We start from the raw sequence: 72,089 nt of genomic DNA, 5'->3' as shown, positions 1-72,089 counted from the left end.
ATTGAGGAATACTGCCATTCAGCTTGAGTCCTGCGGGAACGCATGTGAACGACGTCCCTGCACTTTTTTCAAAGCAGGAACGCCTTTCATTTTGCAGGACTCAAGCAGCCCTGCCTTCACTAAGCGGCAATGCTGCAATGTCTCCTGGGAGCTTTTGTCATTGTTCCCAGGAGACATTGCGGAGACCTGACGCGAGTTATCGCGGGATTTAGAAAGATTTAGTCAGGCCTCCGCAATGACTCCTGGGAACAATGACAAAAGCTCCCAGGAGACTTTGTGGCATCGAGGAAGTGACGCAATACCCGCACACTACCAGATGAATCCATATACAGGAAGCGGCCAGTAACATAAAGGATTACTAAGGTACAGTGGATCAGAAAAAAAAACATGCAGTTTAGTAATTATGCATATCAGCGTATCTTTTTTTTTTTTTTTGGTGGGGGAGTGGATCTGAGACCAGCCAGCCAGCCAGGCCAGCACCCTGAGACCAGCCAGCCAGGCCAGCACCCTGAGACCAGCCAGCCAGGCCAGCACCCTGAGACCAGCCAGCCAGGCCAGCACCCTGAGGCCAGCACGGCCAGCACCCTGAAGCCAGCACCCCGAGACCAGGCAGACCAGCACCCTGAGGCCAGCCAAGCCAGCACCCTGAGGTCAGCTAGCACCTTGAGGCCAGTCAGGCCAGCACCTTGAGGCCAGTCAGGCCAGCACCTTGAGGCCAGTCAGGCCAGCACCTTGAGGCCAGTCAGGCCAGCACCCTAAGATCCGCCAGGCCAGCACCCTGAGATCGGCCAGGCCAGCACCCTGAGACCAGCCAGCGAGCCAAGTCTTCAACTCAAGTTGAGCAAGTCTTCAGAACTGTAAGTAAATATATAAGGGGAGCTATTACTTGTTTGATGGGGGTAAGGGGGCTGGGTGGTGGAAGGAGGGGTGGTGGTTGGAGAACGAGGAAGGGTTGATGGAGGGGGTGGGGGGCTAGTGGGAAAAAAATTGAATAACCCTAATACCACCACCTTTGTTTATTATTATTCAGGATTTATATAGCGCCAACAGTTTGCGCAGCGCTTTGCAATATAAAGGGAGACAATACACCAACAGTACAATTCAAAACAAGAGTATTAGAAGGGCCCTGCTCCTTGGAACTTACGATCTAAGAGGGAGGGGCTGGTTAAACAAAGTTAGTGACGTTGAGAGATGAACTGATAAGATTTGGTTGGCTGAAGGCAGGATATGCCATCCTGAAGAGATGAGTTTTCAGGGATTGCCTGAAAGTGGACAGAGTAGGAGATAACAAGACAGATTGAGCATTGGTTTTTTTTTTTGGTTTTTTTTTTATAATTTTTAGAATGATACATTTTATTTCATACATTTGTGCCTTACCCTGCACCTCAGTCACCGGACCACCCCCACTACTGCCACTAGAGACAACAGAGCAAAGAATTCTTCACAATAAGAGGTACCGTATTTTCCGCACTATAAGACGCAGAAATATGGAGGAAAATGTCTCTGCGTTTTATGGTGTGAATATACGATAGGCACCGCCCCCCGCTGCTGGCACCACCCCCCGCCCAGTTCACTTTGCGGGGGCTGCATCTCTGCGCAAAAGAAGCCTCCCCTCTGCCGAATCCTGGCTCCTGCACACAAACTGTCCCCAGCCAGCTACAGACCCACAGGCAGGCCTGTAGTGAAGAATAGCGGCGTGACTTGACCGGGTGAGGAAGGGCGGGGACGAGCGCTCTGTTACTGACGGAGGCTCCGCCTACCCTCCTCCATGACATCCAGGCTCAGCGCAGGTGTACAGCACAGTTGCTTGATGCTGTGTGATGATGGGCAGGAGGTGGGGGTGGGGCATTACATGCTAAGCTTTAGACGTCCAGATGGTGATCCCATGGTTGACACTGGCAAGTAAAAAAAGTTGCTGCATTTTTTGGCAATGGTCAGTCTGCGTTTTTTGGCAATGGTCACTCTGCGTTTTTTGGCAATGGGCAATGGACAGTCTGTTTATGGGCTCTTGGAAAATATTTTATTACACTATTTGGTTCAGAATATTTTGTTTCTTGTTTTCCTCCTCTAAAACCTAGGTGCGTCTTATTGTCAGGTGTGTCTTATGGAGCGAAAAATACGGTAATAACAGAACGGATGTGGAATTCTTTCCCTAAAGAGGTCACTTTATCTTTTTTTTTTTTTTTTTTTTTTTTATTATTATTATTACAGAAATGAGCAAATGAAAAAGCAGCATTACAAATTTCTTCACAAAGGCATCCAGTAAGAAATCTCATGCTGATACTTCAAGTTGCTCAACTCAGGCTGAGCCTTTGCTTCAGCAGGCGGTGTCCGATGCAGAATCTACACCAGTCAGTGAATCGGTTGTTGACTTTATTACCGATGTGGCTGAAGATACCGCTGCCGATGTCAGTGATGATATTATTCTTCCAGAATTTTGGGACCAGAATCAGTGGCTAGAATTAAAACAAAAGTACCCTTGGCTGTTTGTAGAAAATGGTCTTTTAGGGTGCAAAGTGTGTCGTGAGGTTAAACATCTTGGAGTGTCTGTTTCACAGGGTGTATGCATTTCCAAAGAATGGAGCACTGGTACAATTACTCCATATGGCAAAAAAAGATATGTTGACATCGCTGCGTAAAAAAAATCCACATGCATAGGATTTCAGAAGCACATGTAAAGGCAGGAAATATCCAAGCAGTATCCAGAAAGGAGATACTGCAATCCAATATTGCAGAACAGCAGAAGCAGAAGTTTGTGATCACCACTAAAGTCTTTCGCACTACCTATTTTTGTGCGAAAAAAATCGTCCTTTCACAGATCTTATCAGCTTGCAAGTTACAAATGGAGCCGACTTAGGATGTATTCTCCATAGTGAGTACACAGCAGCACAAATAATAGATTGCATTGCTAGTGAAATGAGGAAAAAGCTTTGCAAAGCAATTGTTGAGCAGGCTTCAAAAATTTCTGTTTATATTGATGAGTCTACAACAGTTTCTACCCGTTCAGTGTTAATCGTTTATATTCGTGCCTCTGTTAACAGAAAAGACCCAATTACTTTTTTTGATTTGCCTATAGCAGATGCACAGTCTATTGAAGCCACTCTTCTAGCTTCTCTTTCTAAATTTGGATTCAGTAATGACTTCCTTGCCAAAATCTGGATTGGGGCTTGCAGTGATGGTGCAAGTGTAATGCTAGGAAGAAAGTCAGGTGTTCTGGTACGACTCAGTCAAAAATATCCACAGCTTGTAAAATGGCATTGCTTGTGTCATAGGCTCGAATTGTCCATTTCTGATACAATTGATTATATTCCTGGTCTTCATCATCTAACATCTTTTTTTGAGAAGTTGTATGCTGTGTATTATAAGTCACCAAAAAATCTGGCAGAGCTCTCTGAATGTGCAAAATAATTTAGAAGTACAAATTATTAAAATTGGAAACATTTTTTCAGTTAGATGGGTAGCTTCAAGCCAGAGAGCTATACGAGCAGTTTGGGAGTCATATCCTGCACTACACAGTCATTTCTTGAAAGCAAGCTTAACCACTTTCTTACTGGGCACTTAAACCCCCTTCCTGCCCAGAGGACTTTTTGCGATTCGGCACTGCGTCGCTTTAACTGACAATTGTGCGACGTGGCTCCCAAACAAAATTGACAAAAATTTTTTTTCCCACAAATAGAGCTTTCTTTTGGTGGTATTTGATCACCTCTGCGGTTTTTATTTTTTGCGCTATAAACAAAAATAGAGCGACAATTTTGAAAAAAAAAAACATTTTTTACTTGTTGCTATAATAAATAGCTCAATTTTTTTTTTTTATTTATCCTCAGTCTAGGCCGATACGTATTCTACATATTTTTAGTAAAAAAAAATCACAATAAGCGACTGGTTTGCGCAAAAGTTATAGCGCCTACAAAATAAAGGACAGAATTATTATTTTTTTTTTTTTTTTTTACTAGTAATGGTGGCGATCTGCAATTTTTATTGCGACTGCGACATTATGGCGGACACATCGGACACTTTTGACACATTTTTGGCACCATTCACATTTATACTGCAATCAGTGCTATAAATATGCACTAATTACTGTATAAATGTGACTGGCAGGGAAGGGGTTAACACTAGGGTGCGAGGAAGGGGTTAAATGTATTCCCTATATAGTGTTCTAACTGTGGGGGAAGGGGGGTGACTGGGGGAGGTGACCGATCTGTGTCTCTATGTACAAGAGACACAGATCGGTCTCCTCTCTCCCTGACAGCACCGCTGTCTGTGTGAGAGACGGCAATGAAGAAATGATCTCATATGTAAACATATGAGATCATCTCTCCTTGGCCGCACAGATCGCCTAGCAAACGGACACTCCGATTGGCCGTTCACAGCGATCTGTGATTGGCTGTGTCCAAGGGACACGGCCAGCACAGAAGTTCCCCGCTGCGCACTCGGGAGCGCGCGCTGGGAGCGCGGAAAGGGGCGGACGCCAAATGACGGCTCCCCAGAGAAGTAGAACCACCCTGCGGCCGTATATAGTTGTATGGCCGTCGGGAAGTGGTTAAAGGGGTTGTAAAGGTTCGTTTTTTTTTTATTTTCTAAATAGGTTCCTTTAAGCTAGTGCATTGTTTCACTTAATTTTTCCTTCGATTTCCCTTCTTAATGTTTTTTTTCTTTGTTTTCTTTGTCTGAATTTCTCACTTCCTGTTCCTCCTCAGTAAGCTGTTCTGGCTGACTTTCCACCGCTCGGATGATGGTGGAAAGCTTACTGAGCAGAAACAGGAAGTGAGAAATTCAGACAAAGGAAAAAAAACATTTAGAAGGAAAATTGAAGGAAAAGGTAAGTGAACCAACAATGCACTAGCTTAAAGGAACATATTTAGAAAATAAAAACAAACCTTTACAACCCCTTTAAGTTCAGCTCATAACAGTCAACAGAAATCTCTATTTAGTGGCCTTAACAGGGTCTTTACATCAGAAGATTATTTGTTAAACCTTGCAGGGGTTGCGGATGCTGTTCAGGAAATGGGACTGCTATCTGAAGCTCTACAAAGAGATGACATCACACTTCCATGAGCCTATCAGCTGATTAATCGTTCAATTTGTGCAGTTGAAAAAATGAAAGACATGCCTGGCAAACATCTGATAGAAGTCATGGAATTGCTGGAGAAAGGGAATTTCAAAGGTGTGACCATGAATCGAGAGAGTTCAAGAGGCCAAGTGAAGATAAATCTACCTCAATTTTACCAATGTTTGGTGGATAATTTGCTCTCCAGACTCTTTGCTTTAACTGCGAGCAACAGACCTGCAGCTTCATCATAGTCAGGTGAATTTGAAAGTCTTGTCTCTGAAATTGACATCCTGAATTCACAACACTGGCCAATCAATGTGGACAGTCCGTGGTTTGAAGGTGAAGTGAAGCTGGAGCAGCTGTGCAAAAGATTCCGTCTCAGCTATCCATCCATCTGTGAAGGTTTCAGAGACTACATTGATAATGGTGGTGAAGAGATTCCTGAAAAGCTGAAACCAGTGGTGCCAGTGGTGACAGCAGTTAACAGTCTTCCAGTGACATCCGGTGATTGTAAAAGGGGCTTCAGTACAATGAATTTGGTGATGTCACCCATTAGGAGTGGGCTTGGCATTTAACGCCTGTCTTCTCTTATGTTTATTAGTCTCGTTGGCCCCCCCTGTGCATTTATGGGATCCTTTACCATATGTCACAAAATGGCTGACCACACATCGCAGCACAGATGATGCTAGATCTTGTAAAGTTGATAATCTTGCACGACAAGGGCAATGTTATTCCAGTTTGTGGGGTCTTTTCTAATGGGCTGTGTGTCCAGTTTTTTTTTTTTTATACACTACAGTATTTGTGTTAGAAATTCCCTGCGAGGGAAAGATCATCACCCATTGTAGTGATTATTCTGTTTGACATTAACTTATTTTGTTTTTGTAAACTGGCACTTTACAATACAATTTTTTGTGAAATATATATGCATATGAGCGTATCGTTTTTTTTTTTTTTGGTGGGGGAGTGGATCTTGGGTGGGAGTTCCCACACTTTTTTCCCCAGGACTTGACCCATGTATCTGACTCTTTTCACGATCCAGTGCTGTGCCTGTCTGCAAGTCATTTCTCCCCTTTTCCTTCTCTTACAGGCTTGGCTCCTTCAGCTGTCAGTCAAATACTGAGAGGAAGGAGTGGGGGGTGGGGCCAAGTCATGTTGTGTATGTCTATGATTGCACACAGCCCATCTCAAGAGGGCACTCACACGTGCCACCATAGGAAGCGGCTTCTTATGGGGGCACACTGATAAGAGGAAGAGCAGAGCACCTGCAGGGGACCCCAGAAAACAAGGATTGGGGTTGCTCTGTGCAATATTATTACACAGAGCAGGTAAGTATCAGGGACGTGCAGTGAGGTCAGAGGCTGGTGAGGCACTGGCTAGTATTGGAGCCAGATACACACATGTTACATACGCCGCAAATTGTTAGAGCGAGAGCAATAATTATAGCACTAGACCTCCTCTGTAACTCTAAACATGTAACCTGTAAAAATAAGGGTGGAGATTTTTAAGTACCGAAGTTTGGCGCCATTCCACGAGTGTGCAGAATTTTAAAGCGTGAAGGTATCTTTTTACTTGGCGTAACATCATCTTTCACATTATACAAAAAAAATCGGGCTAACATGTTTTCTTTTCTTGTATTCATGAAACTTTTTTTTTTTTAAATATGTTTGAAAAATTGCTGCATAAATAGTTACAACAACCACCAATTTAATCCCTAGGGTGTCTGCTAAAAAACCTACGTTAGACTTACCGGTAACAGTATTTCTACAAACCTTCCAGGACGGCACACCTGAGAGATGAGGGCTCCTCCCCACAGGAAACACAATCAATTGACAGCTTGTTATAAGTCCCGAACCCTTCCCCTTGATCCTCAGTATGTAATAAAGGACATCGCTCCACATAGGTACTTGCCACCTAGCGTTTAGCTTATCTTTCCCTCCACATAGGGCGGGAAGTAGGCCTGCCATCCTAGAAGGTTCGTAGAAATACCGTTACCTGTAAGTCTAATGTAGGTTTTCTCCTATCACCTTCCAGGACGACACACCTGAGAGGATAATAAAGGAACCAACAGGCCTACTTTAGGGTGGGACCCCCTGCCTGCAAGGCCTTTCTGCTAAATGTCAGATTTTTACTTTTTTACCTCCACTCCCTAGTGTGTGATGAAGGTATCTTAGCTTTATCATGTAACTGACCTGCAGGTCTGCTCCACCTATGCTCCTGCTTTCTCTTTGGATGCAGGATCTAGGTGGCATGGGCTCTTAAAGATAAAATCTGAGAGCCTGTGAATTGTTTAAGATAGAAATATTGACTGTGTCAACATTCTAGCAATCGTGGTCAATAATGTCTATAACTGCTGTATAGGACCACCAAAAAGACTAAGATTTGTTCTGTGAAACAAGAAACTACTTTGGTCAACAAAGAACATCTGGTTTTTTTTTTTTTTTTTTTTACCACCTCAGCTTTCTTTTACCAAGTTCTAGAGACCAGCTCATGATTTGATGATTCTTACGTCTCAGGTTGTGGTTTGCATCATGTGTGGTATTTATTCTGCATTCTTTTTTTTTTTTTTTTATACTTAATCGTAAGTATTGCAGTTTCTATGTCAGCCAACCAATGGGGCAAAAGGGCCTTGACCCTACCCCCTGCTGGTCGAAACCCGGTAACCTTTAACAGCAAGGAAAAAAAAATAATATAATTGAAATTATTTTCGCCCTCTCCCCTCCCCCCCATGGCTCCCAGGGGTCTCGTCCTATTCTCCTCGAAGATAACTCCTATCCAATTCAGTTAAGGAAACTATGTTTGCATATCCCTCTGATAGTAATCAGTAAAAGGGCAAACGGGAGGTGCAAGTGGGTTGGTTCCCACTTACACATTTCCTATTCCTAACAGACCCTGACTCTCTCAGCATAGCTCCATGTTTTTTTGTATTCCTTCCATTTTGCCCATTTCTCCCTATATTCCCCATTCCTTTCCAGATGGCTGTCCCTTAGTTCTTCTAGCCTGTACGTTTCCTCTACTTCGTCGATCCAGTTCCAGATATGGGGGCTTTCCTTCTCCTGCCACTTTTTGGGAATGAGTCTCTTGGCTGCGTTTAAGAGATGGGGTAGTAAAGACTGCTTATATTTTTTTACCCCTGCAAGACTGCCGTGGAAGAGCACAGCCCATGGGTCTTTCTTTATCTCCTCCCCCGTTATGACCTTTATTTGGGTCAATATTGTGTCCCAATAGCTTTGAATTTTTGGGCATAGCCACCATAAATGGGCCATCGTGCCTATTTCTGAACAACCCCGCCAGCACTCAGCGGGCTGGCTTGCTTTAAATTTATTAGCTTTATCCGGGGTGATATACCACCCTGAGAGACACTTATAATTTGCTTCGGCTGTGCGAACGTCTATTGCAGATGAGTGGGTTAAATGAATGATCCTCTGGAAAGTGTTTGTCCCTCTCGTGATACCTAACTCTTTTTCCCATTTATCTATAAAAGGTGCTTCTCCCCGAGACCCTATCTTGACCAATATCCCATAAAGTTTAGTGATGGTGCCCTTTGAATTCTTGGATTTACAAATCCTCTCAAGTGGAGTCAGCTCCGCCTCCGTCCGTAGTGGGCGGGGGAGGTGCCGCACAAAGTAATGCAGCTGGGAATAATGCCACCTATCGAGATTCCAACAGTCCGTTTTGGATTTCAAATCTCCGTAGGTCATTATCTCTCCATCTTTAATGATATCTCCTAAGTGCACTGTGTCTTTCCTAATCCAGTTCCCTCCAACTTTGTTTTCCCCAGGTGCAAAATAAGGATTTTCTTTTAAATTCATTAGTGGGGAATTAAATTTCCCTTCTAGTTGTGCCTGAGTTCTATCCCATAGTCTTAAAGTGTGTCGTGTAATATCGTGTGTTTTGTGATCTAGTGCTCTGTGTTGTGTAGGAATCCATATGATATTATTCAAATATTTGCTAGTTAACGCTTTCTCAATTTGCACCCATCTTTTATCTGGCCTGTCCCGAGCCCATTCAACCGCCCGCGATAGGACCGCCGCTTTATAGTAACTTTTAATGTCCGGAACACCCAACCCGCCGCGCGGCTTTCCCTGTTTTAGTGTGGAGAGGGATATTCTATGCTTCTTGTTTTTCCATACATAGTTTAGTAGCAAGGTATTTAGAATGCTCAAAAATTGCTGTGGAAGAGCGATTGGTACCAGTAAAAATTTATAAAGAATCTTTGGAACTACCACCATCTTCAACATATTTATGCGTCCGATCCATGATATGGGTTTGTTTACCGTGCTTTTTAATTCGTTCTTGATCTCATTTAGTAAGGGAACATAGTTTATTTTATACATCTTCTGTACTGTATTGGCAAGTTTAATACCTAAATACTTTAGTTCTTTAGTCCAGGGAAAGGCACATACTTCCTTTACTAATCCTACCTCGCTTTTATTTAAATTAATATTCAAAATTTCAGATTTATTTATATTTATTTTAAAGTTAGAAATATCACCGTATTGTTTCAATACTTTGGTGAGCTTTGGAATGGATTTGACCGGGTTGGTTACATAAAATAATATATCATCGGCGAACGCCGATAATTTATGTTCCTCCCCGTCTACTCTTACTCCATTTATATCAGGATCCTTACGGATCGTAGCCAACAGTGGCTCCAATGATAACATGAAAAGAAGGGGTGACAGGGGGCACCCCTGCCTTGTTCCATTTTTCATTTCTAATGGTTCCGATAGCGTTCCATTTATTTTAATTTTTGCGGTAGGATGGAGGTACAATGTTTTGATCCAGCGGGACATCCTATAACCTATTCCCATGGCAATAAGGGTCTCCGTCATGAGCCCCCAGTCTACCCTGTCAAAAGCTTTTTCAGCGTCTACTGACAGGAGTAGACCGGGGGATTTAGTCTGCTTGATGGTCTGAAGCAGGAGAATTGCCCTTAGGCTATTGTCTTTGCCCTCTCTGTTGGGTACAAATCCTACTTGGTCGGGGTGCACCAAAAAGTGCATAACCCCCTTCAGGCGTCCTGCAAGGATTTTGGCAAACAGCTTAATGTCTGAATTTAACAGCGAAATAGGCCTGTATCCCGAACAGAGAGAGCTGTCTTTCCCTTCTTTCAAAATTATAGCGACCATGGCCGCTGTTGCTTCACTGCTGGCTTCGAATACGGAGCCTAGCCCATTAAAGTATTTGCACAACCTTGGAATCAGTATATTGCTAAATCTCTTATAGTACATGGTAGAAAACCCGTCCGGGCCCGGGCTTTTTCCGCCCGTAGTGGTGTTTAATGCTATTTTAATTTCTGCCTCGGTTATGGGGCGGTCCATATTCAAAATCTCCGTCTCTTCCAATCTAGGAAGTCCTGCCTTTACGAGAAAGTCTCTGGTCTTTTCCTCCCTTTCCCCTTCCTGCCAACCTGGGTGTTTTATTGTATATAATTCCTCATAATATTTTTTGAAACAGTCCGCGATTTCGGGAGTTGCATGAACCAAGTTCCCATTTTTCCCCTTGATTTTTTCAATGTAATTCCTAGTTTTCTTTTTTTGCGCCATTTTGGCTAAAAGCTTACTTGGTTTATTACCCCATATGTACCTCTCCTTGGAAATGCAGTTTAGTTTGTACCTTGCTTCCTGTTCCATGATTTCCTTAAGTGCATCTCTTTTCAGGGTTAGGTTAAGGTAGGTCTCTTTTAGTCTTTGCTCTTTATGTTTGCTTTCTAGGATCTCTATCTCTTTCCTCAGGGAGTTGGCTTTACTTTTCCTTTCTTTTTTTTTTTTAGCGCCCTCGGCAATTACAATTCCTCTAATGTACGCTTTGTGCGTCTCCCATAGGGTTGCACTGGAAATCCCTGCTGTATCGTTGATAAGAAAGAATTGTTTTAGTTCGGCCTCCACTCTTCTGGCCCCTCCTTCGTCTCGAATCAGGCTATCATCTAGGCGCCACACCGGCCGCTGCCTCTTTTGTGTGGATAATATAATTTTCATTGTTATTGGAGCATGGTCTGACACCGTCATGATTCCAATTTCAGTCTCTGTGATGGAGTCAAGCAGCCCGTGATCCGCCAAGATGTAGTCTATTCTGGAGTACGTTCCGTGAGGAGGGGAGAAAAATGTATAGTCATGTTCTTTTGGATGAAATATCCGCCAAACGTCCACTAATTGGCGTTCGTGTAACTTGTGTTTGATTTTCTGTAAATGCTCATTTTTTGTCACCTTCCCACGGAACGTACTATCTTCTGTCGGATTGAATACGAAGTTTAAATCCCCCATCAGTATTATGTATCCCTCAGCAAAATTATTCAGCTTACCCAGAATTTTACCTAAGTATTGGGTTGGGTGTACGTTTGGAGCATATATATTTGCTAGAGTATAGATAACATTTTCGAACTTTATTTTGAGGAATAAAAATTTCCCTTCGGGATCCGTCAACCTCGCCTCAAGCGTGAATCCAAAGCCTCTTGTGAACCCAATAGCCACCCCCCTTGCTCGTTTTGAGATGGAATCACCGTAGAACCAAATGGGGTACGCCGGGGAGTATAACTTAATGTTTGCGTCTATGGTCAAGTGCGATTCTTGAATAAATACCACGTCCGCTCTGAGTTGTTCAATCTCGGCCAGAACTTTTAATCTTTTGACAGCTGAATTTAGACCCTTTACATTATAGGATAAAAATTTTACTTCTGTCATTTCCTATTACTGGGTCGTTTCCTTGAACGTACTGGACTTTCTAATAGATCCCCTGGGAGCCATATTCCCTATTCCCTCCCTATTTTGAAGGGGGAGAGAGTTCTCTCCCCTTCCAAACCCGCCCCTCCGTCTTCCCCTCCCCCCCCCTTGCCTAGGCCAGTGCATCGCCTCTGAACCGTGGGGATCCTCGGTATCCCCTACCCGTCGGTTCTTTTGGATGAGGTGTAGCACTCAGCGCCCCTCCCACACATTGTCTCCTGGAATTTCCCAGGGGATCGATCTTGTATGTGTGGGGGTACGGATCCTCCCTTCTTATTCCCCTCTCTAGTCACCCCCCCTCCACCCCTCCCCCCTCTCCCCCCCTCTGTACCAATCTATCCAGGCCACCCCGGGGGGCAGCTATTTTCTAATCGCTATTCAACCCATCCGGGTAATTCAATCGCCGGTATATCCAGTTTACGGCAGAACCCTTCCAAGTCCTCGGGGAATGTTAGTTTAGCTGATATTCCCTCTCTATAACCTATCAGGCACGCCGGGAACCCCCATTGGTAATTTATATTGAATTTCCGCATCTGTTCCAATAAGGGTTTTAAGTGCCTTCTTCTAGACAGGGTTTCCCAGGCCAAATCCGTAAAAATCTGGATCTCCGTCCCGTCATAGGTTAAGGGAGGCTTTCTTCTCAGTTTTTGCCAGATTTCCTCTTTGTCTTCGAAGTGTCTGAACCTGGCAATTATGTCCCTGTACCAATTTCCTCCTCCCTCCCTAGTCTTTCCCACTCGATGTACTCGTTCTAGTTTTAGGGGACCTTCTAAGCCGTTATTTAGGAGGGGGAGGAGCAAGTCATTGAGAATTTTCCTCAGGTCTTCCCCCTTCTCCTCCTTGACCGATCGTAACCTCAGGTTTTGCCTTCTATTACGGTTCTCAAAATCTTCCAGACGATATTGCAGCAGCCTCTGATTTTGTTTCATATTCAGATGTTGGATGTTTAATTCTTTTATTTCGAGGTCCTGCTTTTCTATTTTTTTCTCCGCTTCCTCTACCCGTTCCAGCGTATGAAATAGGTCCGTTCTTGGTGTACTGATTTCCTCTTTTATTACATTCTCCAATCTCCTTAACATGGCATCCATTTCCCCTTTAGTGGGGATATGAGAATCCGAACTATAATCTTCCATTTGGCCGACGGCATGTTCAAGTTCTGCTGAGGTGTCCGCACTTGGGGTTGCCGCCCCTCCTGTTCCCTTCTTATTTGTCCCAGTTTTCTCTGCTTTTTTTGCCAATCCTGGACTCTTGGAACTGCCTTCCGGCGTCATGTAGTGTCTAATCGTACTGGTGGTGGCGATATCTTTAGGGATTTTAGGGGCGGCCCCCCTTGTTGATCTGTTCATATTATGTTTCTTTATCGCTCTGATGCGTTTACCCAGTTTGAACAGAAGGTGGAGAGCCTCACTCCCCCCCCCCCCCCCTTCTTTTTTTATTTTATTTTTTTTTTTTTGAGAGAGGTTTTTATATCTCCCTGGAGGGAGATTTTGTCAAGTTTCGTGAATATTTAAATAATTCTTGATGGACATTTAACGCAGGAGTTGGCCCGAAAATTCACCCGTTTGTGCAATAGTGGGTTTTAGCAAAAAAAAAGGATTGCAAGAGGGGGGGGGGGGGGCGAGGGTTGCTCGCCTTCTATTGAAAGGGCGATGCGACCACTAATTGGGATAAAAGTTTTCTTAAGGTTTTTCCGCTGCCAGGAACCTTGCGGCCTCTAGGTGGCACTCATCCTATGAGGTAATCCGCATTTACACCTCCCCTTTTTTTTTTTTTTTGGTTTGATAGCTACTTATGAGCTATGTTCCATACCATACCCTGAGGTATCCACAGGAGTTTCGGGGCATATCCCTTCCGGGATGTAACTATTTTGTGGGGACCTGAGCAATATCTGGTGCTTTTCTACTTAACCGCCGAGTTATATGTCAGCAGTATGTACGCAATCCACTCATAAATGCATTTGTTCTAGTAATGATGAATGTGCCTAGAGATATATAAGGTTTAAGCATACAGTATTCGCAGCAGGTGCATCTCTGATGTTACACAGTTTTATCAGGTTGCCCAGTGTATCCTCTTAATTGGCTCCCTCCTCACGCTTTATGTGTCCAACCTTAGGGACGCTGGAGAAAGAGTCAATAATGGCAGCTCTCCTATCCTATTTCCGTTAGTGGGAGACAGGTCTCAGGTCACTCCCCTTGCCAATTACAGTTCACATAGCAGAGATCAGCAGAGGAGGGGAAGAGCTTCTTAAGTAAAGCCGTTGAACTTTTCCCCTTTTTAGTTCATATCCAGCCTTATTTGATAATATGGGGCGTGTTGGGTGCCTACCCCTAAGATTTTCAACCAATGCTCCAATGCGTATCACCTTCAAGATTTATCAGTGTTTTATGGGAGCTGTTACAGTGTCTCTGGGGTGCACAAAGCTTTCAACTTATCCGCCAAAGTAAATGATCACAATATATAAGGCTATTGAATCCTAGGTATATGCATTCAAAAGTATCCGTAGAGAGATATAAAACTTGTTCACACAGTGTCACAGCAGGTTCCTCCTTTGATAATTCCTTCCTCTCACTTACAGTGACAACAGAATAGGGTATCAGTAAATGAAACAGTAACTACAGCACTCCTGCCCTGTCTCCACCGTCAGGGCCAGGTCTCAGGTTATTCTCATTGCCATGGTACAATTTAATAGCAGGAAAAGAAGAGCGGATTTATATTACCTGTTGCTGTTCATTTTCCCCTTACTTTTCCCAAGGTAGCCTGGCAGCTGGTCTCACTGTGTACAGAGGAGGGAGGGGGATGGCCAACCAATCCGCCACGAGTGGAAGCCTCCCTGCTAACCCTCCATGCTGTACCTTACCTGCTGCTTCCCTAGTGGGCGTGAGGGGGGCCGGATGGTGAGGGGTTCCCCGAGAACGGCGGTGACAGATGTAGTCCGAGGGTTGGACGAGCTATCCGCTCAGTAAGCTCCCTCTCAGCGACGCGACCGCTGCCGCTGGAGCTCCTCCGGGTCTCTGTCCTCCCATCTCCGTTGCCGGGTAAGATCCGTGGCGCGGACTGCTCCTCCCTCAGACGTGCGTGCTTCACGTGCACCACGTCATCCTCATTGTGAGAACATCTGGTTTTAAACCACTAGTCTGTTCAGGAGAATGGTTTAGAAAAAGGCCTATTGACAGACAATCCTTGTGGGTCCCCTTTTTATTTGTTTGCCATGGTAAAACAAAAACCCACTTAAGGATAGTAGATTAAGGGAAGATTATTCCCTGGGCTCAAAGGACTGGACAGGTATGTAACCAAGCAGGGTTTTGGTGTGCTCCTGCACCTTCGAGGAGGGGTGGCTCCCCTTCAGTCCACCTGCCCCCATCCATCCATCCATCAGAATGCATGTGCCTCCATTGTGGGGATACTCATTGTTCAGTGCCAGGACCACAGATCACAGGGTGCCTTGGTGTGGCTCTGCGGCTCACGCATGCGCCCGCAAATGCGTGCGAACAAAACTCCTGTCTCCAACGCACACTGTTAGACCAGTCAACCGGCTGCTCTGTAAGCTGGTTGGCAAGTAAGCCTGGTCTCCCCCTGGGCATTCCCCAGGCTTTGTTATGTAACCAAGCATACCCAACTTCTGGCTTTCTTCCCATCTGAATGCTGACATGTCAGATGTGAAAGTGTTCTATATCCCCAGGCTCCTTATAACCCTGCGGGTAGATGCATTAAAACTACGCAGAAAGGAGCCTGGTAAGAACTGAGAGTAACTACCGTATTTATCGGCGTATAACTTGCACAGGTGTATAACACGCACCCAAACTTTAAGAGGAACGTTTCGGGAAAAAACCTTCCACAGCCCCCTGTGTATAACACGCAGGCACAGTTTACCCTCTATTTTCAGGGTAAAAAAGTGAGTGTTATACGCCAATAAATACAGTATTTCATAAATATCAGGTGTTTGAGACCATAATCCACTCCAAGAACCAATGAGTACCTCTTGGTACCAATGAGTGTTAAGTTAAGCAGATCCCTACTACAGGGGATTAATTCTATAGTAGGAGTAAAAGACAAATATTGGTTAGTCACATCCAGTTCGTCCAACGGTGTGACATGAAGGATACATACCGAGCTGTAAACTTATCGGATTGGGTGAACCAGTCAGATAAGCTCTGATGCTGCATCTTCAATCAAACAACTCCTATGAGCATAACCCCTTAGCTCCTACTAAAAAATCATGATGGGTGATTTTATGACCTTCTTCCGGTGTCCTATAACCCTACTGGGTTCAGGAAATGTCTCTGGCATGCCTGAATGTAAAGGACTGAATCTTTTGCAGTCAGAAATCCTGGAAATCCTGGATGTGCATGGAAAATGAGGTCTGAAATAAAAGTGATAAATATATAATTAATATCACAGATATACAGGTCATAAATCTTGTATTTCTGAAGGGTAGCAAGATCAAGCTTTATATGGAATACAAAACAGGAAGACACACCCAGCCTTGTTGTATTTTCTGATATACAGTCACCTGTAGAAGAGAGAAGACACAAACCAATCTTAAAATGTTGTGTATTTCTAATACGTAATAAGATACCATATAACCTAAGCAAAGAGAAAGGACACAAACTTCAAATGTGTGCTTCTGATGGTTAATAGGTTAATGTCATACATCTAACAGAAAGGACACTAGCAAATATGGTGTTTTTCTGAGCAATTAAACACAGAAAACAGACACCTTCCACTGCTGTGTTTTTCTGATGTACAGCAAACTAAGGTAATAGATTCAAGACAGGAGGACAAGAACAACGTCGGTGTTGTGTATTCCTGATACCGAACGCAGTACAGTCATATAACCAACAGAAATTATACTAACACCTATTGTGCATTTCTGATGATGGGGAAAATGCAGTCGCATAGCCAGTATGACAACAAAAAAGACACGTGACCTCAGCTGTGTATTGCTGGTGCTAGAACGTGTGCAGTCATAACCGGCAGAGGGTGGCACTAACACACTTCTGATAAACAGCAGGGTATAGACATAAGACAGAAATGTCACCAACAATAATTCAACATTTTGCATTTCTGATTAGCAACACTACACAGTCATATAAGCAGCAGAAATGTCACTAGCAAAAACTCAATGCTGTGCATTTCTGAATAGCAACAGTGTACAGTCACCAAACACACAGAAGTGTCACTCCCAGTAATACAATGTTGTGTGTTTTTGATCTTGTACAGTTATATGACCAACAGAAATGTTGCTGACAACTCAATGTGTTTCTTAATGGCGACCTTGTAGAGTCATCTAACAGAAATTTCACTAGCAAAAAGAAAACTCAATGCAGTGCCTTTCTGAATAGCAACTGCGTACAGTCACGTAACCCACAGAAATATTACTACCAATAATACAATGTTGTGCGTTTCTGATTAGCAAACTTGTATAGTCATATAACCAGCAGAAATGTTGCTATCAGTAACTCAATGTCATGTGTTTCTGATAAGCAATAGTGTACAGTCATGTATCCAACATAAATTTCACCAACAGTAATTCAATGTTGTGCGTTTCTGAATAGCAACCTTGTAGAGTCATATGACCAACAGAAATGTCACTAAAAAACTTAATGCTATGCATTTCTGAAAAGCAACAGTGTACATGACCCACAGAAATGTCACTCCTGACAATTCAATGTTGTGCATTTCTGATTAGCAATAGTGTACGGTTATATAATAAAAGTGTCACTAACAATTCAATGTTATGCAATTCTAGTGAGCCATAAGATAGTTATATAACAGAAAAGACACAAAACAAACTTCCAATGTTGTGCCTTTCTGATGTGTGGTCAGACAAACAATCTATCCTAGGCATAGCCTGAACTCCAGATGCCAATCCCTTCACCCACCAGTGAAGGAACATGGTAGTTCCAAATAATGGAAGTCTGAGGTGTGTGACTATACCACAGTAGTGGTAGCTTCTATTCCATTACTGCATAGGTCTGAGTAGGTATAGCTGGCCCACACACAGGTGAGAGCAAGTCCAAGCATCTAAGGTCTTAACGAGCACAGACCCAGAGATCAATTAAGTCTCTCAGGAAGAGGTGATCACAATCTTAGCCTGGAGGCAATCAGACACCTGTAGGGCTTCACACTAAATACAGTCTAGTTTACATAGCTTTAGCATAGAGGTTTGCACCAGGAAACCCCTCAATTAACGTGGATGTAAACCCCGAAATTTTATCATAATATGAGGTGATCCACAGTATAAAAAGTGAGAAATCCACCCCTCCCCCACATAACACATCCTGGTAATATACAATGACCTGTGGATCACCTCATATTATGATTAACATAACTGTATATATGATAAACATGTCCAAGCTAGATATGTAAATAACCTGTCACTCAAAGCAAGGAGAGAGGAAAGGACTTTGTATTTAGACAGGGTTATATCTGGAAGTCTGTTCATTTTCACTGAACAATAAAAGAGGATTGCTCAGAGCTGGATTAACTCTGTGTGGCAAGACTGGGCACAGATGATAGGAAATCTTATACTCTACATTGTGACATCCACTTTAAGGGTTGCAGGATAGCATTTTATGCTTCTCATACAGCCCACAGGTGGTTTGTAGCCCAAGCCACAAGAGGTTTTGATTAACTCTTACACACTGATAGATATAGCAGCAGTGCAAGGAGGAAATAATAGGTTGGAACTTGTGGAGATGTTGCACCTAATAAGCAACCCCCTCAAGGATAATATGTTCACTAGGGTGGCCCCACCCTATAAGTAAAAGTTTAGGAGGCAGGCTTTGAGGCACTAAAAACCTCTAAATGCACCATCGTAAGCTTACAATCACTCCCTCTAGCCCAGGTAGAGGAAGAAAAGGAGGACGGGGAGGATATGGAAAGCCAGGCCAGAACACAGCTCAGAGGGGGAGTTGGATATAGACCTGTTAAACCAGATTCAGGAGGATACATGGTTAAGGAGACGCCCCTTCACCCTAGAGGGTCTGTATGAACTCCTACAGGCAATATAGGCCACTGAGATTACAGAAGCCCCTTGAATAACTTCATATAGGGGGCTGAGCAAGGCTCAATCCAGGGTGTTTTCCACTCCATCAATCCCTAAAGGGTCAGTACCAGCTGCTATGAATCTGGCAGGTAGAATCTGTAGGAGAGAAGTATCAGAATTGGCCTGGGTGGTTAATTACCATACGTCAGGGCTCAAAATTTCAAGTCCTGAGCTACTAGCCAGGCCTCAAGAGTTACTCGCCACCAGTTGCCCCACCTATTTCATACACTGCCCTGCGCCTAATTGCACCCGTAAACACGCCCTCGTAGATTATCTTATGGAATGACAATGTTTTATGCAGAATAAAGTTACAAAATAAAATATTACCAACAACTTTAACAAAATGGGACAGGGCACTGGGGGCAGACCAGAGGGACAGGGCACTGGGGGCAGACCAGAGGGACAGGGCACTAGAACTGGGTCTCTTCCCCATTCTCTTGCTGTCTCCTCTGCAACTCCCATCCATCCTCTCTCCCATTTATCTCATCATCAGGAGCCTGTGTGTGCGGCTCCACGCTTGCATGTCCCCACTTCCCCCTTTTATTCAGGCTGGCAGAGAGGAGAGGAGCTGCAGCACAGCGGGAGGGAGTACAATCCAGCGCTGAGATCCACACCACTGCACAGCCATTGACACCATAGCACAGCGCACACTGACAGCGCACAGCACACATTGAGACCAGTCTGTTCACAGTGCTCAGGCTAAACTGTTGGACACTTACATAGAGCACAAGGAGAAGGAAACTGCACAAACTAGAAGGCTGCTGCTCTCATGTCAGGGCAACTTTCAGTGAGTGCTGCACCGGAGTGGTAATTTTTGCAATCCTCCACCTCACTCATTACTTTCTGCTCTCCAGCTACATTGGTCGGGGCCCGGGGGAGGGGGGCAGGCTCAGAGAGGTTATACTGTTGGGTCCCATGGCTTAATTAGAATTGTAAGTAGAGCACCTGTGTACTGCTCTGCCAGTGCGCGGCTCACCAGACTACTTTTCCCGAGCATGCACCTTTCCTCTTCGGCCGCCAATCTCATCGGGACTCTAAGTGTAGGCACAGATTGGAGGGAGATTGGTCATGTAGCCCTGTCATCATTCGCCCCCAGCTTAAATCCACTCGCCAAATGCTAGTAGAAATTTTGAGGGCTGCCATACGTAATATAAAAATAATTATTATATATAATTTTTAGGGTAATTTACTATATTTTCAAAAACTGTTTCCTAAAGCAAGTGGCTTAACGGACAAATTACTGAAGTTTGAAGTTATAACTTCAAACCAGTAATTTCACAGTAAATACAGTAGATAAAAAATAAATTATATTATCACATATAGCATAATATATGATTTATCTTGATTAAAACAGTATTTTTTCTTTAGCAGAGGATTCTCATTCTACCACTTAACTTTGTGAGAAGAACATGGGATTATGGGTAAATCGTATACCCATAAACCCATGCTTTTTCTTTCTAGTTAAGAGGGCTGGGCTGGAAGGGAGCATTTGTGTTTTAGACACATGCCCCCTTCTATGACCTTGCAGTGAGAGGACAGCCTCCACTGCAGCATTTTTTTTGAACAGCTTGTTTCAATGATGCTTTACCATTGGTCCAAGGCTCCAAGCTGTCCATTAAGCTCAGTGCTTCGGACAAGAAGTGAAAGGCACTATGGGCCAGATTCACATATAATTACGTTGCTCCTGGGCAGCGTAACGTATGTGATTTACGTTACACCGCCGCAGGTTTACAGCGTAAGTGCCTGATTCTCAGAACACTTACCTGTAAACTTGCGGCGGTGTATCGTAAATGCGCTCGGAGCAAGCCCGCCCAATTTAAATGGGGCGGGCACCATTTAAATTAGGCGCGTTCCCGCGCCGAGCGTACTGCGCATGCTCCGTTGGGTAAATTACTTGACGTGCATTGCGCTAAATGACATCGCACCGACGTCATTTGCTTAGAAGTTAACGTAAATGGCGTCCAGCGCCATTCACGGACGTCTTACGCAAACGACGTTGATTTTTACATTTCGACGCGGGAATGACGGCCATACTTAACATGGCTTAGGACAACTAGGGCTCGTTCGGGGATCACCGTAAGTATTCATTTGCATATTCTACGCCAGCCGCAATGGCCTCGCCACCTAGCGGCCGGCCTAGAATTGCATCCTTAAGATCCGACAGTGTAATTCAATAACACCTGTCGGATCTTAGGGCTAGCTATGCGTAACTGATTCTATGAATCAGTCGCATAGTTAGGATGGCCCTAACACAGAGATACGACGGCGTATCAGGAGATACGCTGTCGTATCTCTTTTGTGAATCTGGCCCTATGAGCTCATGCTCTCAGTCTGCTGCAAACAGAGTGTGCCAGCTTGTATTTAAAATGGCTGTTCTGTATGTAGCTTCTGACAGGCTGCACAAGAAACCCTGTATCTCTGCAAATATAGGTGACATTTGACCAGTGGTGGGCAGGGATGGACTGGCCATTGGGACTACAGGGAGTTTCCCGGTGGGCCGATGGCTCAGTGGGCCGGCTTCAGTGACAGCGGACCGCCACCCCCCTCCGCTCCTCTGTCTCTCCCTTCCCGCAGCGCTCACCTCATCTCCCTGCCCACAGCGCTCAACTGGGGGGGAACAAAGAAGGAGGGGGAGGGGACAGACAGCTGACTCAACAGCTATGGCCTGGGAATTTCTCACTTCTGCCTAATCTTGTCCCATAAGGGGGCACCAAACTGATTCTTTGCCCCGGGTGAAATAATGTCTAGCTTCCCCACTGGTACTGCCTATAAGAGTACCAGTACCAGCCGTTCTACTCTAATAAAGTAAAACGGCTAGTGAAGGGGAAGAAGGGGCTTGGGTGGCCGGGGGGGGGGGGTGCGGGAGTTGTCCGGCCGCTGTGGGAGAGACCTGTCAAAGTGGGCCAGTCTGGATGAAGTCCAGGGCCAAATTTTTGTCCCAGTCCAGCCCTGGTGGTGGGTTAGAACTTCAGCAACACATTCCCCAAATTTGGGGTCTCTGTGACCCCAGGTCGCCAAGCTATGAACCTCCATTTTTTTTTTCTTTTTTGGTAATTTATTCTTCTTTTTAACATGGCATGTAAGGGTCTGACTCCCCTAACTGCATGTCCCTGGTATGTATAACATTTATTATTTTAGTAAAAAGGAGCTTTTGCAACTTACATATTTTAGGGTGCCAAATTAATCCTTTTTCTCATAAACTATTATTTTATTACCAAACTCAGCTGCTCCTTTTTATGCTCTCTTAACTGCGCTTTGCAGTCATCACCAACCAGTGGAGTTTAGCTACTCTTTAAAGAGGAACTACAGTCTGCTCACATAATTTGTAATAAAAACATCTTTGTCATTCTGAAGCTTTCCTCCAACCACTTTGCATATTATTTTTATATATACCGTGATTCTGTAGCCAAATATGCTGCAGAAATCTCCCTCCACTGAGTCTGGCTGCAATCATTTTAACTGTGGGCAGCTGATGCTGCTGCCCTTTCACTTCCTGGATTTACAGAGACACACAGAGGCATACTTTCAGCTCTGCAGCTCTCGTTGGGCCTCTTATGACTCATTCCCCCTCCCTTCCTGGCAAACACTCACGAGAGTGAGAGGGAGAGCTGTGCATGGAGCCATAAGCCTAGGCTTTTTACCAGACAAGAGACAGGAAGTGGGCTGTATAAGGTATTTACTGGCAGAAAAAAATGTTTTACTATCCAAAGTTAAAACAAAAAGGGCAGAAGATTTAATAGATGGAAAGACGATTACATGACTGAAGTTCCACTTTAAGGATCAAGTAGCTCTGTGATAATCTTTAAAAGTCAAGTTTATTATCTTTATATTAATGAAAATATGGTTTTGATTTTAAATATTAATGAATTCTACAAAAAAAAAAATGTATGTTGACTTTAAATTTGCCAGTGACAGATTGGTTTTGTCCAAAGTAAATAAAAAAACTATGAGAATTTGTTTGCTAAAGCATTGTGCATTGCCTTTTATAATAAATGACAGTGGTAGTAAACCAAAAAGCAGGCATTTATTATATTAAAGCTTACCACTTCTTAGACGTGATGGCTGCATTTATTTTCTTTTTTTAGGCTTTCTCCTTCTATTTCTATCTGATAATCCAGCCAGAAGGTCTGATGTTTTTTAAAACAAAAAATCTCTCCAACAGCATTTATCTGTTACAGAGATTAGACAAACTATTTAACACTAGCAGAGGTGCTTACAATGGTTAGCTTTTAATTATTTATGTAAAACTGTTATCCCAAAAGGGGAAAAAAACTATTTGTGCTAACTGCTTATAAAGTATTAGCCAGAGTCTGGCTTCAATTTGTTAGCTTATTTTAATATGCTGGTACATCTAACACGCCCCTTCCCCCAGATTGATAATGCTGCTGTCCAAAAAGTGCCCCTTGTGCTCATTTATCTAGAGTGCGGGCACTCTAATACAGGAGGTGTGTTTCTGGTCAGATCACAGTCACTAGGTGAAAATAAAGGGAAAAAGCCTAAGAAAACAAATTTACCACATTTAATGATTGGTACGCTGCAACATATTGCATTTTTGGTTTAATACCAGTTTGATTGTTTTCCCCGTCGTTGCATCCTAGACCTACAAATCCCCTGCATCCCATTGCTGTCACTGCCTGTCTATGTGCATGCACTCTGGCGATGGCTAAATGAGTGCATTTCCTAATGATGACAACAGAGGACTATGCCTGTTTAATCCAAAGTTTGTGTAATGGGGTGGAGAGTGTGTTGTAACCCTACAACATGAAGTGCTTGAACACAATTCTTTAGGAAGCATCACCAGATATTTTTGTTAGGAATGCTGCAGATTTGAGGAGTGATGTGACGAGCTGTGAGTGGCACACCGAGAGAGAAGCTGTGAGAAGCACCAAGCTGCAAGTCACATGAGAATGTGGAGGCACTGGCAGCTTGTAAGGCAGCAGCGAGAGCATCGATTGACGGAGAGTCAACGAGGCAGGGATGGAGGCAGAGATACTGACACTGACAGGTGGAGCAGCGTGGGAGCCGGCACTAGAGCAAATAAGGCTGGGACGGAGGCAGAGACACTGACAGGTCGAGCTGCATGAAAGCAGGAGCCGGGACAGGTGAGCGCAGGGATAGGGACTGAGTAGCAGCTGGCATCTAACAGGAGAATGAGGGACGCACTGAAAGAAGGAGCGGTGGACACGCTGTGAGTGAGGGAGTGAGACACAATTAAATAATGGCTGACCACTGAGGAGTAGGGATGAGCCCGATGTTCGCCTGGTTGCCGAATAGTGATTATGCGGTATTCACGGCAAATTCGAAAGCCGCAGAACACCATTTAAAGGTCTATGGGAGATTAACATGAAAAATCAAAAGTGCTCATTTTAAAGGCTTATATGCATGGTATTGTCATAAAAATTTGGGGACCCGGGTCCTGCCCCAGGGGAAATGTATCAATGCAAAAAAGATTTAAAAATGGCTTAAAGTGATACAATAAAATATTGAAATATTCCTTTAAATTTCATGCCTGGGGGTGTTTTTAGTATGCCTGTAAAGTGGCAAATTTTTCCTGTGTTTAGAACAGCAAAATGACATTTCTAAAGGAAAAAAAGTAATTTAAAACTACTCGCGGCTGTAATGTATTGTCGGGTCTCGCCAATACAGATTAAAGTCTTTGAAAAAAATGCATTTTTTTTAAAAAAATGGTGTAGGGGTTCTCCTCAAAATCCCTGGAACCCTGTGTCAAAAAAAAAAAAAAAATGGCATAAGGGTCGCCCCAAAAATCCATATCAGACCCTTATCCGAGCATACAGGGGAGACGAGAGAATGGCCCCCATCCTGAACCATACCAGGCCACATGCCCTCAACATGGGGAGAATGCTTTGAGACCCCAAAGCACCCTGTCCCCATGTTGATGGGGACAAGGGCCTCATCCCCACAACCCTTGCCCAGTGGTTGTGGGGGTCTGCGGGCAGGGGGCTTATCGGAATCCGGAAGCCCCCTTTAACAAGGGGATCCCCAGATCCCGGACCCCCTATGTGAATTGGTAACGGGTACATTGTACCCCTACCATTTCACCCAAAAAAAGTGTAAAAAAGAAACGGTAAAAAGACAGGAGACACTTTGGGACAAGTCCTTTATAATAAAATAAAAAATGTCCAGTGATGGCCATTCATCTTCTACTCCACTGCCCAAAAAAAAAAGCTCTGCCTCCATGGGCGGCTCCCACCGACTGACGTTTTTCTCGCTTTGACAGCTGTTATTTAGCTGATGTAACCGGGTAACCCCACCCCCCCCTCTGATGCCACGGGGAAACCCTCAGCTATACAGCAGCCGTTATGGCGGGAGAAGCATCACTCGGTGGGAGCATGTGGCCTGGTACAGTTCAAGAGGGGGGCCAATCTCTCACCCCCCTCTTTTCCTGCAGCCTGCCAGGTTGCGTGCATGGATAATTCGGATAATTCAAACAGGCTGCATTTTTTAACGACGTTTTAAACAATGTCATTTTTCGGGTTGTAAAAAATGATCGTGTGTGGGCTAAAACTACGTTAGAAACCCGCGCAAGTAGGGATGAGCTTCATGTTCGACTCGAACATCGTATGTTCGATCGTTCGTCAAAATACGAACAAAACGTTGTTCGCGCCAAATTCAAGTTACGTTTCACAGACCATAATTCACTGAGGCATCGCTGGCTGATGATTGGCCAAGCATGCACTATGACCCGCATGCTTGGCCAATCACAGCTTGCAAAAAACGGAGAGCCATAATTGGCCAAAGCCAGGGTGGCTTTGGCCAATCATGGCTCAGGGGGTTTAGTACACACCCCACACTATAAAAGGCCGCCTGCAGGTCTGCCTTGTGTAGTGTGTTGCGGTGGTTAAGAGAGGACAGAGAGAGTGTCATTTTTTTGCAGGAAGATAGAACAGGCAGGCAGGCAGGCTAGTCAGTTAATGTTACAGTGTGTAGAGGATATATATACATCCCAGGTGTTGTACATATATTTATATACTGTGGGGCAGATCCACAAAGCACTTACGCCGGCGTATCTCGAGATGCGCGGCGTAAGTGTAAATATGCGCCGGCGTATCTATGCGCCATATCCCCAAAACGAGATACGCCTGTAAACCAGATTTTTTCCGACCGATGTAAAAAGATTGGTAAGAAAAATCTGTGCGCCACGGTTGGACCTACTCGGAGGTAGGGCCAAATTAAATCACACTTTACAATAAAAAATATATATACAGCTGCTCCCCAAATTCAGGTGACTGAAGCAATATGGAACATGTGAGGGAGGGGGCGCTATGTCTAACAAATAAGTAAACATATATAAACGTGAATAAACATAGTGATAAATGAATAATAGTCCATATATGAAAACATCCAAGTATGTGCTTATGAAAAATAAAAATTATAAGTGGTAAAAAATATATATATATGAAAAATTGGTGAAACTCTATGTAGACAACAAGTGTTCACAAAAGTCCATGGAAATTATTTTTCCTTAAAGTGAGATCTGTGTCTGGAGAAAAACAGTTGAAGCCTCCACCAAAAGAATAACGTTCACCCGACGTGAATAAATAGATTGGCTCCTTACCAACTTGAGTGGACCCTTTAATTAAAAAGAGGTCAAATCAGCTTTGTTACACAATAGTAACCATGGAATGAGCAGGTAAGGACATCCCGATCAACAGTAAGACAGGTGGCAGATCTCACATCCCATCGAAAAATGCAAAAGAAAGGTCGCAATAGTATATTATCCTTTATTAAAAGTAATATAAAATGACAGGACAGCCAAATGGCCTCTTACTTGATATAGTGCCAAAGTCCCGGCACTGAGGCTATTGCGCGTGTAATCGATTGTATCGAATGTGGCAAAGAGCGGGTCCGCGTGTGTCTCTGTAGGTGGCGTGCGTTCCAGCTCTCCCACCAGGACCCGGAAGTAGCGTGCGTCAGCGTAACCAGTATGCGCCTCGACGTACGTTTCGATGTGAAATCGTCATCAGGAAGCGTCACTGGTCACGCATCGAATGGGTCTAAATAGCCCTGGGATGAATCTAAGTGGTTGGAATGGGACCAATCGTAGCCTCAGTTCCGGTCTCAAGCTCAAACATTAAAACTTTATTAAACAAACAGAGTTAAATGACACTGAAATACTCTGTGATAAATGATAGCGATATTAAAAAGGTAAAAAGGATAATTTCCTGTATGTATCATAAACGAATAAGTTAACTATGTCGCAATATGGGAAAACCCATGATACAATATATAATTAAGAAATAGTTTTAAAAATTGTTTTTTAAAATCATGTATACTGGTACTGTGCATGATACAACAACAAATACATAGAAACTCAATGCTAATATATCATATTATTCGTTACTGAGAAAGCAATTGAGATCTAATTCGATGTTTAGACCCAACGGCTGCATTGTTTGTAAACAATGCAGCCACTTGGTTTCATTCTGGGAAACTTCTTGAGTAAGGTTTGTCCCCCTCCAATGTGTGGAAATCCTATCAATACTGTAGAAAACAAGCAGGCTGGGATCTCTGTCATGGCATTCATCAAAATGCGAGAGACACTATGATTAGGAAATCCTTTAATAATGTTTGCCACGTGTTCATTGATCCTGATTTTTAATTCCCTGGTGGTTCTACCCACATATTGTAATGAACAGGGACACTCGAGAACGTAAGTCACGTATCTTGAGTGACAGGTAATCAAAGGTTTTATGGTGAATTCTTGTTGGCTTACGTTGAATTTGAATTTTAATTTCTTCTTACCATGTCTATTCGTGGTTTTGCATGATCTGCACCTCGTGCAGTAGAAAAAACCGGGACTGTCAAGAAACGTGAGAGGTTTTTTGGGGGGGTCTGGAACATTAGGAGATATAATGTTACGAAGACCTGGAGCTCTCCTGTAAATGAATCTAGGATTGGCAGGTAAAATTTTGGCCAAATCGTTGTCCTTTAATAAAATGGGCCAATGTTTCTTAAAAACTTTTTCTACATTTTTATAATCACGGTGGAACCCTGATATAAATGGAAAATCACTCTGAAAGGCTTTCTTGGGTTTAGAAATCAATAAAGATTCTCTATCCATCTCCGATACCTGGTGTTTGACAATTGATAATTGGTTTCTGTCATACCCCTTTTCAGAGAACTTCTCACTAAGTAATTCAGCCTGGATCTCAAAATCTGAAAGTTGATCGCAATTGCGCCGAAGCCTCATAAACTGACCCTTAGGGATGGCTCTCAACCACTGAGGATGGTGGCAGCTAGATAATGGGACGTATCCATTTCGGTCGGTGGCTTTAAAGTACGTTTTGGTACTAATCAAATTTCCCTTTTTCACTAATGTAAGATCTAGGTAGTTGACATTCGTAAGGCTTGACTCTGCTGTGAATCTAAGACCATAAGAATTGTCATTCATATCAAGCAAAAAGTGTAATTGAACCCTCCCATAACAATATAATATCGTCTATGTATCTTTTATAATACAATAGTGATACATTGTTATCTTTATATATGGTTTCTTCTTCCCATTTCATTAGAACTAAATTCGCCACACTAGGGGCATACCGAGCCCCCATCGAGACCCCTTTTATTTGCTTATAGTATTTCTCCATGGCCCAAAAGTAATTATTACCCATGGCTAGCTGTAAACCTTCAACTAGGTAAAGAACCTGAGTAGCTGGGAGTATGGAACTTCCTTCTAAGGCCAATGATACCGCTGTAATGGCATCAGATTGTTTGATGTTAGTATACAGTGACTCGATGTCAACTGTCACCATCCATGTTTCTTGGTTCACTGTAATAGTGGACAGAGAGTTTATGAGCTCTCTGCTATCTTTAAGATAGGATCGGCCCTTAACTACTAGTGGCTGAAGGAATAGATTGAGATACTCCCCCACTCTAGAGTAAAGGGCACCGATCCCACTTACAATGGGTCGGCCTGGAGGATGGGTCTTATTTTTGTGTATCTTTGGCAGGATATAGAGTACTGGTGTTCGTGGTGCTTTAGGTATAAGGTAAAGAGCTTCTTTGGTGGTAAGTATAGATAGACTGACTCCTTTTTCAACCCAGGTGGATAATTCCTCTTTGAGTTTCAACAATGGGTCACCAGATAATGGTAAATAAGTGTCACTATCGTTTAGAAGCCGTTGGACTTCATTATAGTAGTTGTCTTTAGTCAAAACAACTACCCCCCCACCTTTGTCCGCAGTCCTGACTACTATGTCCTTATTTTTCTCTAATTGCTTGATACCTTCCCTAATCAGTTTATTGGTCCTTTTGAATTGTGGCTTTAGGGTTTTGACTTCTTCTTGTACCACAATTTTTAAAACTATTTCTTAATTATATATTGTATCATGGGTTTTCCCATATTGCGACATAGTTAACTTATTCGTTTATGATACATACAGGAAATTATCCTTTTTACCTTTTTAATATCGCTATCATTTATCACAGAGTATTTCAGTGTCATTTAACTCTGTTTGTTTAATAAAGTTTTAATGTTTGAGCTTGAGACCGGAACTGAGGCTACGATTGGTCCCATTCCAACCACTTAGATTCGTCCCAGGGCTATTTAGACCCATTCGATGCGTGACCAGTGACGCTTCCTGATGACGATTTCACATCGAAAAACGTACGTCGAGGCGCATACTGGTTACGCTGATGCACGCTACTTCCGGGTCCTGGTGGGAGAGCTGGAACGCACGCCACCTACAGAGACACACGCGGACCCGCTCTTTGCCACATTCGATACAATCGATTACACGCGCAATAGCCTCAGTGCCGGGACTTTGGCACTATATCAAGTAAGAGGCCATTTGGCTGTCCTGTCATTTTATATTACTTTTAATAAAGGATAATATACTATTGCGACCTTTCTTTTGCATTTTTCGATGGGATGTGAGATCTGCCACCTGTCTTACTGTTGATCGGGATGTCCTTACCTGCTCATTCCATGGTTACTATTGTGTAACAAAGCTGATTTGACCTCTTTTTAATTAAAGGGTCCACTCAAGTTGGTAAGGAGCCAATCTATTTATTCACGTCGGGTGAACGTTATTCTTTTGGTGGAGGCTTCAACTGTTTTTCTCCAGACACAGATCTCACTTTAAGGAAAAATAATTTCCATGGACTTTTGTGAACACTTGTTGTCTACATAGAGTTTCACCAATTTTTCATATATATATATATATATATATATATATATATATATATATATATATATATATATATATATATATATATATATATATATATATATATATATATATTTTTTACCACTTATAATTTTTATTTTTCATAAGCACATATTTGGATGTTTTCATATATGGACTATTATTCATTTATCACTATGTTTATTCACGTTTATATATGTTTACTTATTTGTTAGATGTAAAAAGATTACACCGGCGCATCGTGGGCGCAAAAATATGCTAGACGCATCATTGTTTTGCTATGCAAATATGCAAATGAGGGAGATACGGCGATCCACAAAAGTACATTTGACCGGCGCAGGCTACGCGCAGTGCGCATCAGCTTTAGGTCCGGTCTAAAGTTACCACTCATAAAAGCAGCTTTAACTTTGCACCAGACGTGTGCAGGTCAGCCAAAGCAACACCGTTAGGGACGAGCTGAGCAGCCACACTTGCAGGACAACAATCTGTATGCCAACATGCCAGGGGCATCCATGGTCATAGCTATACTACTGGCTTTAGATGCGCGCAGAAGGAGGAGGGAACGGAGGAGGAGGAGGAGGGCACGGGAGAGGATATACCGCACACGCATAGACGTCTTCGGCATGTGTGATTCTGAGGTGTATCGCATCTTCAGATTCACCCCTACTGCCATCATGGAATTAACCACAACCCTGCAGGATGACATCACCAGCCCAACACACCGCTCACATGCAGGGCCGTCTTTACCGCAGGGCAAATGGGGCAGGCGTCCTGGGCCCTGTCACTGTTGGGGGCCCAAAGCAACCCCCTTTGAAAAAATATATATATATATATATATATATATATATTTTTTTTTTTTAGGGGTCCGGAGGCACCCCAGGACCCCAGATGGCAACCCCCCTTTTTTTATTTTTTATTTTTTATTAAAGGGACAATTTTTTAGGGGTCCCCAGGGGCCCGGAGGCCCCCAGAGCCCCAGATGGCAACCCCCTATTTTTTTATTAAAGGGCCCAGAGATCCCCAGGGCCCTGGATGGCAACCCCCCCTTTTTTTTTTATAAATGTTTCTTTTTTATATATTTTTTTTTTATTAAAGGGCCCAGAGGTCCCGGATGGCAACCCCCTTTTTTTTGTAATTAATTTTTATTAAAAAAAATTAATTAAAGGGCCCAGAGGTCCCCAGGGCCCCAGATGGCAACCCCCTTTTTAAAATATATGTTTTATATATATTTTTTATTTATTTTTTTCTTTTTATTAAAGGGCCCAGAGGTCCCCAGGGCCCCGGATGGCTACACCCCTTTTTTTATATATATTTTTCTTTATTTCTGTCTATTTCTTTTTTTGTAAAGGGCCCCCGCTTCTAAATTTGCGGCAGCCCCCCCGCTTCTCAATTTCAGGCGGCGGCAGCACCCCCCCATCCCGGTTCTCTGCTCCAGGGGGCCCATGCCTGAAGCTGTGTAAGTGGCCCCATAATTCCTGATGGCGGCCCTGCCGCCCGTTAATCCCCTGTGCTGCCCACAAATCAGGCTGAAAATCATCAGCGGCACACAGCCAGTGACAGTACAACTTCCCTTCCCAGTGTTTTAAAATGTACAGCACCCCTGACTTCTCCCTTCCTGCCACTGGGTGCTGCTTGTATATAAAAGTGAATTAGAATGTGATTTTATAACATCCCCAGTTTGCTCTTCCCGAGGCTGACTTCTTCATGTCCTGCTCCTCAAGGTATGTCACTGTTTGCTCATCTATATTGTAAATAGAAGTTTTCTGTAGAGTGTGCCCAAAGTCTTTATAATATTTTATGATTCACTGCAGGTCTGGTCAGTGTTTTAAAAAGTTCCTCTATTTTACACATGGCATGGCATGGGGTCACAGCACCGTCTGTCCATTCTGATTTAGCACCATGGGACGCCATGCCATGTGTAAAATAGAGGAACTCTTTAAATCACAGACCAGACCTGCAGTCCAGGCTGAGTAAGGTCTCAGAGCACATGGCATTACTGTCTGTATTTAACTTCTTGATGGGCTTATTTTGGGCCTGGCTGGTTCACATGTATGTGTTTTGGCAGCCCACATTTGCGCAGGCACAGCAGCCCATTAATTTGAATGGGCTGCCATGCCTGCGTTTCCTGCAAAGAAAAGCGCATGCCTCATGTAATAGGCTGCGCACATGGCACACCTATGCCCATCAAGCACTGAAATACAGCACTGTCTGTCCATTCTGCTGTCTGCTGTGACTTATCTGCAGTTCCCGCACTGTCAAACTTGCTGCATTTTTAGACGTTTAGGTCACGCTTTTAAAAACACAGTGCGTTTGTGTGTGCAAGAACTGCAGGTAAGTAGCATGGTGCAAAAGCAGAATGGATTTCAAGGCAACTGTATTTTTAAAATGCTGAATGCACCTTTTTTATGCAGGAAACAAAGGCATGGCAGCCCATTCAAATCAATGGGCTGCTGTACCTGCACAAATGAGGACCGCCAAAACATACATGTGAACCAGCCAGGCCCAAAATAAGCTGGAGGGGGGCCCAAAAAAAATGTTTGCCCAGGGCCCAAACCATATTAAAGATGGCCCTGCTCACATGCAGAGCAGCCACTGGTCAAGGTACTGGCAACACTCCATTTCCTTGCCAGTGGCTCTTTTCAGCGTACAAGTGGAGTGGTGGCTGGGATGGCACAATCCTCCATTAGCAGATGTGTGCCCATTATTGATTTGGGTAATAAACCATTGTTCCTTCTTTTTGCTGCTCTTCAGCGTGACTTGGGCAACTAATCCCCAGAAGTAAAAAAAATATAGTATAATATCGCTATAAGGAATATGAAATAATGAAATATTATATGTTTGACATTGGCTACTCCATTTTAGATTTAAGGTTCCATTTTGTATAACATAGGTCTCTTAGAGACATTGCAATATGTACTTTATTCTTGTTTTTCTTCTACCATTTAAGCTTTGTGGTTTTTGTCATAGATACAAATAGATTATGTGTTAAACGGCTAGCTGAAACTTGTGAACTTGTTCCCCTTTTCTCTGAACATGTAAAAAAGGGGGAACTTCTGTATGTGTATATAAACTCTGTGACAAATATAGCAAGTTGCAATCTCTAATACAGCATATCGTGTCTGTGTTTTAATTGACTCACCGGTGTAGGGGGTTATACATCCACCTGTCCAAGGTCCAGCCTAGGCAACGGAACCAGAACCGAACCTTACAATAAACAACACCTGAAATAAACTTGCAAACCACTTACATGTTACATAGTTACATAGACACAAGTCCATCTAGTTAAAAAAATAAATAAATACAATCCCATATACACAAGCCTATTGCCCACAGTTGATCCAGAGGAAGGCGAAAAACCCCAGCAAAGCATGATCCAATTTGCTATAGCAGGGGGAAAAAATACCTTCCTGATTCCCCAAGAGGCAATCAGATTTCCCCTGGACCAACTTAACCTATAAATGTCAATACCCAGTTATAGTATGTATATTTAGGAAAGAATCCAGGCCTTTCCCATAAGAAATCTACTGAGCTTGCCAGAACCACCTCTGGAGGGAATCTATTCCACATTTCCTCAGTGAACCCCTTGAAATGAAAAAAAAAAATGGAAAATGGTATACTCACCTTTCCGTAATTGTCCTTTCCTGTCGCATCTTCGTGGCAGCATAGACCTTTGGGTTGTGACTCCGCCTCCACAATCTGATAGGACCAGCCACAAAAGTAGCCCCTCCCTGCATTTTGGGCCTATGTGGCCAGGCTGTAAAAAAGTCTCACACTTGTGGTATCGCCATACTCAGGAGTAGCAAAATGTATTTTTGGGTGTAATTGTAAGTTTATCTATGCCATGTGTGAGAAATAACTTGTTAAAATTACAATTTTGTGGGCAAAAAAATTAATAAAAAATCTTAATGTTCCAAACTATTGTTGGCAAAAAATTGTAACTTCAAAAAACTCACTATGCCTCTTACTAAATACCATAGACTGACATCTTTACAAAAAGGGGTAATTTGGGGGGTATGTGTACTGTCCTGACATTTTAGGGCGTCAAGAAATGAGCTATGCGGTCAGAACATCAGGATTGAACAATTTTCAATGATACGTAGCATAGCTTGTAAAGTATAACTTTCGCACAAACCTATTATCATACACTTATCAGTATTTATTTACCAAAGAAATGTAGCAGAATACATTATGCCCTAATTTTATGATGAAATTAGATTGTATTGGTTAATATGGTGGTTAATATCACTCTAGGATTTACATGTATTTTAAAAGGACACTGTCATGAGAGATTATTGGAAGCTGCTAGTACTGAACTTTCTTTTGACATTGCTAGTTCTCTGGTGGTCATTCCGAAGCTTTCACTTCTAAGCTTTCTGAGTTGCGGACCTGGAACATGTGTATATACTGTAGATAAGTAGTTCTGACACTTTTCCCATTTTAGAGTATGCTTTTTCTGGAACTAACACATACTAAAAACACACATTTTCATTAGGAGGCCTGCAGTGGCAGCTCCCAAACCTCTCTCATAACTTAAGTTCCTTTAAGGTAATTGTAATTTGTAAGATAAATGTATATGCATTGTCCATCAGAAGCATAGTATACCAGTGAATGAGTATGTTTACATTGTACATTGATTATCTATTGCAACATATACCTGAATCAAGTAATTTCAGCTTTAAAATTAAATGCAAATAAAAACTGAACTTGCAGCTAGGAATGAAAAGAGCAACACTGATTAAAGACACTTAATTTTATTTTTATGGAGATTTCAAACAAATGTCTACACTGTAGCTAGAGTCGGCTGCGATGCCTTTACTCACACATCAGGCTGTCTACCTCATCCACGCTTTCTGCAATCTCACTATTACCAGGTCCTTAAAAAAGGACCTTTGTGAAATCCTTCTGTGCATCTATTATCATAAAGTTATGGCCTGAGGGTGAATGTGTTTTGTGAGATTGTGTGCTTTCAAGTGGCCATCGTTACCTGAAGATGAGCGGTTCCAGGCGAGGCACAGAGAGCAACGTATAATCTTTGTGCAAATGACCAGTAAATTGAGACCAACCCTAATTACAGAGCATCATGCAGGGGGGCAGGCAAGATAGGAACCGTTTGACAAGACTGAATTGACCTGTGTGCAACAAACAGAGATTTTCATGCATTGCAGAGTTTATGGTTTTCAAATGAATAGCTATGCCCCTCCTATTTAAATAACCCATTGGTAAAAAATAAAAAAAATAAACTCACAAGTGTCTTGTCATTGTGGTCTCCTAGGAAATGTGGATACAAATAATGGAAAAATAAATTCATGGCAAATTAACGGCAAGGAGGTGGACTTCGCGTGCAGTTGAATGCTGCAGATCTTTAAAAGTTACAATGGTTGTGCCTGACTGAGTATAAGAGGATGATTACCTATATGAGAAAAGCTTGTCTTACATGCACAGTCACTGGGTGCATGCAAAGGGTATAGCTGATGCATATTTTTAGGTTGAAATTAATTCCCATTACATGTCAGTCAAATATACTTCTCTGCAGAGTAGCAAGGATAGATTAAAAAAAAAACAAAAACTGCAACTTGCAACTTACAGTATCTCAGAAAATTACAATATTACATGAGAAATTATTTTTTATACAGAAGTGTTGGCTTACTGAAAATTATGTCCATGTACAGTATAGTATGCACTCAATACTTGGTTGGGGCTCCTTTTGCATGAATTACTGTATCAATGCAGCATGGCATAGCAGCACTGCTGAGGTGCTATGGAAGCCCAGGTTGCTTTGATAACGACCTTCAGCTAATCTGCATTGCTGGGTCTGGTGTCTTTCATCTTTCTCTTAACAATACCCAACAGATTCTTTATGGGGTTTAGATCAGGCGAATTTGTTGGCCAATCAAGCACAGTGATACCATGATCATTAAACCAGGTATTGGTATTTTTGGCAGTGTGGGCAGGTGCCAAGTCCTGCTGGAAAATGAAATCAGCTTCTCCATAAAGCTAGTCAGCAGAGGCACGCATGAAATGTTTTTAGAATTTCCGGTAGAGGGCTGTGTTGACTTTGGACTTGATAAAACACAGTGGACCAACACCAGAAGATGACTTGGCTCCCCAAATAATCACGGACTGTGGACAATTTTGCATTTTATTTGGAAATCAAGCTCCCAGAGTCTGGAGGAAGAGTGGAGAGGCACAGAATCCAAGTTGCTTGAGGTCCAGTGGAAAGTTTCCACAGTCGATGATGATTTAGGGAGCCATGTCATCTGTTTCAGCGTTTCAATGCTGTAATATTTTGAATGACAATTGCGTGGTCATGCTACTATGTATGTATGTATAGCAAGAACAATCCGCGCTACCCCTAATACAAAAAGTGTGAAATAGTGAAAATACAAACAAGTGAATAGAGAGCAATAATGATTGCATACATGTAGTGAAAAATTAATACATGATAATGGTGCAGCACCTAGAAAAAAGCATGAATATTAGGCTCAAGACACATAAAAAAACTAAACCAAATAAGTGCTCAACATTGATGACGCCTTCTTTTTATGGAAGGGAGACGCGCATTCATTAGAAGTTTTCATGACCAATCTTAACCTTAACAATTGGGGGATTAGATTCACATATGAAAGCAGTTCCATATCTGTTAATTTCTTGGACTTCATTATTTTTAAGGAACAGGACACCCTCCTTACCAAAGCGTTTTTTAAATGTACTGATAGAAATGGCTATATCCCGACCGATAGTGGCCACCATCCCACGTGGCTTAAGGCCATACCTAAGGGACAGTTCCAGCGCATTCGCAGAAACTGTTCCCAATTGGAGGATTTTCATACTCAGGCAATTACACTGAAAAAGCGTTTTGAAGAAAAGGGATATGTCACTTCCACCTTGGAAGGTAACATTCAATAAATTGCCTCCCTGGACAGACAAAACCTACTGGTTCCTAAGGATCGCGGTGGAGGGAGAGTTAGTGGGGAACTTGAATGGTCCTTTCCGACTACCTTCTCATCTCAATATTGGTGGGTCAGAAAGGTTATACAGAAGCATTGGCCAGTGTTGAAAAGTGACAAAGTATTTGGTTCCATTATCCCTGAGAATCCCAAAGTTCTTTTCAGGAGGAATAAAAACCTTAAGGACTTACTGGCACCTAGTGTTATTGACCCTCCCCCAGAATGCGTATGTTTGAGAACCTCAAGGGTTTTTCCCCATGCAAAAGATGCAATGTGTGTGCTACAGTTAAGACCATCAAAACCTCTGCCTTTTCATCACGTCACATCTCGAACATATTCTATCTGAGTTCATCACTTGTGACACTAAGGGGGTCATCTATTTGCTCAAATGCCCCTGTGGCCTCCAATATATTGGGGGCGGACCACTAGGGCTCTCAAGGTGAGAATTGGGGAACACCTTTCATGCATTCGCAGGGGATTCAAGGAACATAGTGTTTCTTTGCACTTCTGGGAACATCACAACCGAGATCCGTCAGTGCTGGAAGTAGTGGGGATAGAAAAGTATACCCTGCATTGGAGAGGAAGTGATTTGAAACGAAACAGTTTGCGTAGAGAAACGCATTGGATATACGATATGCAATGCTATACCCCTTGGGGTCTCAACATTGAATGGGACATTAATTGCTATATCAATAACAGCTGATGCCAACAATTTTTTTTTTTTACCCTCTCCTTCCTCTGATTTGCCTTGGTTCCCCATATCTTGTCATTTCCCTCCCATTTCCTCCTTACTACTCAGATTTATTGCCTTTTCCCCTGTTTTTTGGCTATAGCAAAGGTTCACGGCCCGCTTGAAGTGGTCTAGTGAGACATTTGCAATATTACCCCTTTTTTTAAGTTATGCTTAGGACACATGACTTTACATTTCATGCCTTTATCCCAATAGGTCCAATAGGTCCTGTTGTATGCATTGTATAAATAGTTTTCTAAAATATTTTTATTTGTACACAAGAAGAATAGCCCCACCGGCATTGGGTATTTTCCTTTTTAGCTCTAGACGGGGTCCTAATAGATTCCATGTAGAATTTTGGTCTTGAGGCATGCGAATGCGTTGGCCATTTATTTTAATTTAATTTTTTATACCTAATTTTATATACCCATTTTTGCCTTGTTGGGCTTATGGGTAGTCTTATAACTTTCAGTCTATGTATTTATTCATTATTTAATTTATGGCCCCCACATGCGCATATCCATGCGCATTAAAGTTAATTGTATGTCATAATTGCCATCTGACTGAATGTTTAAATATAAAACTGTACACTGTCTTTCGATCATTTGGAATAGGCTATGCTATTATGTACTTTTCTTGCATGCTTGCTGCCGTTTTTCATAACAAATGTTTTTATTTTGTTTATATAAGCTTGTATATGTTTATATTGGCACTGACACACTCTGCATCTTAATGATTGCTCAACGTCCGGTGTCACTCCCCTGCCTTTTTGTATATTAATGTGTGGTGTGTGACGTTTGCTTCTATGCCTCTGTTCCCCGTTGATGCCCAATAGGGAGAAACGCAGCATTGGGTGGAGCATCAGCAGCTGACGTCACCACGCTCTCAGCTGATCGGCCTGAGCTTTTTATCCAGGATCTTTTACTTTGTTGCTAAACAAGCCTTTTTAGATGTCAGTATTTGTTTCCATTAAGTGGAATAAAGAGAACTCTTTTTTTAAAATTACTGCACTATGAAGTCTCTCCTTTTTCTTCATCCACACGTTTTTTCAACTATCCTTTCACGTGGATTCCATCCCCGGGAGATCTGTTCGAGATAACAGTGTCCCTGCCATCTGCAGAAGAGGAGGGGAGCAGGAGTGAACATCCCAATCCAGCCGAGGATAGACGTGTACAGTGCCTGATTGATCCCTTTGGGGTCCTACGGATCCGGTAAGCGGCCATTCACTTACCCTTTGAAGGATTGTATTGAAGGCACCTATTTACTCTGTTGGTCGGTTGAAGTTTCCCCACGAATGAACACACACATGTGGGATGTCCATATAGGACTGCATGCACATGACCATTCATTATTATATCATTCATTTGATTTGCCTATTTTTTCATCATGCTACTATGTACCCATATGACATTTCTTTCATTTTTTCTCCCCACAAATAGAGCTTTCCTTTGGTGGTATTTGATCACCTCTGTGGTTTTTATTTTTTGTGCTAACACCAAAAAAAAGATTCACAGTTTTGAAAAAACACAATATTTTTAACTTTTTGCTATAATAAATATCCCCAATTTTAAAAAAAATGTAATACATTTTTTCCTCAGTTTAGGCTGATGCATTCTTCTACATATTTTTGGTAACAAAAAAAAAACGCAAAAAGCGTATTTTCATTGTTTTGTGCAAAAGTTATAGCGCTGTTAGGATTAAGTTCACCTGCTGGTGGCACTATCCTGCTCTGGGTTGTTTGCTGCAATTCCAGTGTCCACCAGCAGGTGTCTCCCAGGAGTCTGTTCCTGATGCCTAGCTTGATCCAGTCTGTACCTCCATGCCTCCTCCATGTTGCCGACTGCTGATGATGTCCATGCCTCCTGCATGTTGCCGCCTGCTGATGGTGTCCATTCCTCTTCCATGCTGCCGCTTGCCGATGGTTTGCATTCCTTCACCATGCTGCTGTCTGTTGCCAAGCTTGCCACGGCAGGTTCCTGGGCTGCTGCTGCCCTGCTGGACTATGCTAATTCCTGGGCTACCGGTTCCCCCGCTGGGCTATGCTGATTTTTAGGCTGCCACTGCCCTGCTGGACTATGCTGGTTCTTGGGCTGCTACCCAGTCTGATGTGCCTGCTGTCCAGCCTGTTGATCTGATGCCCTCCGCCCCTCTGGACTATGCTGATTCCGGGGCTGCCGCCCCTCTGGACTATGCCAAATCCCTACTTGCTATTAAGCTGGACTCTGACCGGGTTAAACTTCCACCTACCGAGGCTTCTAAAAATCCAGTGTTATGTGGTCTAAAGGAGTTGTCTGGGTGGGTCAAGATTCCTACATTTGCTCATCCTGATTTCTTTTTGCAGCCAGAGGATCTTGTTGTGCCAAAGCCAGGAGGTCCAGATCTCCACTTTGAACTTGAGTGCCACATCTGCTGTTACAGTCCCTGTAGTAGAGGTCCCATGGGAAAGAACAGTGTTCCATATGAGCTTTGTCATGACCCAGGGGTGATCTCTGCAATCCCTGGTGCATTGCGGGACTCGAGTGGGGTAACCTATGTGCTGGATAGACCTGAGGGACAGGTACAGTGCAGAGCGGCCTCTAGCAACAGAGGGAGAGAAGGTCCAGTCGTGAAGGAATGGACCAGGAACTCTGGCATTGGGCAGTCAGGTGTCCTTTGGTGTCCCAGCATTGGGACACAGGCTGTTTTCGAGAATAAGCATTTGGTGTTGCGCCTCCTTGGGGATCTGACCAGCAGAAAACAGTTTTGGGACCCCGGCCTTCACCAGGCCTTCAGACATGGACATTGGTGTGCTCAGTCAGCTTGCAGACCCTGGTGGTGGGGCCCTATGGAGCGTCCAGAGGCCGCTCCTTAAGAGGTAATCTGTTAGGATTAAAGTGGAGTTCCACCCAAAAATGGAACTTCCGCTTTTCGTAAAGCTTCCCCCCTCCAGTGTCACATTTGGCACCTTTCAGGGGTGAGGGGGTACAGATACCTGTCAAACAGGTATTTGCACCCACTTCCTGGCATTGACTCTCGTGGGAGTCACGCCACTTCCCCACCGCTGTCTCCTGGGAAACACACTGTTCCCAGGAGAGAGCGGGGACCAGTAATGACGGGCTGCACCACTCGCACATGCGCAATAGGGAACCGGGAAGTGAAGCCGCAACGCTTCACTTCCTGATTCCCTCACCGAGGATGGCGGTGGGGCAGCCGGTTAGACGAGCGATTGCTCGGCCTCGGCTCCCGACATCGTTGGCACGCTGGACAGATACAGAACTTGTCTGCGAGAATGTGTTTCCAGCACGACGGCATCAAGCTGATTCTCGGTGACAGGGTGCCGACATCTCGTACTCGCTGGAATAGGAAAAGCACATTCCAGCGAGCGCAACATAGAAGCAACGGGAATCCGACTTGGATTCCTGCCAATTCTAGACACAGCGTTTGGTATGAATCATGAGGGGGAACTCCACACAAATAAAAAAATGGCATGGGTTCCCCTCGAGGAGCATACCAGGCCCTTAGGTCTGATATGGATTGTAAGGAGAACCCCCCTAGGCCGAAAAATCCATACCAGACCCGTATCCGAGCACGCAGCCCAGCCGGTCAGGAAAGGAGTGGGGACGAGCGAGCCCCCCACCCCAAAGCACCCTGTCCTCATGTTGATAAGGACAGGGCCTCTTCCAAGGTAACCCTGGCCATTGGTTGTCAGGGTCTGTGAGCGGGGGGGGCTTATCGGAATCTGGGAGCCCCCTTTAATAAGGGGGCCCACAGATATCGGCCCCCAACCCTAGGTGAATGAGTATGGGGTACATCATACTCCTACCCATTCACCTGGAGGAAAAGTGTCAATAAAATAAACACACAACACAGGTTTTTAAAATAATTTATTAGTCAGCTCTGGGGGTCTTCCCCGCTCTCTGGGGGTCTTCTCCACTCTCCGAGGGTCTTCTTCTGACTTTGGGGGTCTTCTTTCGACATCTCCGATCTCTGGTGTCATCTCACCGCTCCCGCTCGCTCTCCAGTACCTTCTTCGGGGCTGGCCGCCGCTATCTTCTTTTGAAGCTCTTTTACTAGTGGCGGCCAGCCCGGTCTTCTTTGTTGCCTTCTGCCATATTCTTTTCTTCCAATGTTGACTCGACACTCCCTCCCGCTGTAATGCCAGGTGTGTGGTGCGCAACGATTTATATAGGCCTCTTATGATGTCACAGTCCCAGCATCTGGGACCATGACGTCATAAGAGGCCTATATAAATATAAAAAATATTTTTTGTTTTGTCTTAGTTCCCTTGTGTAGCTACGTGTCTGGTCTCCTTAGCTGCTGATCCTGACAAGCGCCTACAAAATAGGGGAAATATTTATGGCATTTTTAATTTATTATAATTTTTTTCTACTAGTAATTGTGGCGATTTGATTTTTATCGTGACATTGCGGTGGACAGGACACTTTTGGTACTATTTTGGGACCATTGACATATATTGAGCGATCAGTGCTATAAATATGCTGTTATGTACCTGATGGCTGTGAGCCTGGATTGCAGAGGATGGCCTCCCTTACGGCTCCCACTCATGCCCCCCTGATAGGGTAACAGTAGGCACAGGAGTAAGGAGTGGCACGGGTGCCTGGCAGGATCAACAGGAAGAGGAAGTGGATCAGACCAGCAGAAGCTTCCTTGCAGGAACTGGGATACCGGAACTGGATCAGCTTAGCAGACTGGATCGGCTCAGCAGACTGGATCAGCTTAGCAGACTGGATAGGCTCAGCAGACTGGAACAGCTTAACAGACTGGATAGGCTCAGCAGACTAAATCAGCTTAGCAGACTGTATTGGAACTAGGAACAGACTGGAACCAATCAGTTGGACCGGAACTAGAAACAGACTGGAACCGTTCAGCTGGACTAGAAAAAGGGAAAATACTGGAACAGTTCAGCTGGACCGGAACTAGGAACAGACTGGAACCGTTCAGGTGGACTGGAACTAGGAACAGACAGGAACCGTTCAGCAGACTGAAGCAGACTGGATGGTCAGACGGCCGGGTCGGTTATCGGGCGGGCGGCGAGGTACAGAGGTGCAAAAAGAAGGGTAGTCAGAACAGGCCAAGGATCAGGTGCAGGCAGACGGCTTGAATAGTCACAGGTAAGCCGGGGTCTTTCACAGATTGAGTCTCAGATCAGGTTTCAGATACACAACGTTGTAGAGCAGACAGTGGGGATGGTGTGCTTAAATAACCCGCCTGGCTCCAACAGAGGTGTGCACGCACACGCATGCGTGGTTGCAGCCGTGATCGGGAACCGCAAAGTATGATTCGCCTGTTTCTGGCAGGATCTTCATGACATATACACTGATTACTGTATAAATGTCACTGGCAGGGAAGGAGGTAACACTGGGGGGCAATCAAGGGGTTAAATGTGTTACCTAGGGAGTGATTCTAACTGGGGGATGGGACTGACTTGGGGAGGAGACCGATCAGTGTTCCTATATACTAGGAACACACGATCTGTCTGTCCTCTCCTTTGACAGGGCGTGGATCTGTATGTTTCCTGCTCTGTGACAAGCAATCGTTGGTGGCCAGCAGACACAGGCATGCGCATCAGCTCCTGAGGGACACGGCGGCACACGTGCCCCTTCCATACCGCCGAGAAGCTGAGGCCTTCATATGACGCCCGCCCAGGATGGGAGATCCCACGTGAGTAATGAAGTGGTTAATAATCACGGTATGACTGTGCTTATTGGCCAGTAAACTTGCCTGATCTAAATCCCATAGAGAATCTGTAGGGTATTAGCAAGAAGAAGATGAGACACACCAGGTCTAACAATGCATATTAGCTGAAGGCCACTATCAAAGAACCCTAAGCTTCCATAACACCTCAGCAGTGCCACAAGCTGATTATCTCAATGCCACGCTGCATTTGGTGCAGTAATTCATGCAAAAGGAGCCCGTCCAAATATTGAGTGCATACTATACTGAACATGGACATACTTTTCAGTAAGCCAACATTTCTGTATTTAAAATCCTTTTTTTATTGGTCTTATGCAAATTTTGAATCCAATCTCTCCAAGTCTATCCCATGCTCTCTCCTAATCTGGGTAGAAATTTGGATAATCCTCCCTTGGAAAGTGGTTTTATGAGCCGCCCATAACATAGCACGAGACACGTCGTCTGTGCCATTCTGCTGAAAATAGTCAAGCAAAGACTGTTCAATTTCTGTACACCATATTGGGTCACTAAGTAAGGATTCATTCAACCACCAGCGGAAAGGTCCCTGGCAGACCACAAGACTGACAGAGCACCAGACACAAATCAATCAGGTCAGGCCGTCTCCCTAATTTGTGTCCTAAGTACAAATGGCACGCTACCGTTGGCACTGGACACAAACATATGATCAGTTCTGGCATAGGTGGAATGAGAATAATTTCTGCCCGTGGGGTGGGTCTCCCTCCAAATATCAACCAGTCCCATGGAATGGAGTATTTTGGCAAGGTTCAGACTTGTCGTAGGAGGGCGCTTGAACTGAACAGCAGTCACCTGAGACTTGTCTAGACTCAAATCTAGTGCAATGTTAGAGTCTCCCCAAAGACCACTGTCCCCTCGATATGTGGAATAAGCTCATGAAACATAGTAGAAAAAAAGATAGCCGAGCTTGGTTAGGGGCAAAGTATGAGATCAAGGAGTAGACTTGAACCTCAATGTTGCCCTTCAAAAACAAATAGTGACCACTAGGGTATTTTATTTCCTGCATGGGAGAAAATGTGATTTGTTTGAATAGCAACACCCTTAGTTTTCCGATGCATTGGTCAAAAAGAAGGTAGGAAATTTAGCGTGGACAAAAGTGGGGTTATGGGAACAAGGAAAATGTGTCTCCTGAAGTAAAACAATGTCTGCTTTTCTGCAAGCAGTGGAAAATATTCCACCATTTCACAGGGGGTGTTCAGCCCCTGTGTGTTGTGGGAAAATATTATTAAAATGAATTAACATGAGGGGCGTGGCCTGCATGCATCGTGATGGATGCCTGAGCTAACAGCTCTGACTGGCATCTGGGGATTTCTCGGCCAATCCATCAAAATATCGCTCTGTGAATCGCCTGAGACTGATATTCTGTGAGGGGAGACCACACTCGATGCAGTCACGCAAGCGGATTAAAGAAACTCGCTTTAGAAAGCTGACTGACGACTAGAGAGAGGAACAAGAAGCTACCTTCGAGACGCCATTTTGTGGCCTTTAAGACACCACTGTCTATATTGTGACACAGCACCTATAGGAGGCTCTGAGTTGGATGCCAGGCCCTATATTATTTATGTTCCCTGGTTTTGAATGCTTAAAGACAGACCCAATATCCGCCAGAGGAGTATTGTGTGAAGAAAATGCTATATGTACAAGAGGTAAGAGTCAGCATCTGCAATGTTCCTTAGGCCCTCTGGCTGTGATGATTATTCACCTCACAGCTGATTATTTTACCTCACAATTCGTGCTGCTGGGATGAAGGCTTGTTAAAAGGGGACTTGCCTTACCACTGACCTCTGTCATGGGATGAAATCATACTGACTTTTTATAATACAAAGATACTAGAGTGATATACATAAGAATTGAACATTACCATATTACTATTCTGTGATAGATATATCCAGAGACTGGTACATGCCTGTTAAATCATATAGGAATAAGAAAAAGGGCAAAGTAAACAATAAGCAAGCTGCTGTTGCAAGGTAACCTTCTAAGATGTCAACAGTACCTCTAACGTATGCTCAATGCACAGCAAATGTGAATTCATCACATATGGATCCTATTCCCTCTATAATACACCACACTTTACCTCAGGAACCGATCCCTGGAAAATCTAATCAACTGTCGTCTATGTTGATTCCCTCATGTGAAACAGTAAATGCTACAACAAATAGTAAACAGGCTCTTGATGTTACCTTTAATGTGTCTGAACCAGGGCCATCTTTTCCATTGGGCACGCTGGGCAGTTGCCCAGGGGCCCCGCTTGCCTGGGGGGCCCCACCGGCTGCCCAGCAACCACAGTAAAAAATTGTGGAGAGTGACGGGTTAGAACTGCCCATGCCCAGTTTGCGGAAATCACAGAGAAGATCCGGTCCTCCACGAGTGCGGGGGGTTGCTGATGTAAGGGGGGAGTGAATGCAAAAATGTAAGGGGGCACTGATATAAAGGTTCCCCCTCCTATATTAGTGACCCCCCTTACCTTAGTGTATTTAATCTACGGAAGGTGGTCTCTGGTCACCAGAGTGCCCCCCACATCAGAGTTCCCCTTTACATCAGAGTCTGCAGGATTCCCCCTTACAATGCAAGGGGGAACTCAGTCTGCGGACCCTGATGTAAGTGGGAAAGAGAAAGCAGTGGACTCTGATATAAGGTGGTCTCTGGTCACCAGAGCCCCCCTCCACATCAGAGTTCCCCCCTTAGATCATGATCTGCAGTGTTCCCCTTTACATAAGAGTTCCCTTTCATGGTGAGGGGGAATCCTGCAGACTCTGATGTAAGAGGAAACTCTGTGCTGGCTGGGTTATAGTAACCTGACCTTCATGTCAATGAAGACATTTTTTTTTTTACTTTTGTTTAACTTAAACACATTGCTAATAGCACTAGCTATATGTTTATAGTTTAAATACTGACATTTGCATTGTTCGGCACTGAAAACTGAAATTTTAGGTACTTTTTTTGCAGTGGCAGTAAAAAATGTGGTTCTGCCAGTAAATTTTATGATTTTTGTCAGTAAATTCTCGTGCGTGATTGTGTAGACAGGGCCCCAGTGCACTGTATTGCCCGGGGGCCTATAATGCTCTTAAGATGACACTGGTCTGAACTGTATGCTAGAATATCTGAAATGCTGGAAAGAGGATTGGCACAAACTGCTGAAAGGATAACTGGAGAAATTAGAGCTGATTTTCAAAATCTAGGTTCAAGAATTGAAACTATTGAACATAATTTGGATGTTAATGTTGCTAGGACAACTCAAAATGCCGATCACCTACAATACATGCAGGATCAGCTGGAATTAGCACAAGCCAGGATCGATGAACTTGAAAATAGATCTCGGAGAGGGAATTTTAGGATCAGAGGCCTTCCTGAATCTGTTCTTGATATTGACTCTGCAGTACAGGATATTATCAAAATGTTGTTGCCGCACATTCCAGCCCACAAGTTGGACTTAGACCGCGCTCATAGGTCACTGGGACCTATACGGAAAGATGGCTTGCCAAGAGATATAGTGATTAAACCTCATTATTTTTCTACTAAGGAGGAGATAATGAAATGTTCGCGTCAAAGGGAACAACTAACCTATCAAGGAGCCAATATTCAAATCTTTTCCGATATCTCTCCTTATACGATACAGAAGAGAAGATCGATGAAACCTCTGTTATCAGCCCTTCTACAGAAAGAGATAAGATATAAATGGGCTTTTCCTTTTGCTCTGAAATTTTCTTATAAAGGCAACCACTATGCAGTCCACAACTTTCAAGAAGGTGAACGTCTACTGATGAGTCTCAATATAATATCTACTGTTCCTGATATGGACACTTCTCCGATCCAGCAGGGCTCGACTAAAAGACAGACCCCTATAAGTCCGACATCATCTACATGGACAAAAGTCAAGTACAGGAAGGTTAAAGATGACTCTGTTACCTGAATGAGGATGGAAGGGGAATTTTTTCATTTTCCTTCTTTCCTTTGTTTATTTATTTATTTTATCTATTTACCTATTTATTTTTTTTGGGTCATTTGCTGGTAACTATGTCTCTACTCTAGAGTATGAGTATATATAAGTATTTTGGATGTGTTAGTCTATGGGGAGTGGGAGAGAGGGAGAGAGAAGATAATTTTCATTTGTTTTCTTTCTCTTCCTCTCCACTCATATACGGAGAACATGCATTTAATGCCATCCCCGATTGATGTGTGAATTATATAGAAGTTGTATTTTTCATTTTTTTCTTCCCCTTTTTTTAAAAGGGATTACAATGTTTTATATATCATTAGTCAATAATAGCAGGTCAGTGGTGAGTCGCTAGGCCTCAACTCACTCCTTAGATTGACGTTTGGTCGTCCTGGGGTGTGAGTTTGTAGCCCTCTTTATGGGCTATTCTAAATTTCTGTTTTTGAGTGAAGGGAGGGGGACATTGCCTTCCCTTTACTCAGGGCCATCGTTAGGCCCTATAATGTTCTGGTTAATCCTGATAAATTTATTTTTATATTCTTTTCCTTTGACCTTTTCTGTTTTCCTTGATCTTTCTTCCTCTATAGCCTACCTGCCAATTTATGCTCATATTGGGATGAGGTTAATGATGCGGTTTTATGGCTCATCAAATACTTATTTCTCTTACGGTCTTGATTATGAAACCATCACACCCCTGTTAGACTCAATGCTTGGGATCCATACTATTTTAATACATGGCTGGTTCAGTTAGTTCTCCATCTTCCCTTAGTGTTATTTCTCATAACACACAGGGGTTGAACTCTCCAATCAAAAGGAGAAAAGCATTGCAATACTATAAGACCATTCATGTTGATGTAGTACTTCTTCAAGAAACTCACTTTCCAAGGCGGTACACCCCCTCGTTCTTACATGAAAACTTCCCTACATTTTATTTATCCAAAGCTGAAAATAAAACCAAAGGTGTAGCTGTATTGTTCTCCAAACACTGCAATTTTACCTTGTCTAAAGAGTATGTTGATCCGGAAGGCAGGTTTGTCCTGGTTAAGGGCACGATTGATGGAAACTTATACACTTTCATTTCCTACTATGCCCCAAACAAGGGACAAAAATCTTTTTTTGACAATTTGTTTGGGACACTTCAGTCTTTAATGGAGGGAATCATAATTATGGGTGGTGATTCCAATTTGGCCTTTGATACAGGGCTAGATAAATCTGGTCCATCAAAGACTAAATTGATCAGACCAACCAAGGCCAGCACACAAATAGCTCGCTTAATTCACCAATCCGGATTGTCGGATATATGGAGGGAACTAAATCCGTCAGCGAAAGATTATACGCACTACTCTAATCCCCACCGGTCGTTTTCGCGGATAGATCATATCTTTTTATCTACTCATTATATCCCTAGCGCTATACGTTCATCTATAATAGATGTCCCATGGTCTGATCATTCCATGGTCGTATTGACATTGAAAAGGGTACACGCTAAGCAGAAGGTTTCTCATTGGACCCTTAATCACTTTTGAAAAACCCCAATATAGCTAATGAAATTGAACAGGCCATAAAAGATTACTTTGAGGTTAATGATACTAACGAGATCTCCCCAGAAATATTGTGGGCAGCTCACAAGGTAACGATCAGGGGCAAACTAATACAGATAGCGGCCAGACAAAAAAGGATGAAAAAAATGGAAATAGAGAAGCTAGAACGTGAATTTAATACTTTAATCTCGCAACATAAAAGGGACCCTATCGGTTTTCCTACTTCTGCTTTAGACGCAGCCAGAACTGCTCTTAATCTTGCACTTACGGTTAGAGCGGATGAAGCCATTAAGTGGTCCGGGACTAAATTCTATCAATTGAGAGATAGAATTGGCCCGATGTTGGCCAATAAACTTTCTCCCAGGTTTAGATCTAGGATCATTCCTAAGATTAAACATAACGATGGCTCCCTTACTCTAAACCCTCAAAAGGTGATGGAGTCCTTTCAAAATTTTTACTCGAGGCTTTATCATTCCGATGGTGGTTGTGACTCTAGCAGAATTGCAGAATTCCTTGACGGCCTAGATCTCCCAAAATTATCGGATTTACATAGTAGCGAAATGGAAGCTCCTATAACGGTTGAGGAAATTATAGGGGTTATTAAAGGGTTGAAGACTAACAAAGCACCAGGCCCTGATGGATTTTCGTCTCCTTATTACAAGAAGTTTTCGATCCTCTTAGCACCCTATCTTGCACGGTTTTTCAATGGTTTGTCCGAAGGTAATCCAATAGGCAGTGAACTTAATATGGCATACATTTCTGTAATCCCTAAACCTGACAAAGATCCCAGCTTAGTTGAGAATTATAGACCAATATCTTTGATTAACAATGACCTAAAAATAATGACTAAAATAATGGCTAATAGACTCTCGAACTTCATAGGTCTATATATACATAAAGATCAGGTAGGTTTTATTCCTAATAGACAAGCCCCGGATCAGATCAGGAGGGCGGTGGACTTAATTTCAATATTGCAAACTGGCTGGATTAGGAAAGACAAACAGGAAGGTATGCTTTTGTCAATAGATTTACAGAAAGCTTTTGATTCGGTTTCCTGGTCGTATATGTTCTTGATTTTGCAAAGGTGGGGTTTTGGTCCCAGGACTTTGGGTTTTCTAGCTGCTCTATATTCTTCGCCTGAGGCCAAGATCCGACTGCTGGGATTATTTTCGGAGACTATCAAAATTAAAAGGGGTACTCGCCAGGGCTGTCCCCTATCCCCTCTGTTGTTCGCTGTTGTAATTGAGTCCCTAGCTATAGCACTCAGGAATGACCCGAATATCAAGGGGATTAACTGTAACCGGAAGGAACATAAATGCGCTTTATTCGCAGATGATCTTCTGTTGTTTGTCACCTCCCCAGGCTCTTCTTTACCTGCTATATATAAACTATTAGATGACTTCTCTGAAGTTTCAGGTCTTACAGTCAACATTGCTAAATCCAGGGCCCTTAATGTGTCACTCTCTGATTCTATAGTTTCCCTCATTCGGAAAAATTATGCTTTTTGCTGGAATACATCGTCCATTAAATATTTAGGTATTAATTTGACTTCGAAATTCGAAGATCTTTATTAGGCCAATTACCCTCCCATGTACAAAAAACTTGAAACTGATCTAGAAGAGTGGAATACACATAACATAGGTTGGATAGGACGGATAAGTTCCATTAAAATGACTCTCCTACCTAGGATCTTATACCTGTTCCGTTCACTCCCTATACCAATAAAGACAAACCATTTGAAAGCCTTCCAGAGCAAAATTACTAAATTTGTTTGGAAGAAGAAGAATCCGCGTGTTTCTTCGCGATCTCTTTTTAATCTGCCTGAACAGGGTGGTTTCGGCCTTCCAAATTTAATGTGGTATTACAAGGCCGCTAGATTGGCTCAACTTTCGGATGTATACGTCCGAGGGGATAGACCAGATTGGGTATGTTTGGAGGAACAGGCTACTCCCTCTTACACATTAGAAGATTTATTGTGGGTTACTCCCAAAAGTAGACCTCCTATTATGTCACCAGCTCTCTCTCAAGCCATGGTACTATGGGACTCCCTTAAAAAAGATCCTTCTTTGATTACCAAGGGTCATCCTTTAGCCAATCTATTTAGAGAACCTGACTTCATCTCTAAGTTAGAAGGGGAATCCTTCAAATGGTGGCTTGACAAGGGGGTGTACCGCATTGGACGTTTCTTTTCTCATTCAGGTCCCCATACCGAACAATATTTTGTGAAAAACCTAGGTCTTCCTCACTCTGAAACAACGGGATTTTCTCATATTTATAAGTATGCTACAAAGCTTTGGTTGGATGAAGCCGTTTTGGGCTCTATGACAGCTTATGAAATTAGATGTGACCAAGCCATAGGAAGAAGAGGGGGGATTTCTCTTATTTATAGATCACTAGCTGATAATAGTCAAAAATTACCACATATGATAGCCTGGGAGAGGGATCTTCAGATTGATTGGGATATAAAGGACTGGTATTCTAATTTTGAAAGATCTATAAAAGGGATTACTAATGTGTCACTTATAGAAGCAAATTTAAAGATTTTCACTAGATGGTACTTAGTGCCCTTGAGATTAGCAAATATTTATCCTTCTCAATCTCCTCTATGTTTTAGAGGATGTGGTGGGGTTGGTTCTATGATTCATATATGGTGGGAGTGCCCGAAAATACGTAAATTCTGGAATATGGTCTTTCACATTATTAGAAGGATAACTGGTTGTAATATTCATCAATCTCCATCGATTGCTTTGTTAAATGGACTTATACCGCAAGCTCACAAGTCTACCAGGAAATTGATATTGTTTATACTTGTAGGAGCTCGAATTTCTATAGCTGCTGCCTGGAAAAGGACGTCTGTTTCGATATTGTATATGAAGAGAAAGGTGACTTGGATAATGGAGCAAGAGAAGAGGATAGGCTTGATGTTAGATTCTGAAGACCAGTTCAATGAAATTTGGGGACCATGGTTACAATACATGGGTATCATAAACAACTTATAGTTTCATAAGACGATTTACTGCTTTTTGTGATGTGGAATTGGCAGGTAGGCTCCCTTTTCTTATCTCTCTCTTTTCTAAATTTCCATTCTATTTTTCCTTTTTTGGTTTTCTATATCTTTTTCTTATGATTGGAGTTCTTTACTCTATTTTTTATTTTATTTGCTATCGTAAAGTACATTCATTACATAATGGTGTTATTTGAGGATTTAATCCTCTATATTCCTATATTTTTTACTTAGTCCATTCTGATTGAACCTTTTGTCGCCATGAGTATTTTGAGATTTCCGGACTTGCCATATTTTTTTTTGAGTTATCGGGATCCATAGACTAAATTTAAAAAATGGTGTCAATTCCTCAAACATTTTGTTACTTTAAATGTTTAGTGATGCTTTAAGGTATCGTAAGGTTATTACACTGATCCGGAATTAACGAGTTGTCGGTCATGATATTAATCTTCTCAATTTAAAAATTTTTTCATTGATCTACTTCTAATTCACAAAGTGAATTTGCTCTACAATAAGTAAGTAGGGGGGAAAAGAGAGAAGACGGTGGGAGTATTAGGACAGAAGGTGGGGTCCTACTCTTAGTGAAATGATTGGATTCTTACTAAGGTAAGGGGGTTATATGAGGGTCATTTAAGAATGAACTCTATTTTATTGACTAATATCACATGTGTTATGGTATCACAAGTATCAACTTTTACGTTGCACTTGAATATCTCTCAGGGGAACCTTCTATAGGAAAATTTAGGGTAAATACTATATTTCCGTTATAACGGTTTGTGGACACATGATCTTTTTATTTCTTCCAAATCTGTTTATTTTTGAATAACAATCGTTTATTCGATTGTGACCTAAGTATAGTTAGGAATATGTGATGTCGAAATGTATCTTCCTGTAATGCATTGTGATGTTATCCTTGATGTATGAACTCGATTGTACTGTTTATATTTTCAAAATAAACTTAAACTTGATTGAAAAAAAAAAATGAATTAATATGACGCATAACTGCAGTCCAGTGAAAGGGCAGGCTCAACAAACAGGCTGCTACTCGCCACAACACGCACAGGATTGTCAAGATCACATGGCAGGTTTCCTCAGACTCTGCAAACAGAATCAGAACAAAGAGCGAGTATCTCCAGTTTGAACATAGAAGAAGAAGAAGAGGCTGAAAAAGACAGATACAGAAAAGCAAAACATAGTAGTAAAGCAACAAGCGGGGAGGGACCAGTCCACCCCCGCTATCCCCAATCAATGTTACCATTTCCATCACAAAGATGGACCAGGTCTTGAGCCAAAATGCCAAAATAGAGCACATTGGGTCAAGTGGGGAAGCAAGCCTCCCTCAGGCTAGGCCTTACAGCCACCAAAATAAGCTCAATAGAGTTAAATTTAACTAAACAGTAATGTTATGTATACAAGGAGTAGGGGAACTCATCTGTCAAGGGTGCCAACAGCCAGGCTAAACACTATGCCGAGGAGGTCTCAGACAGGAGATCCACCATCATAACAGTCAAGCGTTGGCTTCCACATGGCCCCGGGGGCTGCCACAAAGAATTGTTAAACCATGTAAGCAATTTCAAAACTGGAGGAAACTAAGTTCCCCAACCAAAAAAGTGAGCAAAATTAGTCCCACAAGATTCACCACTAGTTGTAAACACGCATTAGCAAGATAGGCAGTTCATGGTGGGGGAGAGTCTCTGGTGTAATAAGGTTTAGCTCTTTGCCACAAAGCTGAGATGTTTGGATGTACTTAGGTCATTGTTTGGTGGAGAGGCTGAAGATTCTTGAGCAATGATTCACAACTGTAACAGCAGACGTTTCCCCTCTGCAAAGGTGAAGGCATAGGACTTATTCTGAAAGGTAAAGGATAGCCGAAACAGAAAGGCACAATGATATTTGATATTTGATATCCCTTCTCACAAGTGCCAGTAGTAGGGGTTTGAGGGCCTGTTGCCTATGAATGGTATAGGGCGATAAATCTGTGAAGATCTTGACCTCATGGCCCTGGATAGCCAATGAAGGGGAGTCCCGGGAAAATCTCACCACCTCCTTCACTTTGTAGAAATGGGGCTTCAAAATAATGTTCTGAGGCAACCCATCCGGGCAAGGGGGTTGCAAAGCTTTATAAGCCCTATCCATCTCCAGCCGATGGTCAGGGAGGGCAGGCAACAAATCTCTCAAGAACATATGAACTGCAGAAGTAGTGTTTTTGATAGATTTGTGAAACCCCCTGATCCTGAAATTATAACATCTGGAATGGTTTTCCAGGTCATACATTTTTGCCAATGAAGATCCTGAATACAAGCAGTATTTTGATTTGTCTGAGAGACCGTTGAGTCAAGCTTGTGCTCAATAGTTTCAATATGAGTGCCCAGGCCCTATAGATCAGCCTTAATATCAGCGGTAGTCTGGGAGGCAATTCTGGTCAAACCTTTGTCCAGCAAATCAGAGAATAAAGATTTCACATCAATAAAATCAGGAGAAGGCTAGCCAGCCGCTAGATCAGGGGGAGCAAGGCTTTGAGGCTGAGAAAACACCAGGCTATCCATGGTATGCTAAGGGATTAAGTTGAGGCTCGCGAGTCTCTAGTATAGAAAGGTGTACTAACATGGTATTCCTGGGCGTTATGTAGCTCCATATGATTCCACACATCCTCTAACAAGATGATCCAAGCCTCATGGAGGCAGAGAGGTTCCGGGCGCCATCTTGGAATTTTCTGCTTGCACCCGCTTTACCAGCGGTGGCCGGGAGCGGGCTCTGCATTCTGCTCCTCTGGGCATGGATCGCTGTAGGGAGGTCTCCCCTACCTCACCCTGCTTGATGAGACAAAGCAAGGGTTGTGAGCGCTGTGTCAGCAATAAGTCGGCCGGTCTGGGACAAAGATGTCAGCTCAAATGGCCATCTTGGAGAGCTCCACGCATGCACCCCTGAGTTTTGCAATTTTTATGTCACATGGTATTTGGCAGCAGTTTTTCAAATGCAATTTTGGGGAATCAACACACTTTTTTGAATTTTAATGCAAAAAAAACCCACAAAATGTAATACAATTTTTTTGTAAAATATAAAAGATAATGTTACGCCAAAAAAAATTACACCAAACATATCACGCTCTAAGATTGCGCATGCCCGTGCCGAGTACAAGTTGAGGTGTGTTGGCACTGACAATAGTGTATGTAGCTTTTTACAGGAGTGTGTCTATAGGGAAGCGATAGTGTATCATGATCTGGAGTTTTAAGTGGGGTACCCCAGGGCTTAGTTCTGGGACCAATTCTGTTTACCTTGTTCATAAATGATAGAGAGGTTGGTACAAATAGCTCAATCTCAGTATTTGCTGATGATACAAAGCTAAGCAGAATAATAACCTTACAACAAGATATAGCAATCTTACAGTTGATATTGATACACTTTAACCACTTGCCGACCGCGCTATAGCAAAAATACTGCTACAGCGCGGTCGAGTTACCCTGACAGGACGTCCCTGGGACGTCCTCGTGCACTTCCGCGTTTGCGCGTCCCCTGGGGCGCGCTCGCGGAAGTGTCCGTGCTCGCCGGGTCTAGAAGACCCGGCGCATCACGGATGACGGTAAATAGCCGCTGATCGCGGCCATTTACCACGTGATCGCTCCGTCAAATGATGGAGCGATCACTTGTAAACAAACCGGCGTCATTTGATGACGCCGGTTCCTCCCTCTCCTCTCTGTACCGTTCGTTACAGAGAGAGGGGGGGGGGGTGTCAGCAGCTGCTGTGGCTGGATCTGTGACAACTGCAGTCACAGATCCAGCCATCCTTCCCTGCGCAATACTCTGCAATAACCCATACTCTGCCTGCAATACCCCAATACTCTGCCTGCAATACCCCATTACTCTGCCTGCAATACCCCATTACTCTGCCTGCAATACCCCATTACTCTGCCTGCAATACCCCAATACTCTGCCTGCAATACCCCATTACTCTGCCTGCAATACCCCAATACTCTGCCTGCCATACCCCAATACTCTGCCTGCCATACCCCATACTCTGCCTGCCATACCCCATACTCTGCCATACCTCGATACTCTGCAATACCCCAATACTCTGCAATACCCCAATACTCTGCCTGCCATACCCCATACTCTGCCTGCCATACCCCATACTCTGCCTGCCATACCCCATACTCTGCAATACCCCGATACTCTGCAATACCCTGCGCAATACTCTGCAATACCCCAATACTCTGCAATACCCCAATACCCTGCGCGATACTCTGCAATACCCAAATACTCTGCAATGCCCCCAATACTCCGCAATACCCCAATACTCCGCAATACCCCAATACTCTGCATATATAATGTTTTGGGGTTCTATGTAATTTTCTAGCAAATAAATGGTGATTTTTTCCATGTAGGAGAGAAATGTCAGAATTGGCCTGGGTGCTCCAGAACGCCTGATGGTGCTCCCTGCATGTTGGGCCTCTGTATGTGGCCACGCTGTGTAAAAGTCGCACACTTGGGGTATTGCCATACTCGGGAGGAATAGCAGAATGTGTTTTGGGGTGTCATTTGTGGTATGCATATGCTGTGTGTGAGAAATAACCTGCGAATATGACAGAAACAAGTTTTTATTTATTTATTTTTACAGAATTTTCTGTCGTTTTTCTTTTATAGCGCAAAAAATAAAAAACTCAGAGGTGATCTAATACCACCAAAAGAAAGCTCTATTTGTGTAAAAAAAAAGGACAAAAATTTCAAATGGGTACAATGTTGTATGACTGAGTAATTGTCATTCAAATTGTGAGAGCACCGAAAGCTGAAAATTGGTCTGGTTAGGAAGGGGGTTTAAGTGCCCAGTGGTCAAGTGGTTAATATTGATAAATGTAAAAAAATGCACTTGGGCGTAGCATAAGGGGTCTCAGGGGTTATAATCGCACCCCCACACCTTACTCCAGGGGGCCCGTGCAGCCTCCCTGTCATATTATCATATCCTTCACAAAGTCCAGCTTCGATCTACCCTAGGGCCACACAGCCACACTCCAGTACTGGGCTTCCACTTTGCCTTCCACAGTCTACACCCCTTCATTCTCATTGGCTGGGGAGAAGCTGTGAGCCAATTCCTGAATGGAGAGGAGCACAGGGTGAGAACAGCCCAGGATGGGGAAGTGTCTGTGCTGGCAAGCTCAGAAAAGCAAGAGGAGGAGAGTGCCGTCCTGTAGCCACGGTGGAACCGCTGTCACTGGTGAGGTAAGACACTGCTCAGTGTCTCCTAGTCACCAGCTGGGATTCTCTGTCCCCCCAACCCTGGTGTATCTGCTTACCCCACTTCCCTGACAACTGGGGAAAAGACGCAACTCTCTGAGAGGTGACCTTCCCCCAACACCTACCAACACTGACAGAGAAACCTTAAGAAATTGCTAAAACAAATCCCCTAACACCTCCTGAGGGGCTGCAGGCTACATATTTTGTGTCACATGGCTCCCCCCCCCAAATCCAACTTCTGCCCTGGATGCTATGCACAGCTGCTGAGCTCCTCTCCCATTACAGCACTCTATACTGCTCCTCCTCCGCAGAGCTGAAATAATATTGCTTTACAACACAGCCACAATCTGCACAGGGTGTATCTTCCTACTGTAACTACACTGCCGGACCAGAGAATTTCACAGGTCAGAACAGCAGCATAAGAGCCAGATGCACCCTGTGAAGATTGCAGCTGACAGACTGTGTGTAAGTGGATGTGATTTCAGCAATGTGTAGTGTGGGGGAGGGGTTGTATCAAGTGCTGGGATGGGAAAGGAGCTCTGCCAAGTGACCTGCCATCAGTGATCCCTTTCCTCTTATTCTCCAGCAGTGATCCCTGTCCTCTGATGTAAGAAGGAGCTCTGGGGACTCAAAACTCTTTGAGTATCTTGGCGTGCGGTCGATGTATATGCATTCACATTGGAAGCAGCTTGTGGTACAAGCTACACCTCTGCATTTAGGGGCTAATAATATGAATGCAAGTTACCTGCTAGGGGGAGAACTTCTGGGAGAATCGAGGATGGAAAAGAATCTGGGGGTCCTAGAAGATCACAGGCTCAAAAATAGCATGCAATTCCAAGCAGCGGCAAGCAAAACTGTCATGACTCGTACACACGACCAGTTTTCCCATTGGAAAAACTGCCATGACAGTTTTTGGCCAGGAAAACCGGCCGTGTATATGCTCCATCGCAGTTTTCCCAACGAGAAAACTGCGGGGAAAAAAAGAGAACATGTTTTCTTTTTTCCCACTGGATTCCTGGCAAACTTTTTACCGTCGGGAAAACTGGTCGTGTGTATGCTTTCCCAAGGGGGAAAAAATGTGCATGCTCAGAATCAAGTATGAGCGCTCATTCTGGTAAAACTAGCATTCGGAATGGAGATAGCACATTCGTCACGCTGTAGCGGACTGAAACGCACGAAAACTGAAAAGCGCAAATCGTCTCTCACCAAACTTTTACTAACACGAGGATCAGCAAAAGCAGCCCAAAGGGTGGCACCGTTTGAATGGAACTTCCCCTTTTATAGTGCCATTGTACGTGGTGCACGTCACCGCGCTTTGGACAGGCGGTATTTGGCCTGAACGTGTGTATGCAAGGCAGGCTTGAGAGGAATCCCGTTGGGAAAAATGTTGTGTGTACGAGGCATCAGACTATCAGCATGCATTTAAAAGGTTATATACTCAAGAGATTAGACTATAATTCTACCACGTTATAAAGCTATAGTTTGACCCAGTGCCAGCCCGTACATACGAGGTGCCTGGGTGCCGCCCCCCAGGCAGTTACAAAAAAAATACATAATTAAATGACCCTTTAAAAAAAAAAGGTCTTTAAGCGCACTGAGGTAAGTATATTCAGATTGGATTAGCAGTCTGGAAATAGTAAAGAGGAAAGAAGCACAATAGTAAGTGGATTGAACTCTGAATGCAATACCTAACAGTAATGACTAAATGCAATTCCCAGCATCTCTTAAGCAAATGTCATCAGTCGAGGCTTGTAAGAAAAGTCACTCACTTGTTCTGCTTGAACTAATCATTAACACAACACTATCCTCTAAGAAATATTCACAAATTGTGTAATGATATTTAGGAGATTATAAAAGAAATCACAAGTTTTGATGCAGGTCTTTGTGGCATGTCATGCTGGGATTTGTGGTGCTCTACACCTGCTCTGGATCAGTGTCAGTTCTGGCAATCCTCTGTCACGTGCTCCTGTAATGCTTCATAATGGCTGTTAATTCGGACTGGGACGTCAAGTATCCTAGCGTTGTCAGGCTATTTACAGGGTGCAGAATGCAAACATGTGCAATTTATAGTGTGCAGAATGCAGACATGTGCTATTTACAGCGTGCAGACATGTGCGATTTATACAGTGTACAGAATGCAGACATGTGCTATTTACAGGGTTTAGAATGCAGACATGTGCGATTTACAGTGTGCAGAAGTGCGATTTACAGTGTGCAGAATGTAGACATGTGCGATTTACTGTGTGCAGTATGTAGACATGTGCGATTTATAGTGTACAGAATATAGACATGTGCGATTTACAGTGTGCAGTTGACTTAAACATTAACATTTTCTATATTTTATCTAGCACTAATGACACATAATCGCGTGATAAATGCCCATTTGGAGTCCTTCATTACTAACAGTGTAATTTTTCAGTTTGTTTGCGCCGATCTGTGAGGCTGTGCTATATACCATGATCTGCAAGGCTGTGCTATATACCATGATCTGCGAGGCTGCGCTATATACTCTGATCTGTGATGCTGAACTATTTACTCTGTCCTGTTATGCTGAGCTGTATACTCCTGACACTCTAGGGCTGATTTACCAAGCCTTTGCTCCATGATTCATGGAGCAAAGGCTGGAGCAACAGCCGTTTTAAGATTTACTAAAGGAATGCGCTGCTAAAGCAGCACAATTCCTTATTTACTATAATGCCTAGTGCGCCCAGGAGGGGGCGCATGGTGCGCCTCTATGGACCTGGCGCACGGCATTTAGAAATGTAAAATGAAGGTGTTTGTGAGAGTTTATTAGGGGGGGGGGGGGGTGATGTGGGGAAGTGTAGTGACGTGTTTGTTTAAGTTTTACGGGCCGAATTGAAAGTGAAAGTGATTTTTGTGAAAACGAGCAGTTAAGCCGGCAAGTACGTTTAAACCTCCGGGAGGTTTATAAATACATTTTTTTTTTTATAAAAAGAAAGCAAAAATACCCAATCTACTACATGTACCCACTGATCTCATGCTTTCAGCCGTGATTGCAGCTTTGTTTATGTTTTTAAATCTCTATGCTCCTCATTGGGAGGCGGACGATTCGTTCTCCGGGCCTCCGATGGCACGGGAGAGCCTGGAGAAGCACCGGATGGCGGTGGGAGGGGGGATGTCCCCTCCCGCCGCCTGTAAGAACGATCAAGTGGCGGAACTGCCGCTATGATCGTTCTTATGGTGCGAACAATCGCCGCCTGTAAAAAAGGATATCTGAATGATGCCTGTAGCTGCACCCATCATTCAGATATCCCCCACTAAAGTCCAGGACGTCATACGACATCCTACGGTACGGAAGTGGTTAAAATTTGCCTTGGAATCAGGGCCGATGCTACCACTAGGCAACTGCCTAGGGCGCACTGGAGAGAGGCGGTGGCACTACCACCCAGGGCGCCCGGCCACCGGTGATCCTACTCCCTCTCAGCAACTAACTAAACAGGCAGCAGCTCCTCTATAGAGTCCCTCTGTACTGTGTTAGAGATGCTGGCACAGCAGCGGTGGAAGAATGAAGGAAGGAAAAAAAACATCCCCTGCGCACCCCTGATCATCACAGCTCCACTGGCATTGAGTGTGACCTGTCTGTAGACCTGCGGTCACATCGTTACCGTCCACCACCAGTCTGCCTCTGATGTACCGCTCTGCATCCGCTACAGCCAGACAGCTCTGCCTCTGAGCCTCTGCCTTTCTGCCCAGTGCTGCCTGTGCCCATACGTTGCATGCCCCCCCCCCCTCCATCATGGAGGCCTCTCTTTCTCTCTCTCCTGTGTTTTTACTATTGCGGCAGCCAGTGCAAGATTTACAATACCCTGTCGCCGAGAACCAGAGTGATGAGATCATGCTGAAAGTACAATAACGGCGGCAGGTACTGTATGTCCCTTAGGTGGGACCTGGGCCCCCATACCCTTTTTAAGGCCAATTACTAGAAGATAAGCCAGCCAAGTGGGGTATAGCAAAATGAACAAGTCATTTCCCATAGACTGCAATGGTATTTATGGTATAACTTTTGCCCATGTTAGGCTCTTTGTTTGCCCACCCGGACAAAGGGGTGTTTGTCCCATCTCTAATTTTGTAGCATGCTGCATGATGGGATTCATTTTGGACAGCTTTGCCTCTGCATTTCTGGTGATCTGAGCATGCCCAGGGACTTAGATTTTTTGATGTTGCTTTTTGTGTGTGAACAGCACTTGGATGTTTCTGAGCATGCTCAAAGAGCGTGTTTTTTGGGTTAGTAATTTAAGGACATCCTTAACAGGTGTACCCACTTTAAAGTTCAGTCTCTACATTGGGTGAACTTGTGTTTTGTGTGTTTCATGGGCTGTGCATGTGTTTTCAATTGCCTCATTAGCACACAAGCCTATGTTATATAAAGCTTGCAAAGAGCAGTTGTTGCCTGCCCTGAAAAGAGGCCAGATTGTGTGTGGGGCCAGCTGGCAAGATTATATTTGTGTGTCCTTAACGAATGTCTTTGCAAAACAGATATGTTTTTGATCAAGGGTTTTTTGACTGGTTTATTTATTTATTTTGGGTGGGGGCTATTTTCGCCTGAAATATTTGGGAGGTTGTCAATGTATGTTTTTAGGGTGTTCACTTTGATGTATTTGTCTGTGCTGCATTATTTTGCTAAATATTTCTCAAGACGTTGTGACTAATTAATGTTTCAATCCTTAACCACTTCAGACCCGCGCTATAGCTGAATGACGGCTACAGCGCGGACCTGAAAATCCAACTGGACGTCAATTGACGTCCGCCCCTTTGCGCGTTCCCCGCGCACGCTCCAGAGCGCGCAGCGGGGAAACTCTGTGTTGGCCGTGTCCCTTGGACACAGTCAATTACAGATCGCCGCGAACAGCCAATCAGAGTGGCCGTTTGTGATGCGATATGTGCGGCCAATGAGAGATGATCTCATATGTAAACATAAGAGATCATCTCTCATTGCCGTTTTACACAGAGACAGCGTCCTGTCTCTGGAGAGGAGACCGATCTGTGTCCCTTGTACATAGGGACATAGATCGGTCACCCCCCCAGTCACCCCCCCTCCACCTACAGTTAGAACACAATGCAGGGAATACATTTAACCCCTTCCTCACCCCCTAGTGTTAACCCCTTCAATGCCAGTCACATTTATACTGTAATTAGTGCATATTTATAGCACTGATCGCAGTATAAATGTGAATGGCGCCAAAAATGTGTCAAAAGTGTCCACCATAACGTCGCAGTCCCAATAAAAATCGCAGATCACCGCCATTTCTAGTAAAAAAAAAAATAATAAAAAATAATAATTCTGTCCCCTTGTTTTGTTGACCAATAAAATTAATTTTAAAATTTTGAAGTTTGTTTTTTTGTCACTTTTTCATGCTACAGATTTTGACAGCTGCAGCTGAAATAGGCTGAATGGCCTAACAAAACAGGTGTGATTTTTGTCTTGAAGCTCCTTTCCTGGTGCCTTCATGCATGGATTGTTTGCTGCCATGTATAATCACCAAGAAAGGAAAAATACAATGCGGTAAGTATTAATTTTTTTCCTTTTTACTGCAGTGGTTCTCAAGTACCCCCGACAGGACATGTTTTGTGGATTTATCTTATCAAGAATTGCTGTCCAGACTGTCTTTTAAAGCACATGTGCAAGATGAAGGAAAACCTGCAAACATGGCCTGTTGGGGGGGGGGGGGGGATTGGGGGAGAGGCTTGAAGTGCTGATTTACAGCACTGTGCTTAAATCTAGCTCAAGGCAATCCTATTCTAATTGTGGGTGTTTGAGGGAAGCCAAGTGAGTGTTAGAACCCCTGCTTGTGTTTTTTGGGTTGGGCTTAGTGTCCCTTTTCTTAAAATTGGCTTCACTTCCTGTCACACAGCGGAACAGGAAGTGAGGTTAAAACCCTACCAATGTCTTTTCTTGGGGACACACAGGTCAATCTAACTTGTGTCCCCATTAATTGCACTGCTGTGTACACGCCAAATGATTAGTTAGTTTTGGGTTTAGTATAGGCAAAGCCACTTTGCAGTACAAGCGTAGTCGCTGAAAATCTGAGGGGAAGCACTAATAATTTTAACATCCAATCATGTAGAAGCAAAGTTATTTTCTTCCTTGCTTGTCCACATCCAAAGTGGATTTGCCTTTAGTAAATGGACCCCAAAGTCCAAGATCCCTAATAATTTGGGGTGTTCACAGAAAAATGCTAGAGTGCAATTTACAGAATGGGAAACTATTTAGATTGATCTGTGTGTCCCCAAGAAAAGACATTAGTAAGGTTTTACCCTCACTTCCTGTTTGGCTATGTGACAGGAAGTACATTAATTTGAAGTAGAAAGTGACAAAATTTGTGAGGTGTCTTCACCCTATCAGGGGTGCAGACATCCCCAAAAAATTAGCCGATGATACTTATTTGCAAATGAAGAAAATTGTTTATTTATCATTAGGTGGTGTTTGTGGGGGTCCCTAACACACATTCATACATATTAGCAATGTTGTATCCTGGCCTATTGGCATGGTTATATTTTCTTAGTCCTCTCAATAAAATTATCAGAAATTTGTGCTTAAAGTAATCAACACTTTTTTTTTAAATTTTGGACAGAGTGAGGGAGGGAGGGTTATAGTCCCTGTCAGTTTATTTTGTACCAGAAAGTGAGAGGAAAACTATGCAAATTGAGGGAATCCAGTGCCCCCCCTCCCCCCCAGAACTAGTGTGTGCCCCCCCCCCCCTGAAAATTTCTAGGCAGGTCATAAAAAAACAGGGTGTGGCCTTGACAGGAACGGGTGGGTAATTTTTCTATTAGGAGGTGCAGAAGTTTAGTCAGGCCTAGGGCAGCACAAAACCTAAATATACTACTGCATATTAGGGCTTATTTAGACAGGATCCGATTTACTGCATGTTTTTAGATTGTGGGAGGAAACCCACGCAGGCACAGGGAGAACATGCAAACTCCAGGCAGATGGTGTCACGGGCGGGACCTTTTTTGCTGCTAGGTGAAAGTGCTATCCACTACACCACTGTGCTGAACGAACATGATTGCGGCTGAAAGCATGAGATCAGTGGGTTTTTTCCAATCTCATGCTTTCCAGCCTGGAGGACAGATGTGGGGTCTTATTGACCCCGCCTCTCTCCATAAAGAGGACCTGTCACACACTATTCCCATTACAAGGGTTGTTTACGTTCCTTGTAATAGGAATAAAAGTGATCAAAAAAAAAGGAAAAAAAAAAGTGCAAAACTAAATAGAATTCTGTAAAAAAAAAAAAAAAAACGCCCCTGCCCCTAGTAGCTCGCACTCAGAAGCGAATGTGCATGTAAGTCCCGCCCACATATGTAAACGCCGTTCAAACCACACATGTCAGGTATTGACGTGTGCATTAGAGCGAGAGCATTAATTCTAGCCCTAGACCTCCTCTGTATCTCTAAACTGGTAACCTGTAAAAAAAATGTAAGCGTCGCCTAGGTATCTATTTACTCGGTGTAACATCGTCTTTCACATTATCCCTAAAAATTGGGCTAACTTTACTGCTTTATTTTTTAGATCATGAAACTATTGCGCAAATACCGTTGGAAATAAAACATTTTAATGACCGCCACTTTATTCCCTAGGGTGTCTGCTAAAAATATATATATAATGTTTGGGGGTCCTGAGCAATTTTCCAGGAACAAAAAAAGTGTGAAGTCCCCCCAAATTCAATTACCAGGCCCTTCAGGTCTGGTATGGATATTAAGGGGAACTCCGCCGTCAAATAAAACATGGCGTGGAGTCCCACCAAAAATCCACACCAGACCCCTTTATCTGAGCACGCAACCTGGCCGGCCGCAGAAAAGAGGGGGGACGAGAGAGCGGCCCCCCTCTCCTGAACCGTACCAGGCCACTTGCCCTCAACATGGGAAGGGTGCTTTGTGGTCCCCCCCAAAGCACCTTGTCCCCATGTTGATGGGGATAAGGGCCTCATCCCCACAACCCTGGCCGGTAGTTGTGGGGGTCTGTGGGCGGGGGGCTTATCGGAATCTGGAAGACCCCTTTAACAAAGGGGACCCCCAGGTCCCCCCCTGTGTGAAATGGTAATCGGGTACATTGTACCGCTACCATTTCACCAAAAAAAAGTGTAAAAAATACAATAGGCAGTTTTTGACAATTCCTTTATTAATGTCTTCTTTCCGCACTTCTTCTTCTTCTTCCATATTCTTCTTTTCTGCTTTCATTCGGGTTTCTTCCTCCATCTTCTTCTTCCTCTGCTTCTTTCTTGGGTCTTCTCGTCAGCATCTTGCACCGGCTTCTTCCTCCATCTTCTTCTCCTTCCTTCGGTCTTCTCGTCCGCATCTTGCACGGCTTCTTCTTCCCTGGACGATCCACTACCAATCGAAGTTCCCACTGTGTGACGCTCCCGTTCTTCAGACAGTACTTTTATCACTGAAGATGTGGCGTCATCCGGTGACCCCGCCCCCCTCTGACGCCACGGGGAAAGCCATAAGAAAGTCTCCGTGTGGTACATGTGCGTCAGAGGGGGGCGGGGTCACAGGAGCGTCCCACGGCGGGAACTTCAATTGGAAGTGAATCATTCGGGGAAGAAGAAGCCGTGCAAGATGCGGACAATCCACTTGCAATTGAAGTTCCTGCTGTGTGACGCTCCTGTGACCCAGCCCCCCTCTGACGCACATGTACCACACGGGGACTTTCTTATGACTTTACCCGTGGCGTCAGAAAGGGCGGGTTCACAGGAGCGTCACATGGTGGGAACTTCAATTGGAAGCGGATCGTCCGGGGAAGAAGAAACCGTATAAGATGCGGACAAGAAGACCGAAGGAAGGAAAAGAAGATGGAGGAAGAAGTCGGTGCAAGATGCGGACTAGAAGACCCAAGAAAGAAGCGGAGGAAGAAGAAAAAGATGGAAGAAGAAACCCGAATGAAAGCAGAAAAGAAGAAGATGGAAGAAGAAGAAGCGCAGAAAGAAGACATTAATAAAGGAATTGTCAAAAACCGGCTATTGTTTTTTTACATTGTTGACACTTTTTTTTGGGTGAAATGGTAGAGGTACAATGTATCCCATTACCATGGGGACCAGGATCTGGCGGTCCCCTTTGTTAAAGGGGTCTTCCAGATTCCGATAAGCCCCCCGCCCGCAGACCCCCCACAACCACCGGCCAGGGTTGTGGGGATGAAGCCCTTGTCCCCATCAACATGAGGACAAGGTGCTTTGGGGGGACCCCAAAGGACCCTCCCCATGTTGAGGGCATGTTGCCTGGTACGGTTCAGGAGGGGGGGGCGCTCTCTTGTCCACCCTCTTTTCTGCGGCCGGCCAGGTTACGTGCTCGGATAAGGGGTCTGGTGTGGATTTTTGGGGGAACTCCACGCCATTTTTTTTATTAAATTTGGGGTGGAGTTCCACCTTAAAATCCATACCAGACCTGAAGAGCCTGGTATGGATATTTGGGGGGAACCCCCACGTAATTTTTTTTTGACGGCCTGGTAATGGAATTTGGGGGGACCCCACATTTATTTTTATTTTTTTATGAATGAATTTGCTATGAATTGCCGGGAGCCGACAATTCATTATAGCCGCAAGTGATTTTTTAAATGACTTTTTTTCCTTCAGAATGTCATTTTGAGCAGGGACAGTTCTAAGTACGGGAAACATGCACTATTTCACATGCTTACTTTACACCCCCCCCCCTAGGTACGAAATTTAAAGGAATATTTCACTTTTATTGTTGCACTTTAAGCATTAATAAATTCACTGCTCCCAAAAAAACGGCAGGACTCAGGTCCCCAAACACTTTTTAGGACAAACACTTGCATATTAACGAAGGAATAAAGGGGGGGGTTCAAATTTGGGACTTTAAATGAGGTGGTTAGTAAACCACCTCCATCCCTGGTTGTATAATAAAAAAGAAAAAAAGAAAAGAAAAAAAAAAAAACCTTTAAAATTAACACTTTTGATTTCTCCCATAGACTTCTAAAGGGAGTTCGGCGGCGGCTTTACATATTAATTGCATTGCGCCCTGTGCTGCGCTGGTTCATGCACCTAATTAAGGATTCATCCGGCGTGCTAATTAAGCCATGAACCGGCGCAGTTCATTGTTTTTAGTAAATCAGCCCCTATGTGTCATGAATCAGATGTGATCAGAACTGTGTGTACTGCACAAAGTGAACCAGACGTATATAAGTGAAGAAAGTAATAATTTATCAAGAAACGTGAATAATATGTAAACGCAAGCAACTCCAATATCACACAGTACACAACAAACCAATATTAACAATAAACAGATGTGTGTGTGTATATATATATATATATATATATATATATATATATATATCCAAAAGGGAATACCAGAATCGTAGTCTCAGCCAAGCCATGGTCATAACAGGAGATCAGCAGATGGGGGACAAGGAGCAATGGACAGGGAAAGGGTGGAAGGGATCAGACAACAGAGCAGGGATTCAGGGATACAGGACTGACAGGAACAGGTACAAATAGGTTTAGGATAAGAGTTAGGATCAGAGTCAGGATTAGAGCCAGGATCAGGATCCAGAGTCAGGATCAGGGCACAAGACGAAGCCAAGGCAAAGTGTGCTTGAACTTGTCAGGTTTTTATACCATTATGCTATCAGGTTCAGATGATTCCTAACTGCAGGAGGAGATATCTGCTCCATACTGCCAAGATCCACCTGCTGGTGGACACCAGTACTGCGGCCCAAAGATCACATAACACCAGCAGGGAAAGGCTCTCCTGACAGTTAAAAACTGCCAGGAGACACCTGCTGGTGAACATCAGTACTGCACGCCAAATATCAGATAGTATTACCAGCGGGTGGAACCTTTCCTGACACTATAGGTGGAAGCAAGTCGAATGCAGGGGACGGAGTGGGTGGATTATATAATGGGTAGGGCTGAAGTGGGAGGGGTCAAAAATTAAGGGCGGGGTCTGGCGCCCCCCATCTTAAAACTTCACCAGTCACCACCTGTTTGACCACATCTTGAGTATGCCACTCAGTTCTGGTCACCAGTCCTCAGGATGTGCTTGAAAGACCCCAGCTATGAGGAACAACTACAAACACTAAACTTACTATCCCTGGAAGAAAGACACTTTAACCGATGTGTGAATACAAGTCATACCCATCCAAAAAATTGTTTGCCCCTTGTTCTAACATGTGATCTTCATATCTATCACATCCGTTACTTTGTTTCCTGTATTGTTATCAGTGATGTCCTGAAGTTGTTACCACTTAATTTTTCCTTTCGTACCACTTCTCTTGTGGCTATTTATCTTTTGGAAAGCTCTGAGCCTATTACTATGTGACATTCTGATGATAAAGAGGCAGTGTGGACACATCTAATTGATCCATATGATCAGAATGTAATTCCCTTTTGTTTTTTCATCATCTATTTTTTTCATTGTCTTTTTTTCTCTAATCTTACAGTTTTTACTTTGCTCTCTACTTTTAGATTAACAGCTAAGGGCATCTTTTTATTATTGTAGGCTAAAACATGTACTTGTCTCTAATTAGAACATGATCTCTCAAAATGCCAGTTGCTCTTATTTTAAGATCATTCTTTAATAATAATGTGAACATCTTTAAAAGAAATGGAAAGAAACATTTATCTTTATACTCTGAAACAGAAGCCAGAATCTCTGCTATCAATTGTTAATGATGCCGTCGCTAACCCGGCTGTCTACTATTCTGTCTGGGTAGAATTTTTCAACGTTCATTCTTGTATGCTTCTGAGTTAAAGCTGCATATGTCCCCAGTTCTAGCATATACCATATGCTGTGTCATCTTTCTAGTACAATTTTGGGAGAGCAACAACAGACATTTGTATCTTTTTCCTGACCCAACAAATGCACGCATTGTATGTGACAATTAGGCCATGTAGTAGTTAACAGCAGAGTGATCGCAAGGACTTTCAAGCATCAAATGTATATTATGGGCTACAATCTCCCGCCGGATGTCATTTGACTTCCGGTTCTATGCCTGTGGTATTTCCGGGTTCGCCGATTTACGGCTGGCGGGAACTAGTCACTTCCAGTTTACGTATCCAGTTTACGTGACGGACTCGGCTCCACATCGTGGCATTTCTGGGTTTAGGTCACTTCCGGTTGGCGGGATTTCATTACTTCCGGTCTGTGTATACACGCGGCCGCAATAGACTTGGCTCCACGTCCTTTTCTTAGTAGTAGGACACATGCTTTCAATAGACGCATGGGCTCCGCTTATTTGCGTAATTTCTGGGTGTAGTTTTTGGGTATTTAAGGACAACGTCGGGAGTCTATTATTGCCAGTTCCCTCTGGACATCCCGGTGGAAGGTACTAGATATGGACCTTCTCCTTGTTGCTGCAGTCCCAATTTTTTGACTTTCGAATTCTCTTTCTCCAACTATTGTTGTTTGTTAGGGGTTTTCCAAGAACACAGTAAGTCAATTGGGGTTTACTTTCTGTAGCCCAGGGGAGGTCTCTAACCATGGGTTTTTAATAGACTTTTGCTTTAGGCCCCTTGTGGGGGTGACTTTTTTTTTTCTGGACATTGATTATTTAATTGTCTTCCGCAGGTATTTTGTCCGTTCCTACCTCATATGGTTTTGTTTTTAGGAGATCTTTTGGGATATTTCTATTGTTTTTTGGCAAGATAATATTATAATTCATATATTTGAAACGCGTCGGATTCAGCATTTTGGTATCTCCAGGAACATTCAACCTTGTCTTTGGGGTTCATATGCAGATATTTTCGTCACAATTCATATATGTTCATGCAATTCTGTGTACAATTGTTTTTAATTGTTTACCACCTGTGTGTTTTTTTGTGTCTTTTTTCTATTATAATTTGTAATAAATTATTTATATTTTTTTCATTCATTTCATTGCCCATAAAATACCAATTTTTTGGAGGTAAATCCTGTTGTTGATTCACTAGGGATGGTGGCAATTTACATGCCGGTTTGTGGGAGTCTAACTTTTTTCAAATGTATATTCTTGTGTGTTTGAAGATTTCATAGTTTATTTTATTTATTTATTTATTAAGGTACTTATAGCACCATCAATTTACGCATCGCTTTACATATTTATTGTACATTCACATCAGTCCCTGCCCTCAAGGAGCTTACAATCGAAGGTTCCTAACTCACATTTATACACACACATACTAGGGCCAATTTAGACAGCAGCCAATTAACCTGACAGCATGCCTTTGGAGTGTGGGAGGAACCGGAGTACCCAGAGGAAACCCACACAGACACAGGGAGAACATGCAAATTCCAGGCAAGTAGTGTCATGGTTGGGATTAAAACCTGTGACCCAAGATAGTTCCACTTTTTTATTCCATCAGGAGTGTGCAACATTCCTGATAATCAGGCAAGCGGTTAGTAGTTAAAGTGGAGTTCCAGGCTTTTTTCAGCTTATTAAAAGTCACCAGCTACAAAAAGTATAGCTGCTGACTTTTAATAAACAGCCACCTACCTGTCCCGCGATGCGGACAACTGAGGCCTTGCTCCTCTTCCCCTCCTCTCCGCGGCGCTGTCATTGGAGAGGAGTCGCCGCTTAGGTGGCCTGAAGGCGGAACAGGAAGTTCCTCTCTAAAGTAAGTACCCACACCCTCCCCCCAAACACATTACATGCCAAACGTGTCCGATTCAGCAATTTTGTTTTTGTGGTTCCCAAACAAAATTGGCGTCCTTTTATTCCCACAAAAAGAGCTTTATTTTGGTGGTATTTGATCACCTCTGTGGTTTTTATTTTTTGCGCTATAAACAAAAATAGAGCGACAATATTGTATAAAAAGCAATATTTTTTACTTTTTGCTATAATAAATATCCCCCCATGGCTGGGCACTTAAAGAGGACGTACATGTACGTGCTTGTGCCCAGCCGTGCCATTCTGCCGACGTAAATGTGCAGGAGGCGATCCTTAAGTGGTTAAAGCAGAAGTTCCACTTTTGGGTGGAACTCTGCTTTAAAGAACATTTAGAGCAGGGGTAGGAAACCTCAGCACTCCAGCTGTGGTGAAACTACAAATCCCATCATGCCTCTGCCTCTAGAAGTCATAACTGTGATTGTCAATGCAATGTCTCATGGGACTAGTTTCAAAACAGCTGGAGTGCCGAGGTTGCCTACCCCTGATCTAGAGCCAAAACATTTTTCTTTAGTTGTGGATAGTGTGGTTGGGGAGTTAAATCCCTTGTCTTAGATTGTACAGGCATTAATTATTAATGGTGGTCTCTAAAACGGAAAACAATCCAAGATTTGTTGCCACCAAAACAGGAATAGAGAGAAATGTTCCAGTAGTGGCATGTGTTCTGGTAACAGTTGTCTAAGATGGGATTCCCATACTTTGGAGAAATTTCTTCTACAGGACTGGAAGTGAAGAAAATAAAATATCTTAAATAGTACACATAAAAAACATTGAAGGTATTTTACCATTCTGATAAACTACAGTGTATATTGGGAGGGCCCAAACATTTCATAGTGCTGGTATAAGAAAACCATACAACAGGCTCTTGGTCGTACACTGGGTTAGGGTTCCCACATGCTTCAAGGTGCTGCTAAGGCTGCATGGGGTTCAGCAACAAGCATCTCAGTTGCCAGAGAGCTTACAGTATACTCGCTCACAGTTTTGAATTACCATGGATTACTTTGCAATCCCTCACCCTGCATGAGTGATAACCACTGAGTACTCAACAATGTCTTAAAATCATCACCTTTAATAAAAAGGGACCACAATTCAAATAATTGGGAAATATACCTGCTGTCCAGGACATGTTCCTGGTGTCCTGAACATTATACAGGACACACACATTTATAATGTACACACATTATAAAGCTTTGATTTGTTATAATAATTGTCAGCTGCCTTTTATGATACCTAGTAGATATTCCAATCAAAGAATAGCATAAAGTAACTATTATATGTTAAGTGGATAAAACTATTGCGCTGCTGGGAGTAGGTCAATATCAAAGTGGATGAAGCTGAAATAAGTGACGTGGAAGCAGCTATATCTAGTAATTTAACATTTCCATT

At 43.3% G+C, this 72,089-nt stretch overlaps 1 protein-coding gene across 1 annotated transcript; it reads left to right on the top strand.

Moving 5' to 3' along the window:
* Window positions 1-45,491: 45,491 nt before the first annotated feature.
* Window positions 45,492-48,820, top strand: LOC120915124. The gene is made up of 2 exons (XM_040325382.1): window positions 45,492-45,566; window positions 46,456-48,820. The coding sequence occupies exons 1-2, from the start codon at window positions 45,493-45,495 to the stop codon at window positions 47,285-47,287; spliced, it is 906 nt and encodes a 301-aa protein (XP_040181316.1). The 5' UTR covers window position 45,492; the 3' UTR covers window positions 47,288-48,820.
* The last annotated feature ends 23,269 nt before the right edge of the window (window positions 48,821-72,089 follow it).

Source organism: Rana temporaria, chromosome 10, assembly GCF_905171775.1.
Source record: "Rana temporaria chromosome 10, aRanTem1.1, whole genome shotgun sequence".
Classification (NCBI taxonomy): domain Eukaryota; kingdom Metazoa; phylum Chordata; class Amphibia; order Anura; family Ranidae; genus Rana; species Rana temporaria.
Note: the sequence above shows the minus strand (reverse complement) of the source record. Positions and strands in the feature narration are given on the sequence as shown.

Excerpts from the sequence above, each read along its gene's own strand:
- LOC120915124 (XM_040325382.1), top strand. The coding sequence starts at position 45,493 with ATGTTGATTCCCTCATGTGAAACAGTAAATGCTACAACAAATAGTAAA. Across the intron at positions 45,567-46,455 it reads CTTGATGTTACCTTTAATGT|GTCTGAACTGTATGCTAGAA; the intron begins GTCTGAACCAGG and ends AAGATGACACTG.